Genomic DNA, 72089 nt, shown 5'->3' with positions numbered 1-72089 from the left:
ACCGCGGCCCAGACGGATTCCCGTTGAAATTTTACAGTGCTTTTGTGACCATTGTGACCTCGATGTGGTATGCATGTTCAGTGAGCTTCTGCTGCAAGAAGTACCGGTTCCCACAAAATTTATGGAAGGGCTCATGATCCCGATACCCAACCCACGTGGCGGCAAACTACATTGTGATTATCGCCCCCTTGACCTACCTTAATAGTGACAGCAAGATCTTAACGCCCATACTGGGCACCCGTATCAAAATGTCGCTGGCCGAACGAATACATGCCTAGCCGCCTCCGGAGGCAATGGTTGCTGTAGATTTCGATCATGCCTTTGATTGAGCGTATCATGTGTACCTCGCGGGGATGGTGAACAAGATGGGTGTCTACTGCAGTGAGCCGGCTGTTGCACGGCGCCACTTCAGCGATTGTCAACAACGGAGGAAGAACTGTGTATATTAAGATCTTAAGATCAGTCAGACAGATCCTCCTACATACGATTGTCTTAGAACCGTGCCTCGCAGGCCTTCGCCAACGACTTACCGGGATCTCCTTGCGGCAACTGTCATTCAAATGTAGGGCATACGCGGATGATATTATGTTCCTCGTACCGAATGAGGAGGAGACTCGATCAGCAGTGGATTGGCTACAGATGTGTGGAATGGCAGCTGGCAGGGAGGTCAACTTACGAAAATCACAATTCATGCATGATGGGCATGAAGTAGAACCAGGAACTGAAGCACCCTTACCTGTGCTACAAATCCTCCGACGTTTGGCTATCACCTTTCATAAGGAGACGGTAGGAACGGCGCGAAAAACTGCCGACGGCTGTTGCTCAGAGTCTGCACTCAGTCCGACTAAACGTCCTACGATCGATGGATATGATGCAGCGAGTATCACTCGTCAAACTTTATCTCACTCCCATGATGTGCCACCTAACACACCTCATCCCAGGAACTTTTGGATACTACGTAAGCTTGGGACAGCTGTTTAAGGTACAGTACAACGTACTTATCCTCCCAGTGCGAGAAGGGGGCGTTGGTTTAGTGAACGTACACAAGAAGGCATGTACAACGTATACTATTACCAAGCTAAAACGGTGGCGCAACAAGGATCATGTCTTATGGGAACGATCATCGAAGAACTAGTACCAACACCGCATCTTCCACTTGTCAGTGGCGGCCATATATTGTCCCCGTCAACATACGGGCGCACATTCTTCGTTGAACACAGTTACGTTCGGGCGCATTTACTGACGTGCCGAGAGACGACGTCGAAGGATGTGTACCGTCTGCTTCTTCGAAAGATCTTCCGGTACATGGTGGGTCGGCAACATACTGCCGTTAATTGGCGCACTGTACACCATCCCCAACTACCTATAACAGTCAGGTCAACATGGTACATTGTGGTTAACCGGAAATACCCAACGAATGACAAAAAGTACGCAATACATTTGGCACCTTCGCCCATGTGTCAGCAATGCGGCGCTCTGGATAGGGACGGCCACCGGCTGGTCTGCGGCGAGGCGAGGCTGGACTCTGGCAAGGAAGATCATAGCGTTCATGTGGCGCACTATAGGATCTTCAGTCTTCTCACTGGTTTGATGCGGCCCGCCACCGAATTCCTCTCCTGCGCTGACCTCTTCATCTCAGAGCAGAACTTGCAACCTACGTCCTCTATTGTTTTCTGGATGTACTCCAATCTCTGTCTTCCTCTTCAGTTTTTGCCCTCTGCAGCTTCCTATAGTACCATGAACGTCATTCCCTCATGTCTTAACAGTTGTTCTATCATCCTGTCCCTCCTCCTTATCAGTGTTCTCCACATATTTTTTCCTCTCCGATTCTGCACAGAACGTCCTCATTCCTTACCTTATCATCCACCCAATTTTCAGCATTAGTCTGCAGCACCACATCTTAAATGCTTCGATTCTCTTCTGTTCCTCTTTCCCCACAGTCAATGTTTCACTACCATACAATGCTGTACTCCCCACGTACATACTCGGAAATTTCTTCCTCACATTAAGGCCGATATTTGATATCAGTAGACTTCTGTTGGCCAGGAAAGCCTTTTTTGTCATTGATAGTCTGCTTTTTGTGCCCTCCTTGCTCCGTCCTTCACTGGTTATTTTACACCCTAGGTAGCACAATTACTTAACTTCATATACTTCGTGACCATCGAGCCTGATATTAAGTTTGTCGCTGTTCTCATTTCTACTTCTTCTCATTACCTCCACTTTCTTCCATTTACTCTCAGTCCATACTCTGTACTCATTAGACTGTTTATTCCGTTCGGCAGATTATGTAATTCTTCTTCACTTTCACTGAGCCGGCCGGTGTGGCCGTGCGGTTAAAGGCGCTTCAGTCTGGAGCCGCATGACCACTCCGGTCGCAGGTTCGAATCCTGCCTCGGGCATGGATGTGTGTGATGTCCTTAGGTTAGTTAGGTTTAAGTAGTTCTACGTTCTAGGGGACTGATGACCACAGATGTTAAGTCCCATAGTGCTCCGAGCCATTTGAACCATTTCACTTTCACTCAAGATAACAATGTCATCAGCGAATTGTACATTTAATATCTTTTCACCTTGAATTTTAATTCCACTCCTGAACCTTTCTTTTATTTCCATCATTGCTTCCCCGATGTACATACTGAACAGTACATCCTTGTCTTACATTCCTATTAATACGAGCACGTCGTTCTTGGTCGTCCACTCTTATTATTCCCTGTTGGCTCTTGTACATATTGTATATGACCCGTCTCTTCTTATAGCTTAACCTTATATTTCTCAGAATTTCGAACCTATTGCACCATTATACATTATCGAATGCTTTTTCCAGGTCGACAAATCCTATGAACGTGTCTTGCTTTATCTTTAGTCTTGCTTCCATTATTTACCGCAACGTAAGAACTGCCTCTCGTGCCTTTACCTTTCCTAAAGCCAAATTGATCGTCATCTACCGCATACTCACTTTTCTTCTTCATTCTCCTATATATTACTCTTTTCAGCTACTTGGGTGAATGAGTTGTTACGTTAATTGTGCGATAATTATCGCACTTGTTAGCTTTTGCCGTCTTCGGAATGGTGTGGATGATGTTTTTCCTGAGGTCAGATGGTATATCGCCAGACTCATACATTCTACACACCAACGTGAATATTCGTTATGTTGCCATTTCTCCAAACGATTTTAGAAATTCTCATGGAATGTCATCTATCCCTTCTCGCTTATTTGATCTTAAGTCCTCCAAAGCTCTTTTAAATTCTGATTCTATTACTGGATCCCCTATCTCTTCTAAATCGACTCCTGTTTCTTCTTCTACCACATCAGACAAATCTTCCCCCTCATAGACGCTTTCAATGTATTCTTTCCATCTGTCCGCTCTCTCCTCTACATTTAACAGTGGAATTCCCGTTGCACTCTTAATGTTATCACCTTTGTTTTAACTCCACCTAAGGTTGTTTTGACTTTCCTGTATGCTGAGTCAGTCCTACCGACAATCATTTCTTTTTCGATGTCTTCACATTTTTCCTGCAGCAATTTCGTCTTACCTTGCCTGCACTTCCTATTTGTTTCATTCCTCATCGACTTCTATATCTGTATTCCTGAGTCTCCTGGAACATTTTTGTACTTCCTCCTTTGATCCTTCAATTGAAGTGTTTTTTATGTTACCCATGGTTTCTTCGCACTTTCTTTGTACCTATGTTTTCCTTACCAGCTTCTGTTGTCGCCCTTTTTACGGGTGTCCATTCATCTTCAACTTCTTCTACTGAGCTATTCCTTACTGCTGTATCTATAGCCTTAGAGAACTTCCCAGCGTATCTCGTCATTCCTTAGTACTTCCGTATCCCACTTCTTTGCGTGTTGTTTCTTCCCGACTAATGTCCTAAACTTCAGCTTAATCTTCACCATTACTATAGTGTGATCTGAGTCCATATCTGCTCCCGAGCGCGCCTCAATATCCAGTATCTGATTTCGGAATCTCTGTCTGACAATGATGTAATCTAACTGAAATCTTCCCGCATCACCCCGCCTTTTCCAAGTATACCGCCTCCTTTTGTGATTCCTGGACAGAGCATTCGCTATTACAAGCTGAAGTTTACTATAGAACTCAATCTTCCTCCCCTCTCATTCCTTGTCCCAAGCCCATATTCTTTCGTAACCTTTTCATCTACTCCTTCCCCTACAACCGCATTCCAGTCACCCATGACCATTAGATTTTCATATTCCTTTACATACTGTATTACCCTTTAAGTATCTCTTCATCTTCAGCATGCGACGTTGGCATGTATACATGAACTATCGTTGTCGGTGTTGGTTTGCTGTCTATTCTGGTAAGAACAACCCTGTCCCTGAACTGTTCACAGTAACACACTCTCTGCCCTACCTTCCTATTCATAATGAATCCTATCCCGTTACATCATTTTCTGCTGCTGTTGATATTACCCTATACTCATCGGACCAGAAATCCTTGTCTTCTTTCCACTGATCCCTTTATTTTACTGGTCCATCTTGATCACATAATTTTTTTTATATTTCACTGTGACCAGTTTCCGCTACTGTCATCTTCATTTCATAAAATAATATGGTGCAGTGTGTACCTAAATGTTTAGTTTGACGTTGATACAACATCAGAAAAATGTAAAAAAAAGAAAAAAAAGTGATCATAAAGTGCCAAAAATATGATCATGAACTCATTTTCAGACTTTATGTCTTCAATTGATCACTGACCTCTACTATATCTAGATCGAGCTTTTGAATTTCACTTGATTTTCTAGGTCCCTACAACGTTCAAGCTTCAGACATTCCACGCCCCGACTCGTAAAACGTTATTATTTCGTTCATTATTCAATCTTTTTCTCTTGGTAATCTCCCCCTCTGCAGTCCCGTCGCGGAGATCCGACTGGAGGACTATTCTGGAATCTTTTGCCAAAGGAGAGATCATCAAGAAACTTCTTCAATTACAGGCCACATGTCGTGTGGATACACGTTACGTGTGTTTAATGCAGTGGTTTCCACTGCCTTATGCATCCTCATGCCGTTGATCATTGCTGATTCTTCCGCCTTTATGGGCAGTTTCTCACCCCTAGGACCAGAGAGTGCCCCGAACCTTTGTCCGCTCCTCCGCCCTATTTGACAAGGCCATTGGTAGAATGAGGATGACTTCTTATGCCGGAAATCTTCGGCAGCCAAGACCGATGACGTTTTGATAATGAATCAAAGACGCTACCCCAAAACCACGGGGGCCTCTACCCGGAGACCGCTATATATATACAGCAATATCTTCCATAGGAAACGTATTTTCTGCTTCTAAGACGAACTCAGTGGTGTGGTTCACAAGTACGATGGCCCATTACATCTATAGAGATACACATCTGAACATATTGGATTAATGGCAATACTTGCAAGACGGACACAGAAAATTGTTACGATCACGAAATTACAAGGACTGTCATGCAAATTTTCTAGGAACGGTTTTTGTGGACCCCCCCCCTCATATAATTGGGCTGTGCCGGGTGCACAAAGGTGAGCGGCAGTGCTGTCGTTTGTGGAACCGACCAACGAAAGTGATCAGCTAAGAAAACTACGCGCATATGGGCCCCAGGAAGAACTAACACTTGCAAAGTTACCAATAAAATGTTTCTTTTAATTTTGTTTTAAAATATATAAATAATTTTTTAAGGACGGCGGAAATGGCCGCACTTTGTTGTTATTACCTGCTGCATGGTAGGACGGCGGAGAGGATCCTTCCAGGAAATTTATAATGTTATACGGATGTACTATGGTTTTCTGAATAATAAAGGTTTCTGTTTCTCCTACCTTTCCTTAAGAAAATCAATAAAATAAAATAAAAGTTGGTAATGAAAGTAGTGGCTAATGCACTTGCCTAGGTAGCAGGAGACCGGGTTTCGATTCCCGACCATGGTAAAAATTTGCATTTGCGGCTTCAGTCTATATACATAAAATTATTTCTTTACTCCGGAGAGTTTTGCTACAGGCCTAGAAGTCGTCACTGGAGAGAATACAGTGTTATTATTAATAGTTAATTCAAAAAAATAGTTTGCATGATAATGATAATCACAATCACACTTCGTTAAAAACACAGACTGCAAGTTCGACTTACAAATGTTGAATTGTGAAAACGATAGAGAACTTACGGAGCGAAACTTTTGCATCACCAAAGAGGTGACTCTTACATAATTTAAAAGGCCAAAGCAATTTACAAAATATTTCATTTTAAAGAAATGATACGGCAATGCGCTGAGCTACCAAAATAAAGTAGCAAACGGCTTTGAATAAGTTATTATTTCACAACAGAATTCGTGACACCATGATGACACAAACGTTTAGTAGCGAGACAAAAAGCAGAATTAAGACTGAATATCAGTTCCCTTGTTTTTTTATCAAAAATACACTCCTGGAAATGGAAAAAAGAACACATTGACACCGGTGTGTCAGACCCACCATACTTGCTCCGGACACTGCGAGAGGGCTGTACAAGCAATGATCACATGCACGGCACAGCGGACACACCAGGAACCGCGGTGTTGGCCGTCGAATGGCGCTAGCTGCGCAGCATTTGTGCACCGCCGCCGTCAGTGTCAGCCGGTTTGCCGTGGCATACGGAGCTCCATCGCAGTCTTTAACACTGGTAGCATGCCGCGACAGCGTGGACGTGAACCGTATGTGCAGTTGACGGACTTTGAGCGAGGGCGTATAGTGGGCATGCGGGAGGCCGGGTGGACGTACCGCCGAATTGCTCAACACGTGGGGCGTGAGGTCTCCACAGTACATCGATGCTGTCGCCAGTGGTCGGCGGAAGGTGCACGTGCCCGTCGACCTGGGACCAGACCGCAGCGACGCACGGATGCACGCCAAGACCGTAGGATCCTACGCAGTGCCGTAGGGGACCGCACCGCCACTTCCCAGCAAATTAGGGACACTGTTGCTCCTGGGGTATCGGCGAGGACCATTCTCAACCGTCTCCATGAAGCTGGGCTACGGTCCCGCACACCGTTAGGCCGTCTTCCGCTCACGCCCCAACATCATGCAGCCCGCCTCCAGTGGTGTCGCGACAGGCGTGAATGGAGGGACGAATGGAGACGTGTCGTCTTCAGCGATGAGAGTCGCTTCTGCCTTGGTGCCAATGATGGTCGTATGCGTGTTTGGCGCCGTGCAGGTGAGCGCCACAATCTGGACTGCATACGACCGAGGCACACAGGGCCAACACCCGGCATCATGGTGTGGGGAGCGATCTCCTTCACTGACCGTACACCACTGGTGATCGTCGAGGGGACACTGAATAGTGCACGGTACATCCAAACCGTCATCGAACCCATCGTTCTACCATTCCTAGACCGGCAAGGGAACTTGCTGTTCCAACAGGACAATGCACGTCCGCATGTATTCCGTGCCACCCAACGTGCTCTAGAAGGTGTAAGTCAACTACCCTGGCCAGCAAGATCTCTGGATCTGTCCCCCATTGAGCATGTTTGGGACTGGATGAAGCGTCATCTCACGCGGTCTGCACGTCCAGCACGAACGCTGGTCCAACTGAGGCGCCAGGTGGAAATGGCATGGCAAGCCATTCCACAGGACTACATGCAGCATGTCTACGATCGTCTCCATGGGAGAATAGCAGCCTGCATTGCTGCGAAAGGTGGATATACACTGTACTAGTGCCGACATTGTGCATGCTCTGTTGCCTGTGTCTATGTGCCTGTGGTTCTGTCAGTGTGATCATGTGATGTATCTGACCCCAGGAATGTGTCAATAAAGTTTCCCCTTCCTGGGACAATGAATTCACGGTGTTCTTATTTCAATTTCCAGGAGTGTAGATCGAAAATTTCGTAGATAATTAAGACACCGAAATATAGTTCATACTCTAAGGTGTAATCTTATATCCAAAATCATTGAAATTGATTTGTTACGCAACACCACTATCCAACTAGTTTGTGGAGGTATTTTCTGATGAAACTGAGCCGTTCAAGAATCTCTTCAGTTCTTGGGAACAAAAATGGCTCTGAGCACTATGGGACTTAACATCTGTGGTCATCAGTCTCTTGGGAAACGTGCTGTGTGCATTGTCAAGGGAGCTAAACTCTAATGGGTGGAGAATCTGTTAATCGTTGGCTTTTCGAATGTATAGCTAATAGTGCTACTCTTTAGCGAAATTGCAGCAAGGGTTGCGGAGAAACTCCTTGTGCACACGGTTGGAAGGCACATGGCCTCATTCCACATGTTGAAGAGGCTATTCTAGCAACCATTTGGAAAACAAGGTGCAAACAAGTGCAGATTGTGGCGCACGTTTTCTGCTGTCTGGTCTCTGGGGTCACACTGGGACCATTCCAGCGACTGACGGAAAAGGTAAAGATCAGCCTTACTCGTAGAGTTTCAACAAGGCCCACAATCTGTAGCACTGGCCGCAAACCATGGCCCCTAGTGTTACACCCGTCTACAAGAAGGGCAGCAGAAGCGACCCACAAAACTAGCGTCTAAGAATCTTGACATCTCTTTGTTATAGAATCTTATATTATTAGCTTGAATTTAATGAGTTTTCTTGAACAGAATGATCTCCTCCACGAGAACCAACATGTATTCTAAAATCATAGGATACTCATCTCGCACTTACCTCAGTAACACCATAAAGCCGTGCATCAAGTCAATCGTGACTTACGAACAGTATTTGAGTTATTAACAAAAGTACGATTATAAGAGGATCAAGCAGTCAGGCAGCAACAGCCGGACGAGACACACGCAGCAACAGGTAAGTAAACCGATTTTGTAACTTTTACAAGTTCCTAACCAGGAGCGAATTGTATAATATCGTCTGTGTGCTTTAATAGTTTAATTTCTTGAGTTTCTGCGAGTTAATTTAATATCTACTAGCCACAGTTTACGTTTGCGTCGTGTGAAGTATGTTAGCGGCAAGACAGAATCAATGCCTTCTCTCCGCGATAACATTGGAGATACTATTGTAGACACTGCTGACAAGGAAAAGTTACTAAACACAGCCTTCCGAAATGATTTCACAAAAGAAGACGAAGTAAATATTCCAGAATTCTAATCAAGTACTACTCCGAGGATGTTTACTTCTTCATGAGTAACGTAAAAGTAAATACTCGGAGTAGTGAAGCAACTTAAATCACATAATAAAAGCAAGTCTTCTGGTCCAGACTGTATACCAATTAGGTTCCTTTCAGAGTATGTTGATGGAATAGCTCCATACTCATATACAACCGTTCGCTCTTCGAAAAATCCATACCCAAAGACTGGAAAGTTGCACACGTCACACCAATATTCAAGAAAGATAGTAGGAATAATCCACTAAATTACAGGCCCGTATCATTAACGTCGACATGGAGCAGGATTTTGCAACATACACTGTGTTCGAACATTATGAATTACCTCGAAGGAAACGGATTTAGAAAAATAGTTCTTGTGAAACACAACTAGCTCTTTACTCGCATGAAGTGCTAAATGCTATTGACAAGGGATTTCAAACTGATTCCGTATTTATGGATTTCCGGAAGGCTTTTCACACTGTACCACACAAGCGATCTGTAGTGAAATAGCTTGCTTACGGAATATCGTCTCAGTTATGTGACTGGATTCGTGATTTCCTGTCAGAGAGATCACAGTTCGTAGACACAAGCGGTTTCTGGCGTTCCCCAAGGTTGTGTTATAGGCCGTTTACTGTTTCTTATCTATATTAACGATTTGGGAGACAATCTGAACAGCCGTCTTAGGTTGTTTGCAGCTGACGCTGTCGTTTATCGACTAGTAAATTCGTCAGAAGATCAAAACAAATTGAAAAACGATTCATAAAAGATACCTGTATGATGCGAAAATTGGCAATTGACCCTAAATAACGCATAGTGTGTGGTCATCCACATGAGTGCTAAAAGGAATACGTTAAACTTCGATTACACGATGAATCAGTCAAAACTAAAGGCCGTAAATTCAGCTAAATACCTACTAATTATAATCAAGAATAACTTAAATTGGAAGGAACACATGGAAAATGTTGTGGGGAAGGCTAACCAAAGACTGTTTTTTATTGGCAGGACACTCAGGGAATGTAACAGATCTACTAAAGAGACTGCCTACACTACGCTTGTTCGTCCTCTTTTAGAATACTTCTGCGTGGTAAGGGATCCTTACCAGATAGGATTGACGGAATACATCGAAAAAGTTCAAAGAAGGGCAGCACGTTTTGTATTATCGCGAAATAGGGGAGAGAGTGTCACTGAAACGATACAGTGTTTGGGATAGATATCATTAAAACAAAGGCGTTTTTCGTTGCGGAGCAATCTGCTCATGAAATTACAATCACCAACTTTCTCCTCCGAACGCGAAAATATTTGTTGACGCCGACCTACATAGGGAGAAACGATCACCGTGATAAAATACGGGAAATCAGAGTTCGTCCGGAAAGATATACACTCCTGGAAATTGAAATAAGAACACCGTGAATCCATTGTCCTAGGAAGGGGAAACTTTATTGACACATTCCTGGGGTCAGATACATCACATGATCACACTGACAGAACCACAGGCACATAGATACAGGCAACAGAGCATGCATAATGTCGGCACTAGTACAGTGTATATCCACCTTTCGCAGCAATGCAGGCTGCTATTCTCCCATGGAGACGATCGTAGAGCTGCTGGATGTCTGTGGAACGGCTTGCCATGCCATTTCCACCTGGCGCCTCAGTTGGACCAGCGTTCGTGCTGGACGTGCAGACCGCGTGAGACGACACTTCATCCGGAGATCTTGCTGGCCAGGGTAGTTGACTTACACCTTCTAGAGCACGTTGTGTGGCACGGGATACATGCGGACGTGCATTGTCCTGTTGGAACAGCAAGTTCCCTTGCCGGTCTAGGAATGGTAGAACGATGGGTTCGATGACGGTTTGGATGTACCGTGCACTATTCAGTGTCCCCTCGACGATCACCAGTGGTGTACGGCCATTGTAGGAGATCGCTCCCCACACCATGATGCCGGGTGTTGGCCCTGTGTGCCTCGGTCGTATGCAGTCCTGACTGTGGCGCTCACCTGCACGGCGCCAAACACGCATACGACCATCATTGGCACCAAGGCAGAAGCGACTCTCATCGCTGAAGACGACACGTCTCCATTCGTCCCTCCATTCACGCCTGTCGCGACACCACTGGAGGCGGGCTGCACGATGTTGGGGCGTGAGCGGAAGACGGCCTAACGGTGTGCGGGACCGTAGCCCAGCTTCATGGAGACGGTTGCGAATGGTCCTCGCCGATACCCCAGGAGCAACAGTGTCCCTAATTTGCTGGGAAGTGGCGGTGCGGTCCCCTACGGCACTGCGTAGGATCCTACGGTCTTGGCGTGCATCCGTGCGTCGCTGCGGTCCGGTCCCAGGTCGACGGGCACGTGCACCTTCCGCCGACCACTGGCGACAACATCGATGTACTGTGGAGACCTCACGCCCGACGTGTTGAGCAATTCGGCGGTACGTCCACCCGGCCTCCCGCATGGCCACTATACGCCCTCGCTCAAAGTCCGTCAACTGCACATACGGTTCACGTCCACGCTGTCGCGGCATGCTACCAGTGTTAAAGACTGCGATGGAGCTCCGTATGCCACGGCAAACTGGCTGACGCTGACGGCGGCGGTGCACAAATGCTGCGCAGCTAGCGCCATTCGACGGCCAACACCGCGGTTCCTGGTGTGTCCGCTGTGCCGTGCGTGTGATCATTGCTTGTACAGCCCTCTCGCAGTGTCCGGACCAAGTATGGTGGGTCTGACACACCGGTGTCAATGTGTTCTTTTTTCCATTTCCAGGAGTGTAGGTGTTCGTCCTTTCCGCGCGCTCTACGAGATTGGAATAATAGAGAACTGCGAAGGTGGTTCGATGAACCCTCTGTCATGCACTTGAATGTGATTTGCAGAGTAGTCATGTAGATGTAGAAATTTGTGACTCGACTGAAGTTGATACACAGAGCGGGCGCAGCGTGTTATCTCGGATAGAGGGTCATCAACCGATGTACGCCAGCACGGTAGCTCAGCGTGTTCGATCAGAGAGTTGCTTGGCCTCTGTAATAAAAAAAACTGGGTGGAAGGATCAACAAAACGAATTTGAACGGATGTCATGTGACGTCCGCAACAAAATGAAAAAAAAAATAGATGTAGTAGCAACTGCGCAGGTGCCCCAGGGAAATGTGTTGGAACTCTTGCGGTTCATAGTTAATTTTAATGAACATGTAGCTAGTATTAGCATCAACCCCAGTCTTTTTGGAGACGGCGCAGTCATCTCTAATGAGGTACTATCTGAAAGAAGCAACAGAAATACTCAGACATTGGTAATCTTTCAGACGGATGCACAGATTCCAACATGCTTAAATGATCAGAAACGTATCATCTTGCACTTGTACAAACGGAAAACGAAGTATCCTATGACTACAACATCACTGAGTCACAGCTGGAAGCGGTCAACTGATACAAATATATGGATATAGCACTTTGTAGGGATATGAAATGGAACGAACACATAGGATCGGTTGTAGGTAAATCAGGAGGCCGACATCGGTTAGTTAGTAGAATACTAAGGAAAGGCAATCAGTCTAAAATGAAGATGGCTTACAAAACACTGGTGCCATCCATCTTAAAACACTGCACAACTGTGTAGAGCTAATAGGGGATATTGAGCGTATACAGAGAAGGGCGACAAGTCTGCGCAAACGACTTCGACCACTGGCCACTTGCTCCATTGGAGCGATACATTTATATGTAATATGCTCGATGCCATCACTAACAAGGGAATCTCCCCATCGCACCCCCCTCAGATTTAGTTATAAGTTAGCACAGTGGATAGGCCTTGAAAAACTGAACACAGATCAACTGAGAGAACAGGAAGAAGTTGTGTGGAACTATGAAAAACTAAGCAAAATATACAAACTGAGTAGTCCATGTGAAGGATAGGTAACATCAAGGATAATGTGAGCTCAGGAGTGCCGTAGTCCTGTTCGGTCAGAGGGTTAGCAGCCCTCTGTAATAAAAAAAACTGAGTTAATCGATCAACAACGAACTTAAACGGGTGTCATACGATGTCCACCCCGAGCAGATACAACGAACAAACACGAACAAAATGAGATTAAAAAAAAATAGTCCCGTGGTTAGCGTGAGCAGCTGCAGAACGAGAGGTCCTTGGTTCAAGTCTTCCCTTGAGTAAAAAGTTTAATTTTTTATTTTATGTGACAAACTCTTACGTTTAAATCATTTTTTTGGATGTGATTATCACATCCATAAGAAATCCTAAATCGGACAAGGTAGAAGAATCTTTAGCCATTCGCCAGGTGTACAAGTTAGGTGGGTGGACAACATATTTCTGTCATGTGACGCACATGCCGTCACCAGTGTCCTATAGAGTATATCAGACGTGTTTTCCTGTGGAGGAATCGGTTGACCTATGACCTTGCCATCAAATGTTTTCGTTTCACATTGGAGAGGCACGTCCTTTCGTCTACTAATCGCACGGTTTTGCGGTGCAGTCGCAAACCACAGTCACTAAACTTATTACAGTGAACAGAGACGTCAATGAACGAACGGACAGATCATAACTTTGTGAAAATAGAGACAGTAAACTTCTCACTCCAGGGAAGACTTGAACCAAGGATCTGTCGTTTCGCAGCTGCTCACGCTAACCATGGGACCACGGCGCTCCTGAGCTCACATTATCCTTGATGCTGCCTATCTTTCCCATGGACTACTCAGTTTGTATGGTTTGCTTATTTTTTCATACTTCCACACAACTTCTTCCAGTTTTCTCGATTGATCTGTGTTCAGTTTTTCAAGGCCTATCCACTGTGCCAACTTATAACTAAATCTGAGGGGGGTGCGATGGGGAGGTTCCCCTGTAAGTTGGTATTTGTTTTTCGATATACTGGAAGAGAGACAAATGGTAAAATTTTATAGGAGTTTCTATTACAAGGAGCGGTATGACTGGTTAAAGTTTGGATGCAGATAGTTCATAGTTTTTTCACCTACTCTACATGTTACAAAATAACGATGAGGACTGCACTCGAACATACTACATGACTGTATAGATACTGATCTAAATCGATAGTTCATAGTCTGACAAATGTAGTCCGTGCTCTGCACTCTCTGGTAGCACACCGCATCTTGTACTCGTCCAACGCGGCGCTCGGGGTCACAACACCAAGTTCCGACACCTGAAGATGGGTGTATAAGAGCCCAAAACCGGCCGTGTTCTAAATAAAAGAACGTTACAACTGCGGCGGTATTTTCAATCTCTGGTGAATGTAGTGCCCTCATGCATGACAATTTGTAATTTGATCATGGGGAATGCTTTCAAACTACACGGATTTTGCTCATAAAATTAACAGAAATCGACTGTACCTAATCTCGTGAAATCAAGACTGTATTTATTATTATCTTCATAATTGCGTGTTTAAAAATAGATTTTTCTGCTCGTCATACATCATTCCATACTTCATATCCTCTAATTATAAAGTAGACACCACTTGAATTATTGCTTGTAGTGGAACGTGGAAGTGATAGTGTTTTTGCCGACATGTTAGTAGACTGCGTGAAACATGCTGTCCTATGATGGTCAAATTGCTTACGAAAGTAAAATGGAAGAATAGACTGCTGTTGTGAATGATTGTCTGCTGGATGACAGAAACTTTACACACAGGTCGGAAGAGGCGAGTTATGGATCCAAAACTGTCAGATGTCAGGCATACGATATTTTTTTTCGGTGATCGGAGGAATCTTACATGGTTCTCTACTATGTGACTTCATGAGGTTTTGATACAAGACATACTCTCACGATTTGCTTCATAAACGCCAGTGCGGTGTAGAATCACACTGGAAAAATAGGACCTGCCATAGTGTACAAATCGGCAATGTCCTCTTGAATTATACCTTCTTGTTATCGAAAGCTAAATGATTGTGCTTTTTTCGACATGTGATCAAATGGTGCGAAAGGCTGCGTTCGGTAATGTTATTTCACGTGTCTGAAATGTTTGTAATACAGTTAGATACGACAGTTTATTAATAGACGCCGATATGAACATGAGGGGCACTCTCAAGACATGTAATTTTGTCTGTCAAACTGAAAGAAATCACTCTGACCTATGTAGTTTTGTCATCTGTAATCGGCGGCAGTGCTGTAGTTTTTTTCACTTCGTTGGATGTCACCAAATAACAGGAGGTGGGAGGAGAGAGAGAGCTGTGAAATATATCCTGTAGTCAAACGTAAAAACTATGCCGATTTAGCTCATAAAAATAAAATAAAATTCACTGCTTCTATTTTCGTGGGAAGAGGATATTTACTATCGCCAGGAATGTGTTTCCTTTTTCAGGCAGAGTCGGGTCCAGTGTGGTGTGTGTGTGTGTGTGTGTGTGTGTATGGTCGCCCTAGGCAACTGTGCTCTGATTATGGCACAGTTACATTTTAGACGAACAAGCAAGTTGTTCTAGTCATTTATGTCACTCTGTTTATGGGGTGTTGCGGTCTTTTGTATCAATGAAGAGCGACCGCTTCGACTACCCAACCATGTGCTCTGCCAGGGAAGCTGCAACTGGCCAAAGATTCTGCTGCCGCATAGAGTAGGGGCTGCGGTCAACATAGGTGGTGGTTCTTGGTCGTTTTAGAAGTAGAGGGAGGGAGAGGGAATGATGAGGAGAGCTAAGAGTGCCTCTAATTTTGCTAGTTCCTCATTGTACATCGAAAAAAATGCACATCCAATTTCCGCCCGTCTCGCCTGTTGCTGTCCTTTGGGATGACGATTTTTGCCAGTCCTCCACTTGCATTGGATTATTATGCATTGATGACGAGAGCTGGTTTTTTCATGACAGTTTCGATGGGTATTTAGAGCAATGAAGAATTTTTCATTAGCTGTAGTAGTGTGAATTGGCTTCAATTCCCTGGCTGCAAGGTGATTATTGAGCAATGCAGCAGGTGGCGTCTGTAGCAAACTCCGACGTCCAACAATGATAAATAGTTTTCAGCTGTATGCTTACAGGTAATGTACTTATTAAACTCCTCTCTGTCCAACACCAGCATCTCTTCAGTTGAATACCTTCCACTCCAGCCTTTTTCCCACCAGCTTGCAGGTGAAGCGTAGAGTTTGATTGCATCTGCCAAATGTTTCGAGTGGTATTCGAAAATTTTTTCCCAGCAGGATAGAACCAGTTTTGTGGCATCATCAAATTCTGATATGTATTGCGATTTCAGGCGCGCCTTATGTAGCACTTTGCATATAGTTGTGTAATTAGTTCCAATCTCAATGATTAATTATGTCGTTAGGACTTATCTTTACATCCGTTTCCCAACCAAAATACATAATGTACAGTAACCTAACCTTCCTCTCCTGCATCTGGTTGGTTTCCATGTGGTGGGGTGCGCACTTGTGCTTTCCATCCAGAAGGACTGGGCTTTGAGTCCCAGAAAGGGCACTGCCATTTTTAATTTCCAGACAATTCCTGGGGAGGGAGGAGGTGTGACGCCAGTACAGTCCTGGGATCAAGAAATTCCCACATAAAATCGAAATTCTCACCAAAATTCAAAATTTTCGGCAATACGGTATGAAGGGGAGATGGAGAGGTGGAGAGGTGGAGATCTTCAGGCCGGCTGGGGAAAACATATGTCGTCATCTGGGGTTGTGGAGTGGGGTGGGGTGAGATGGAGTGCAATTGATCAGTTTATTTAATTTTCATATTAATTTGACATAAAAAGTGCACCATTAGCCCCATCTCCATACCACTAGTGCGTTATAGCGCAATCTGGTGAGGCCATCTGCCTACAATCACTGTTATGTTTAATTTGATATGACATAAATCATGTAAAGCTGCGCTCAACTTCCGCACATTGAGAAACTGTGGTTTCAGCATTGCGGTGGTTTATTGGAATGGTGGTGTGCCCTTGACATCTCCCACCTCTGAACAGATAGAGTCAGTTAGGGGGGGGGGGTGGAGGGATCCACAGTTCAACACCTACTCTGAAATATGATGCAACATGACTTGGCGTTATTGTCATTGTTATAGACGAAAGGAGCGGTAATAATAGAGAAAGACATTAGGCCGTCTGGGCATCGAAACATAAGTCTATGTTTTGTGGTCTGGAGCTTAAGCCACTGAGCCACAAAGGCACCTTTCGGGACAAACGATTAATAAGTTATTTACAAAAGAGGAACTGTGCTTATCCAAGGGAACAAATATTAAAAATCCTAACTTTTAACAAGAAGTAAGCCGGCCGGTGTGGCCGAGCAGTTCTAGGCACTTCAGTCTGGAACCGCTCGACTGCTACGGCCGCAGGTTCGAATCCTGCCTCGGGCATGGGTGTGTGTGATGCCCTTAGGTTAGTTAGGTTTAAGTAGTTCTAAGTTCTAGGGGACTGATGATCTCAGATGTTAAGTCCCATAGTGCTCTGAGCCAACAAGAATTAAACAAACAAAATACAGTGGCATCATACGTTATTTTCTACTTAATTTACAGTTAATTCATGAGTAAATAACTTTGTTCTCACGACCAGCTTATTCGAATTACTATCCACAAGACTTTTCGCTTCCTTCCTTTTTCTATTCACACGGGGGTTGCTCAGAAAGTAATACACCGCATTTTTTTCTTCAACAATTCTTTATTGAACACGCGAAATAATGGTGTTTATCTGCAGACCCTGCTTTTTCAAGCAGTCACCACCCCGTTCTATGGCCTTCCTCCAGCACGAAACAAGAACGTGTATGCCCTGTCGGCACCAATCCTTGTCCCGGTGGGGGTAGAGCCAATGCTTCACTGTGTGAAGCACCTGCTCATCGTCCTCATAATGTCCACTATAGCATCCACAAGGCCCAAACAAGTGGAAGTGCAAGGGGGCTAGGTCAGGTGTTTCAGGTGAGACATCCTTGTGGAGCTCCTCCGAACCGCCTTCTGATGACCTCACCCTCTGTGCCCAGCGACTAACTGTACTTCTGTTGACAGCAGATGCTCCACAGACTTTGCACAAGCGTTTGTGAATATTCCCTACACTTATTTTCTCTGCAATAGGAATTCAATGACGGTACGTTGCTTGGAACTTACATCACCTACGGACGCCGTTTTGAAACCGTCCTGCAGCTACGCTATCTGTCGGAAGTGACGGCAACTTGGCACGCTCACTCAGGAGACTTCAAATAATACATTCATAACGTTTGGCATTCGTTGCATTGTTTTCGGCTGAGAAAATAAATTCATTGCACTTCTTTCTGGGCAACCCTCGTATACCAAATGTAGTGAGTCCTACTATTTCACTTGTTAGATTTATTCGTGAAAGTCTATGGTGTGGTTTGAAGCTTTTTAGTTAAGTGTAAACAAAGTTTACAATTATAATCTGTAGTCTCACTATCAATGTAAATCTCTTTAATTTTTCTGATAAAATATGTCTAAATGTCAGTGCGATTTTAGCAGCTTTCTGAAAGTGAGCATTGTTACATCAGCTATTATTTCACAGAAATATGCAGTTCCACAACTGAAACAACGACCTTCAATAACATTTAATATTCGGTTATCACTTTAATTTTCGTTAAACTTTGGTAACACTTGGTGAATCTCAGGCATACAGCACACACCTTCTCCACAGAAAAACATGGAAAATCGTCTTCTAAAAAGAAATTCTAATATTAAATGCGTTTGAACTCTTTCCGGAACCAGTAGTGCTGCTACGTTGTGTCGAAGCTGTGAGCGCCTTTGAGGTCACACGCAGCAGCCGGAGCAGCGTGCGGAGTGGGTGAGCCAGACGAATTCCTGTTGCTGTCTGTTTCCTCACCCGCATGGCGAAGCCAAGTGGCTGTTACCTGTCAGTCGGTGAGTGAGCGCCGCGTGATACCGAGTGATTGAACTGGCAGCCGCGTGTTTCCGCTTGCGCGTGCATAGCGAGTGACGTAGACAAGCGCTGTTCACCCGGCTTGGCCACGGAGCTGCACTGCTCTAGCTTTTACACAACAGAAAAATTTGTTTTCATTTTTTACTTGACATGTACTAGTCTCTCCGAGTCGCTGGGTAAGAGTGTACGAGTTTTCAGTTTGCAGTTGTTTCAACACAAGTATGTGTATGTAAATTCCGAAAATATTCTCCCTTTTCTAATTTAATTATTTTACTTAACATATGATTGGAGGTAGCCGGTTATGTGGTAACTCCAATAGCAATGGATCAGGTTTTTCCATTTTGTAACCGATTGCTGTAATTGTGGGACAGAATGTTTTAATTTTTGGCACAGGGCAGACTTTTATGATAACTGCAGTTAAGGGGAGACTTGATTTCATTACAAGGTTTTTTCCTTGTGCGAGATTTTTGCTGCTGTTGAGCTGAAATGGATAAGAAAGAGTCCCAACAAATTCAGTTTGTTGTGGAGCTTTTGATACAATGCGCCGTCGTTGCCATCAAAGCGTAAGAAGTTATTTAAATAATTAAACCACCCAGTGTCAATAAATGGGCTTTACAATGCTGCCTTACGGATGACTAGCACCTTGGGATTTGCACATACACTTTGAACGTCGTTTCTAATGCAGCGGAACTAGCAGCAATGCCTAATTATACAGAGTGACTTCTTCCACCGTGTACAAACTGTAGGGATTGATTGATAAGAATATACGGTACAAAAATGGTCTAATGAACTTACGTCTGAAAATGTATGGTTTTTATGCTAGAAACCATTTATTCCATCAAATGCAATAGGCAGGGGACTGATATGTAGCACAAACTGATATCCAGCACGATACAACTCAATGCATACATGTTTGCATGCTGGCATTCAACATTCTGGCGGTTACATCATCTATTAATGTACGAGCATTTCACATTTAGAATAGAATATCACGCGCGTACATTATCTTGTGATTTTACAATGTCGATCACTTAAATACACTCCTGGAAATTGAAATAAGAACACCGTGAATTCATTGTCCCAGGAAGGGGAAACTTTATTGACACATTCCTGGGGTCAGATACATCACATAATCACACTGACAGAACCACAGGCACATAGACACAGGCAACAGAGCATGCACAATGTCGGCACTAGTACAGTGTATATCCACCTTTCGCAGCAATGCAGGCTGCTATTCTCCCATGGAGACGATCGTAGAGATGCTGGATGTAGTCCTGTGGAACGGCTTGCCATGCCATTTCCACCTGGCGCCTCAGTTGGACCAGCGTTCGTGCTGGACGTGCAGAGCGCGTGAGACGGCGCTTCATCCAGTCCCAAACATGCTCAATGGGGGACAGATCCGGAGATCTTGCTGGCCAGGGTAGTTGACTTACACCTTCTAGAGCACGTTGGGTGGCATGGGATACATGCGGACGTGCATTGTCCTGTTGGAACAGCAAGTTCCCTTGCCGGTCTAGGAATGGTAGAACGAAGGGGTTCGATGACGGTTTGGATGTACCGTGCACTATTCAGTGTCCCCTCGATGATCACCAGTGGTGTACGGCCAGTGTAGGAGATCGCTCCCCACACCATGATGCCGGGTGTTGGCCCTGTGTGCCTCGGTCGTATGCAGTCCTGATTGTGGCGCTCACCTGCACGGCGCCAAACACGCATACGACCATCATTGGCACCAAGGCAGAAGCGACTCTCATCGCTGAAGACGACACGTCTCCATTCGTCCCTCCATTCACGCCTGTCGCGACACCACTGGAGGCGGGCTGCACGATGTTGGGGCGTGAGCGGAAGACGGCCTAACGGTGTGCGGGACCGTAGCCCAGCTTCATGGAGACGGTTGCGAATGGTCCTCGCCGATACCCCAGGAGCAACAGTGTCCCTAATTTGCTGGGAAGTGGCGGTGCGGTCCCCTACGGCACTGCGTAGGATCCTACGGTCTTGGCGTGCATCCGTGCGTCGCTGCGGTCCGGTCCCAGGTCGACGGGCACGTGCACCTTCCGCCGACCACTGGCGACAACATCGATGTACTGTGGAGACCTCACGCCCCACGTGTTGAGCAATTCGGCGGTACGTTCACTCGGCCTCCCGCGTGCCCACTATACGCCCTCGCTCAAAGTCCGCCAACTGCACATACGGTTCACGTCCACGCTGTCGCGGCATGCTACCAGTGTTAAAGACTGCGATGGAGCTCCGTATGCCACGGCAAACTGGCTGACACTGACGGCGGCGGTGCACAAATGCTGCGCAGCTAGCGCCATTCGACGGCCAACACCGCGGTTCCTGGTGTGTCCGCTGTGCCGTGCGTGTGATCATTGCTTGTACAGCCCTCTCGCAGTGTCCGGAGCAAGTATGGTGGGTCTGACACACCGGTGTCAATGTGTTCTTTTTTCCATTGCCAGGAGTGTATGTTACCTAGACGAATGTATTCCCGAAATTACATTACTTTACATTGTGTTTTGTAGCTGCGGTTTCTTTCCCCGCCACTGTATTACGTTCTTCTAGACGTATGACAGTATTTTGCCTGTCTCTTACTTTTTTATATCAGGTGGAGTACGAATATCTTTTTCATTGCTGTCTCTCCCAAGGATCTCAATAATTCTGAGGGACTGTCATCCACCCTGACGGCCTTATTGTCACGGAGGCTTTTCAGTGCTGTGTCAATTTCTTCTCGTAAAATGACATTTTCCATATCATCATCTACTTCCTCCGATGTTTGTGTATTAATTTTAACTTCGTTTCCCTTATGCAGCACCTCTAGGTATTTCTTCCACCTTTTAGCCTTCCTCCTAATATCTTTCTTTTGGGTTTCTCTTTTACTACTAGCCAGGCATGTATCTACAACATTGCATTTCTCATCTAGCCATTCCTGTTTTGCCATTTTACACTTCCTTACAATCTCATATAAGAATGTATTCCATTTTTCCTGTTTAGTTTGCAGCAGTTTTCTATTTTATCATTTGATGAATTAGGTTCAACATCTCGCTTGTAATCAAAGGGTTTCTATTGGGCCTTGCCTTTTTTGGCTTATTTCATACTCTGCTGCCTTACTCATCTCCCAAAGCTATCCATTCGTCTTTTGTTGTATCTTTTCCCCTTGTTTCAGTCAATCATTGCTTAGTGCTACTTTGACACTCTCGACAACCTCTGATTCTTTCACTTTATCCAGGTTCCATCTCCTTAATGTCTTACCTTTATGTACTATCTTCATTTTTCCTCTGCAGTTCATACACAATTAATTATACTGAGAGTTCATATCTGTCACTGGAAACATTTTGGATTTCAAACTCTGGTTTCTAAATATCCATCTTACTGTTATATACTCTGTCAGATACCTGCCGTTGTGTCAGGCCTCCTCTTGTCGTATAAAATTTTTCTTTAATGATTTTTAAACCAAGTAGTAGCAATGATTACATTGAATTCTATGCAAAATTTCTCCAGTGTATTTCCCCTTTCATTATTTTCCCCCAGCGCATGTTTTCCTACCAGTTTTCCATCTGTTCATTTCTCCATATCCCAATTCCAGTCTCCTATCACAATTACATTGTCGTCTCACTTAACTGTCTGTGTAATTACTTCTGTTCCGTCATGCTTTCTTTTAATCTCTTCAATCTCTGCAGAGCTAGTAGGCATATAATATTGTACTATTGTAATGGGTGTTTTGACTATTCTAATGTGTTCACTTTGCTGTTAATAGCAGTTTTCCTATTCATAATTAGACCTACTCCCGTATTACCCCTTTTTAATTTTATGTAATTCTGTGATGACATGACCATGAGCCTCTTTCTTCCTACCACCGCACTTCACTTATTCCCAGCATATCTCACTTCAGTCAATCCATCTCTCTTCTTGAAGTATCTTACGTACCTAATCGGTTAAGAGGTCTAACATTCCACGCTCCGACCCGCAAAACGCCAGTTTTGTTTTTCCTGATGAAATATCCTCCTGGAGATCCGAATCGGGGACTATTTTACCTCCATCGGAAGATCCTAATTGGGACCTATTTTACCTCCGGAACATTTTGCCTTTGACATTGCCATCATGATTAACACATACAGTAGAGCTTCATGTTCTCGGGAAATATAACAGCAATATTTTCCCTTGATATCAGCTGTTCGCGGTAGCAACACAGCAAAGATATTGTGGCCTATGTTACAATGATATATCATTCAACCATTCAGACTGTTGCCTCTCTTATTACTGCAAATGTTGCTGCCGCTCTTCAGGAACCATGGTTAGAGGAGGAGGAGGAGGAGGGGATACGTATAAGAACATATAAACATTAGCTGAAAAGGACCCACATCGCTTGATTTTCTTTTTCATTTGTTTTCAAAATCGTAGGCAAATCTATAATTAATCATCTAATTTGTGTAACATTTGACTTATTCAGAGCATATTCTTACAAACGAGATTTGGTGTTTGTTCAAGAGTAAAAAGATGAAGAAATCTTATGGTCGTCCTACACGCGAACACCCTTCGTATGGTTTTCTGTGCTAGAAATGATTCGATTCTCTTAAATTCTCTCTATAATTGGACTGTTTGCCCGAGTTCTTTATTCATAGCTATACTCTACGCTAATCCTAAAGGAAATTCGAACTTTTTAAAGCTGGACGGTCATTTATTTGAAATGAGTGGAATTCGTAGTATAGATAGTAGCTTGTACTTTATTTTTTCGATTAATATTTCCGCTTATATCGTGTTGTTTAACTATTTTGTGCGGACAGCACCGAACGAATTTAAGAACTCTATTGCGAAGTTAACACTTTCATCTTGGTTCATCACTGTATAGATGGATTTAAATATTTTTTCTTGCCCTGGTCTGATATTCTGTATTCGGGGATATTTTTGTTAAAATACTTCATTTTTTTGTCGCTAAATTGTTCGCTCACATAACCATTCTTTATTTACATAGGTACTCTCTGTACTTGGTGAGTTGTTCCAGTATCTTCACTAGATTACGTGACTCATCGGTTAGGACGAATATGAAGGAGTGCGATGTCAAAGCGATGTCGATATTAATAGCCAGGAACTAACAAAATGGTTTTCAATGTTGCCGCCAAGGGACGATTTTGGCAGAGGATGAAGCAGTGGACCTTCAAATCGATAGCAGAGTAACCATATGTTACTTATGCGCTTCTACAACATATTATTTATTTCTCGTTAGACGAACGTAATAGGCATCATACACACGAACGCTGTTATGAATTTCATGTAACTAGGAATCTTGTAATAGATATCGCAATCTACGCCATTAGCAAAACCAATGAGTACGCTAAAATTTAATTTGAAGCCTATGGAGTAATTTCTTCTTCCGCCCATAGATATGGCTCAGCACTAACTTTTCGAACACAACTGGTGGTTCAGTAGGCGTACTCTATAACTGGCCATATCATGAGACTTAACAATAATGATACCAGCTTTTCTTTAACATCGGGTGTGTACTTTTATTCCGGCGTAGATACTGTTGCTGGACTGCTTGCGATTGAGGTTGTTAATGTACTAAGGTCTTTCCTTTTAAGAAATAATTTTTGTAATAATCAACATTAGATAATTGAGGCACTGAGAACCATAAGTGTCCAGAGCACAGAAACAAAATTTGGAAAAAAATAGATGTTTGTGAAAACCAAAATTAGAGACAATCCACCAGTCTCATAGGTCTACACTGTTTTTAACCAAGACTCAACGCCCTGTACTTCCTATGAAAAAATAAAGTATCCATCTTGTTGTGAAATATTAATTAATATTTAAGATTACATTAAATATTAATGTTAATTCACGAACTTTTCATATGTAGGCTATTGACAATAGTACATTTCGATTGGTGTAAATTTTGTAAATAGTGTGTTATTAGAACCAGAACATTCTCCAAGAGAACTTTTTTCGAAAATTACTAACGAGCAACACATACTAAACTCGCCACACCAAAATTGTGACGTGTTGCAGCATTTCCGTTGAGCACATTCCGTGGCTTGAGGTTCAGAGAAAACTGCTGATACACCTCGATTATAAAGTACTACTAGTACTACGTACATGATGTATACACTAAGTTATGTTCTCAACCTTAGACAACAACTGAGCAGCGCTTAGCAACAAAATTATGCTTTGTGCTTCGGTCCTTTATGGAAATGAACGTACAAGAAATCAGTGAGCTAGCGTTTCGTGAATGTTCATAGATACAGTGAGGGGCTACAGATGCAAATAAAGCTGGTTGACCATGACGTCTACAGACGTCAGGAGAATGAATACATACCAGAATCTCAAAATCGTTGACAGTGTGCTTTAGGCCCTTGTGGGAAGCGGAACATGATACAAGAAAATTTAATGAATTAATTCACATTATGATAACAATGTCAGTGAAGGGAAACTTATAAGTACCAAATGAAACAAATTTTGGTATACAGATTTTATTATTTCAAAGAAGTTCTTAATTACAATACAACTTAACAACGCACAACTAAAATAATATATATTTATATATGTATATTTTATAATTGCACATGTCTTTTATTAATATCATTCTCAAAGTTACAACATTTCATTTCATATCTGTTTGTATGCCAAAGAAAAGGGGATTTGCTTATCTAAAAAAAGTGTTATTGTTCTCGAACTGACTTACGTCTCCTCTGTCTCTCATGTTTTGTTGTAGAACAAACGCCATGCCTAAGAGCCCAAATATCGGTATAAAATGTACAAAACGAGTAGACGAAAGACATTTCTCTTCAATGCATACAAGAGTATTGAGTTTACGTTATATATACAGTCAAAAGTCAGAGAATGACACATGAGACGATACTCCATCCTACATTTCCAGGTATGAATCGAGTCAGTGTTCGTGTGAAACTAAATTCAAATAAGAGATCAGAAACTTAAATACTACTAATAAAGCAGATAACTAAAAATTCTATTCTATTATTTCCTATTGTTAGAAAACGTAATTATCAAAAGAAAGGAATGGTGATAATCACATAATTAAGCTGCCTTGATTAATGCTAATGCTTCAGAAAATACCGTGCCAATTATTGCATTTGTATTTCAGTCATTTACGGTAGGAGCTTTGCACTGAGGAGGGGGAAAATATTTACCCATTGAACAATGTGGTATCACAACATTCCCGTTATTGGCATCAGGGGCTTACGGAACGAGATAACTGAACAATGTCTACATTAAATGTAGGCAAATCATAAGGGAAGCGCCTCGCTGTTGGGTTCACTGGGTCAAATACAGCACGATAGTGTCACTAGATTTTTTTTTCAGTTACAGGACCGCATTAGCTCCTATATGTTTCCATGCACTGATTTTGAGAAGCATAATAATTTATGGCATATCTTTAAGTACGAATCCCCTTCTACTTTATAGCTACATTGTTGCTTATTGTAAAGTACACATATTATTGCTAGGTAAGTAACACAAAAATATTTCGTGGTAAAAATATTCCAGTACAATTATATCACCTTTATAAATTGTTAGCCATAAACCTCAAACTGTCACAGTCACAACTTCTATTCCTGTCTTCGTTCACATTTCGCATATAACAAAGTCCATTTCCAGAAAACAGAAATAATACGTATGCATCATTTAATGAACCTCACCAGTATTATTAACAAAATGACGAATCACTGGATAGCGATATGACCAACACTTTGAGTATTCAGTCTTCAAGTATTATGAGAGAATCATTTTTCTTTGTATAAGAAATACAGATGAGAATGGGGTAAAAGTACTGAAGCAATTTTAGTGTTTGCGCTATAGAGTCGTTCCTTATGTGGCTGTAATAGAAGCGTTTGTTGTTTTAAGTGCAAAAGCAACAGCGATTGTAGATATTAATTATTATCTGCGTACTATTTAAGTCAAACAGCTACTAAATTGTTAATACACACATTTACAGGTATATGAATCTGTGGATACTGTAAAAAGTGTATACTTGGCGAACTGTAAATACATATATGATAATCGTTTCTCGGAAACTGGATGTATCCAGTAATGACGCTCATCTTTGGCCTGTTTGCCATGAATCTAATAGTAGCAGAAATTCTGTAAACCGTTTATACCCCATCTTTCGTTCTCAGTGTAGCCTTCCTGGGAACGGCACACAATGCCTTAATCAGCTTTTAACGTTGTACGTCTCATAGAAATTACCTTTTCCTAATGTCTCGTACATCTAAAGTAATCGCATAAAGTATTCAAAACAACAGACAATTAAAAAGCCAGTATTCAATGCATTCTGTGGAGCTGAACACTGGGAAATTATACATAATGTATACCGCTGTATCAACAAAATTATATACATTCGATACCTGACCTAGGGAAACGTCGTATAACATTAGCAAACTTTATCAGCTGGAGAACTGTAAAACGGAACAGAACGGTAGTCTCACCATAAAGAGGATATGAGGTAGGTATGTGAGTGAAAGGGCTGAGTAAGGAGGGAAATACAGGTGGCAATCGTATGGAAGGTATACAGTGTCATTTTTTGAACTTTTGTTTGGTGTAACGGTTCTTTTTGTAAAGCTTTGTAGAGATTTACCTCGTAAGTACAGCACTGACTTTATGAAAAAAAAATCCTGAGCTGATCTCTTAGTCCTCTATATTTTGGTGGTATAGCTTACCAACAAGACACTGCTTTTAGCTCTAGTACGAACGGTGGAGGAAGACAAACGACTCACTTTTCTAAAATAACTCTTCTGATAACTACGTTTTATGTGGCAACCAAAGGATGGCTCGTGTGTCAGTGCATTTATATATTTATCCATTCTTCGATTCGAGTCTTTGGGTAACATGAAAAATAGAGCAGGGATCATGCAAATGAAAAAGTTGTCTGAGGTAGGTATTAAATAAATGTTACTTTAAGGTAATAGGAGTAGATAAGATTGTTATTATAGTTAAAAATTTCCCGTGTTTACACAAATATTGTGCACAAAATTACAGAAGAACTCCTCTGAAGGAACCCATGCATACCGGAATATAAGTGTAGCAGATTTTTGGGTAAAGCGTAACTATCTAAGGTTTTCTGCATACTTAGAAACCTCTAAAGACATCATTTTATTTCGGGGATGGCTGCGATATGCAGTTTAATGCTGCCGGAAGCAGGAATTGACAAAAAAGAAAGTGTTAATCTGCAGGCTTTAATGTTCATTGACAGTGGAGGTATAATTTTCTAGGTTGTTAGTCCGCGTCATATTTCTGAACTATCGACGTCTCGATCCCTCTGCTAGAATCATCTTCAGGATCTTGTAGTGTTTAGCTTGCTGTGAAAGCCACAAGTTCCTCAAGAAGATCTCAGCATAGGATCGAAACGTTAACAGTGTAGAAGAAATACGAAGCGACCTAGCAAAAAAGAAAATTTTACATTTAAGATACAAAATGTTTAGCGTAGCAGAGAATGTAATGTTTTGCAATCACTATTCACTTGCAGAGAAACATGTTCAAGGTGGTAATAGTAGCTAGAGGACTGAAACACTTGTTTCTTTCCATTATGACAACCACCAAATAATGTTCACGAGTGCTGATTCTGTTTGGCAATTACTTAATGGATGAGGAGGAAATAAAGTGTCACAGTAGCACTATCGGAAAACGTAATACGCATAACAGCTTGAAATGTAGTCGCAGTTAATGAAAATGTTAGCTAACTGAAACGAAAGATGGTGGCATTGCGGAATGGCACGTTTGAGTATGTTTAAGACGCGAGTGCATAAGTAATTGTCTTTCCAGAACGAATTTGCAATATCCTCTCTGCTATTGTGTGCTATGTATGTCACAGGTATTGCTTTGTTCTCTTGAACAACAACCACATGCAGGGGTTGTTTTCTTTCGCAAATATTATGTCAGACGCACGACGATACTCTTCTTCTGAGAATCCACAATGTCCCCAGAGTTGTGAAAAGAAACGTGACATTTTCTTCACGTGTGCTCAACTTCTCCGAGATTTTACCGGAAAAAACTGTTTGAGAAAACTTCACACACTCTTGCTTACTCATTTGCAATCTGGGATTTGTCAGTCCCAAACTCTGAGGAATTTTAAGCACCTAGCTTCACCACTGCATTCCTAAAAGCTGAAAACACACGCTTCTCAGTATGGAAAATGACATTTTGCAACAAATCACGTTTCACTTCTTACAAATGTTAACAACTTTCTTTACAGTCTGGGAACAAATTCCTATAAAAAGCACGACCAGTTACAAAAATATTTTAATGTACCACAGTCCAGCAAGATTCTCGACGACTCAGAAAAGAACAGCACTTCAATCACTTCTTAACAAACATAGTGAATCTAATTATTGCAAAGTAACAGCGGCAGGCGGTTGCACATCTCCACGGCCGTGGGCTCAACTACCGTCTCTGCTCGCTTACGTAGGCCTACGACACAGAACACTGCGCGTCGGGTTGCACTTACTTGCTAAACAGGAAGTAGGTATTTAGAATACATTTTTTATGGAAATGGTACTTTAATATATCAAATCGTTAGAAATATCACGCTGTTTCTGGAAACAACGAAGAGTAATTTGAGGGCCCATTGAAGGAACGAGACCATGCCACTTAGCAATAGATTTTTAGTTTTTTGGATCATCTTCGAAATATGATCGTTTGTCATCCTTTCTGTTACGTTACAGTCTTTTACCCTATACGTAGGTGTCTACGAAGCACGTGCAACGCACGCGTGTAAAGAACCGAAATTTGAATATTTCATCACCATTGGGACATCCATTCGTATATTATGTTTTTAATGGTACACAAAGTAGAGTACTAGTTGATGAAAATACATTCTTATCACTAAATCTCGTTACCCTTCTTACACTGAATATAGGATTACAGAAGTCTGCCAACGCTAGTTACTTCTCAAAAATGTGACAGAATGTAGTACTTCTAACTATGCCCGTTGTGCTAAAGGTCCCGTTTCCACGAAGACACCTTTCTCTGATGTGAATTTTACAGTGATAAGATTTATTTTCCCTTTGGCCCTGCCACTTATATAGCGTTGTTGTATTAAGGTTTTCCTCGCTGCCTATTCTGAGAGTAATTCAAAGTATATGCTTTCATAACATCAGACCAGCACAGATCACCGAGGACAGCTTGTCATGCGAGAAAATGATTCGCAGAACTTCAGAGTTAATAACGTATCGTGAACAGCTGAATAGTAAAGCAGCCTAAAGATTAGTAAACATATTTAAAAAAATAATTATGGTGGTGAATACTGTAATCATATTGTCAAAGGCGACCAATGAAGCATCAAATCTGCCTCTCGTGTTTTTTTATTTTAGTGTAGTTCGTAAAAGCAATGGCAGCATATATCGAAGGAAAAGATTATTAACAAAGAGCAGAAATAAGGACCAAAAAGGGGCGTGGAGGAGGCTGAAGAGTGGGGTGATATGGCTTCTGATGAGCAGATTTTTCATCTATTTTGGAGATGCTAACCGAGTTTAAATCTCTGTGACGATAGATCCACAAGTCTGAAATGTTAGTCCACTTAGAGTATGACCAGAAACTGCTCTGTAAACTTGAATGCTACAGATTATTTCAATGAAACCTTTATTAGATAACATTGCAATGTAGAAAACTGATTACTTTTTTCAACCACTTGATCGGTCATCTCCATATCAGGATACAAACTTGCGGTGTCTACATCAATAACGGTTTTAACAAAAAGATCAAACGTATTCAAGTGTTTTCTTGTTCTGTAGAAGACTGGCTTGTTTGAACAGTTCTCTTACATAAATGATGCTTCATATGCAAACTGTAGTTTCAAGCAATTACGCTTGTCTGCAAGTGAGTATTTCAGCTCCACTTGGTATAGTTTAATATTATCTGTCAAATGGTTACTTTTCTTCGGACACCTTTGTCGAATGAATGAGAACTGGCTAAGCAAACAAATATTTATTAATTTCTGGAAAAGGAGCCAAACGTTAGCATGGATTACAGAAATAAGAATAGAACCAGAAAGAAAGAACATCAATGAACCGAAAGTGAGAAAAAGTTTGGAACAAATATCTGTATTTCACGCGTATGAGCACAAATATTGTAGGTTGTCGGCCAGCAGTGACACTTTGAGATATGCAGCAAAAATAGAAATAAAACTAGTGAATGTCTACAGCTTAAAACAATAAAACAGGCCACGAAAATCATAGACGTGAAATAAATTTATTGTCAATTTTCGAATTACATTTCCATTCTAGACCACGTCGAAACTCGTGGGACAAAAAGTTTCTTTTTAAGAGTAAAGTGCTAGATCTAGAAGTCTTTCAAGGTACAAAAAATAAATGTGGAATAACATGGGCGGAAGAAAGGAAAAGACAATATAGCGAGAAAATGCGGTACTGCAAAAGCAGGAATCAATATAGAACGTACTTGATCCTAGTTGGTCAATAGAGAGATAACTCTAGGTTGCAGCTACTTTTTTTACCTTTTTTTGGCAGCTAAAAGTATTTTATTGTAACTAGTTATTACATCACGTACTGAATTGCTTTTGGAAGTAGATAATCTGTTTGTAACATAGACCAGCACCCTTACTATTTGAGCCTATTGACCCATTTTGTGTCCTGTGTTTTTTTCAGATTTTAAATAATTTAATGAATATATGGCTCGACTGTTCAATAACGTAACAATGTTCAACGGACGCTTGAAGTGGGAAGACTTATCATCCAAAAATCAGTTGCCTTTGATAAAAGAAAGTGGGCAGAGGCAGATTTTAAGTTACTGGAAGTAATAGCTGCCATGTGTCATGAATGGAAAAGCTTATGTTTGAAAGACATTCTTCTGAAATACTAGTGGAGAAGACGGGCGTTATGGCTGCACGCTCAAAAATTAATATGTCGTCCTCTGTATGTACTACATAGGGAAGACTATTTCGTTACAAGAGTAAACTACATTTCTCCCTGGGCAACAAAAAATCAGTGTAATCCTTCAGGTTTTCTCGGCGAAATTTGTGGTTTACAACACTTCGAATGCGCAGCAGAGTTGTTATTCCATCTTTCAAAAGATATTTCAACAATAACCCTAGTTATCTTCGTCGGCCGAGGTGATAGTTTCGTTATTTTGTGTTTTGACTCCAGTTGGCTGTGCCAACCGGTCACCGTGTCATACTTTGCCACGTATCACCATTTACCGTTTGGACCGAAAGGGTTGACATTCAAGTGGGTCTTCAAATGGTCTCACGAGGCCGAGATCATCCCGTCGCAGCCTTCCCAACGAGAAAAAAAATACCTGCTAGTATCGGGGAAGGAATCTAGATCCTCATAATCGTAGTCAGACACGCCAATCTCTTCGCTACACAGGCGGACTTCCCAGAGAGAGACGTGTACGACGACTGCAGGACTTTCAGAACGCTTTGTGGCATTACCCTGTTTTCCAGTGGGCCCTCAGCGGTAATCGGCGCACACGTGTCGGTGCCTAGCGTCCTCAGACGTAGACGATATGCGCGGGCTTTTTGAGGGAGCCGTTGATGGCGCCGGGGTACTGCGGCGGCGGCGGCGTGGCGGGCGACCGGTACTGCTGCCCTCGGTAGAGCGCGGCCGCGGCGGCCGCCGAGCGCTCCTCGTCCCAGCAGGGCGGCAGCGGCCGGTGCTGGAAGCCGCCCGACATGGCGGCCGCAGCCGCTGCCGCAGCCTCCTCCTTCTTGGCCTTTATCCGGAAGGTGTCGACGGCGGACGGCGCGTCCGGCGGACGGTCCTTGCCGGACACCAGCATCAGCACGGCGCCGTTCTGCAGGTGCGAGTGGTGGTGCGTGTCGGTCGTGGCCGCCAGCTGCTCCTCCTTCTTGCGGCACCACTTCCAGTTGCCCATCACCAGCAGCAGGCCGCACGTCACCGCGAACAGCGCCATCACCACTACTGTCACGATGATGACCGCCAGCCACGACGCGTCACATCGCACCTGCGGAGACAAACGCAGATCTTCAGTGGCAGCTACGAAGCTCGACTAGTGTCAGTTAATAAATGGCCTATACAACCAAATAAAAAAAAAAAGAAATTTTTTTTGTAGCAGGAATGACACCTCCAGTTGTGTGTGTATACTAACTGATCACAGGTATCTGGATACACATTGGTGGACATTAATATGGGCTGTGTCCACCCTTCGCCCTTATGACAGCTTGAACGATGCCGGGGACGCTATCAGTGAGGTGTTAGAATGTCTGTGGAGGAATGACAAATCATTGTTTCTCAAGAACGAAACCAGAAAAGACAGACTGGGTATTTATTTCGGGCGCTGGGGGTTTCGGGTGGGGTGGGGGGGGGGGGGGTGGCGGAGGGGTGGGCGGGGAGGGAAGGTGGTTCGGCACGAAGCCGACATTCAAGATGAGCCGTGCTAAAATTTGTTGTTTTGAAGAGCGCGCCGCAGCGAGTAGTATAAAGCAGTCGCCACATCTACATGGCGGTGGTGCCGCTGTGACAATCGCAGCTTTGGTGTCTCCCTCAGGTGGAAAACGGGAAAAGTTGCCTGTTCATGTGCATTTAAGGGGCGCTATGAGCTCGGCAGATGGGGGCAGTCTGTGAATCTCGGCGAGTCGGTCAGTTGGTCAGCCGGGTCAGTGTGGGGCATTCAGTGTCTATCGTTCGGAGTGCTAGTATGTGTTAGGCCGCCAGTCTGCTCGAGTTTGTTCAGGCAATGGATATTGGCGGTTGGATTGATCGGTAGGTCGGTCTCTTCCCGGGCCAGGGATGTCGGGTAGCCTGAGGGCGTGTTTCCTCTGCAGGTGTGGGTCCGACCGAGTGTATCGCTTAGTCAATGTCGGTCTGCCGCCTGGAGTGCCAGGATGTCTGTCGTTCGGATTGAACTTTAAGGCCAGTTGGATCGATCGGTTGGTCGGTCGTGCACTGAGACACAAAATGCCTTGTCCGTCTTGAGCGTCGGCTCATGCGAGGTCGCCACGTCAGTCCAGCGGGCCGCGCCGCATAGCGGGGAGTAGTGGCTTCGCGGCCGACACTAGAGCAACAGGAGTCACCCCACGACATCGGTCTGGCCGGCGCGAGCTGCGACGCCGTGAGACGGGAGATCGGCGCGCCTTCCTGCTCGCAACGAAGTTCGGGAGAGCGTTTTGGGGGTGCTAAGCCAGGTCTTCGCCAGTTATCGCAGTTTATTAGAAGTTAAATGATTCGTGATATGTGTTTCATTGACTTGTTAAATTATATTTGTTTTCTTGGTCAGTCTCTCGTCCCCAGCTTTTTCTTCTGTCTCCCGCCCGCATTTGTTAGGCAGTTAGTGTCTGTCTGTCTGTCTGTCGGTCTGCCGTACGTTAATAGCTGCCTCTGTCATGTTTGTCGGAATCTGTTTTAACGAATTTATTGCTTAATGGACGAATTCTTGAAATATGTTTTTATCTTGGCTATCATCTTGCGAGGTGGTATATGTGTAATGTAGAGCATGTTGTACATTTTATGTAAGTCTGCATTTTATGGGTTTTATTTAAATAGTCATTTTAGGTTATAAGGTTGCCACCCTTCCACCGTAAGAGTCCTTTAAAAAAAAAACAAATTGCACTTTCGGTGGCAAATAATTTGAGTGTTGTACCATTTTCATCCCTCTTACTGGGTGCATAGTTTACGTGTTTGTGTGAGTTGTTAAAAATTTTTTAGTTTAATGTAATCTGGTGTCTTGCAGATTTGCACCAGTGTACTCTTTCAGAGGTTGTTGTGAGCGGTCATGACTACGGCTGTGTTGAGAGGGAGCAGGCAAGCTCCTCAGCCCGAAGGCTCCTACTGTTAATATTGTTCTTTCTGCCTCTAAATAAAATTGTAACTTGCTATTTCGAGGGTGCTTTTCTGCTTGTAATTTCAAATCTGTTTTTGAAAAGGTTTTTAGGAATAAAATTCACATTTGTTAAAAGTAATTTCATTTTCCATCAGTTGCAACTACTTCCACGCTCACCTAGTGTGATTAAATGTGTTAATGTTCTTGATGAATCGCTAGTAAATAAAGTAAATTCTTTAAAAAATTTTGAAAGTAAATTCACGGTTCACCAGATGTTCCACTGAGTTCACATCAGGACTTTGGACACGTCTATTCAGTTCCGAAATGTTAACGTCGGCAGGCTATTGTCTCACAGATGCTGCTTTACGACAGGGTGAATTGCAAGGAGACTAATATATAAGGGAGATGCTGTTGTCTATACCGAGTACAGCGTCAATCGAAGGCTGTCCGCCAGCTCTGTGAGTATCAGAAGCCTGCTTCTCCATTAAAGTCCTCTATTAAACCTGCCCACTTACAGTTAATGCGTTAAATTGACCTACTTCATCAATTGAAGACGTAAACTCTGCAACTGAATCCGCGAACATATTGTGGAACTTTATTTGTAGAGGTCCGTAGCGATCACACTAATTTTGCAATTCACTATTACCGGTTTCGGCTACAGCCATCTTCAGATCTGTTACAAGTAAAAAACAGAGATGCGACCAATTAACTAAAATTAGCTGGAGAAAAATCTATAACAGACCTGGTGATATATTAGAAAAATAAAAAAATATATATGATCAACAGCCATGCTTACCAGCCATACAGACCATAAAATATTTTGATGTAGGTGTCAATGTTAAAATCTATACATGTAGAGAAATAGTAAATGCTGGTGACGGCTTGGATGCGTGTGATATTTATACAAATAACTGAAACCAGCAGTGGGCACTACACCTAGGGTACCTAAGTAACCAGTATCGTAAATTTAATAGTTAAAATGCAGTATGTGTAGTCCTCAATTAAAATTACTTCACATGGCAAAATGGGCGTCTGACAAAACAAGAACTGACATACAATATGCGGAATCAGAACAACACCTAAATTCCAAATAAAGATGTAAAGAGTAATAATGGTTAGCTCCTAGCCTGGCAAAATAAGTAACACACAATTGTGTAAAAGCCAGAATGTAAAGTCTAAAAATATCATCCCATCTATAAATCGAAACCTTCCAGTTGGAAAAAAACAACTTAACTATAAACTTAAGTGTAAGGAAATTATGGAAAGAGTGACTATGAATTAAAAACTTGATATTTGTAACAGATCTGAAGAGGGCAGTAGCCGCAACCGGTATCAGTGAAGGTAAAATCAGTGTGACCAAGATGGACTTCTACAAATAAGGTGAATTGACAGTCAGTTACGAGTGTACGTTTTGAAACATTATGCCTTAGTGGATGAATGCTCATCATTCAGACAGTTGAACACTTAATTATTTAACGCAAACTCTAGCTCTTCGAGCAAGATGTACATCGCAGCAAAACAGCCTAACGTTTTATTACTGTTTTAAGTGAGATCAGAGAGCAGGACTGACATACGAACACTTCACTAAGACTCAGCAATTTGGCAGCGACAGGTTTCAGTTTTTCGACGAAAGAGCGTCTCCGTATCCTCTAACCTCCTCTGTGCACTGTCATGCTGACAGAAACAGTCTTACCCTCCGAATTGTTTCTCTGCTGTACACATTGTTCCCTAGTTCCCACTCACCCACTGTCCAATGGCGTTGCTCTTTACTCCGCCTACAGATTCTCTTTAACTCCCTAAGCACAGTAAATGTGGTAGCTGGGCTACTGGTAGCACTTAGGAACTCACTCGTGATTCTTTCCGCGGATTTCATATGATTTTTTACAACAATCCTTGGCAATGTCTGACGATCCCTGTCCGTCAGCTCATGAGAACCTCATGTCTTTGTTGAGCTCTGGTCATTCCTTCGCGTTTCCTATCCACAGTCACATCGCCAATTGTCGGTTTGGGTAGCTTCAGAAGGGTTGACATGTTCCTGATGGTCCTGTTACTCAGGTGACATCCAAAGTCTAGTCCACGCTCTAAGCCAGCGTGCTCTCTTGACCAACCCATTGTGCCGTTACTACTTCTCTACGGACAACAAGATACTCCCCGCTTTCTTCCATACTGTCGATTTCTCCTCTCGTGGTATCTAATGGCCAAGTACATATGGGTGTCAGTATTTTTGAACAGACACCGTGGGTCTTAATTTTATTGCAGTCGATTTCGGTGTTGGTTCAAATGGTTCAAATGGCTCTGAGCACTATGGGACTTGACTTCTAAGGACATCAGTCCCCTAGATCTTAGACCTACTTAAACCTAACTAACCTAAGGAAAGCACACACATCCATGCCCGAGGCAGGAGTCGTACCTGCGACCGTAGCGATCGCGCGGTTCCAGACTGTAGCGCCTAGAACCGCTCGGCGACCCTGGACGGCTATTTCGGTGTTCCATTACACTAACTTCAACGCCCTATATGAAGCCAGTAAAGGAACCTGGAGATGATGTAATGGAACACAGATATCGATTGCAATTAAATTAAGAACTGTAACTACAGCTGAAGGTGGCATCCCTAGTACATAAAGCTGCAGTAAGAGTTGTCGCCACGTTACCCATCAGAAGATGGACGTACTGTAAGTAAGAAATAATCGTCGTTTGGTTTTGAATTTATAACAGTAGCCGAATCTGGAGTCTAAATTATGGTAATTCAGGTCAGACTGTTAGGCAAACAGATGTTTTTTATAAATTCCCAAACAAGTTTCGGTCTATAAGTGCCATCATTAGTGGTACCTTTACAGAGATTTTACTTTCTAGATTGGTACGTTCTCCAGAGCAGACACACAACAGCTACTTAAATACTGCGCGTTGTGATGTTCAAAATTGTAACTTGCGAGTCTAATTCTCCACAAACAAATACTTTTTTCTGCATGTATTTCCACAAAATGCGAGTTTGCAGAGGGGGACACATTCGACTCAGATAACTATGTTAAGCTACACAATAACGCAAAGGAAGTCCTAAAGAACACAATTATCTACAAAATAAGATCTGGATAAACATGAACTCCAGAAAACTGTCAACAGCCAAGATCGCTAGTAAGATATTTATTTAGACGACGGATTCCAGTATGACTACGTTACCAGTTTCGGATCTTCAACTTTACAATTCATTCCGTCTCCGCCATCTTCGCTTTGCATCATCTCATATCACAGATGTATGAGTAGGGGTCATGGAATAAACTGGATGTTAGCATGTCGTAATAAAAATAACTATATATACAAAACTGTACTGACTGACAGTGTTCATGTTCATATCGCAGCTGAATACAGACAATGGTAAGACACGGTATAAAGCGCAGATAGGGGAGATTGTGTGAACTGTAACGTTGAAGATCCGAAGATGGCAACATAGTCTTACCGAAACCGATCATCTAAATAAATAATTTATTACAGGTCTTAGCAGTTTGGAATTTTTACGGATTTCGTTACACTAAGATCGCCCCTATCCTGAAAATGTCAGGAATTTATGAATAAATATGTGTGGCCAAAAACTGAATTGAAGTTATATCGCACATAAGACATGAATATACTGAATATTTTTGAGTTTATTATAAGTGCGTGTGATGAATATAAAACACCGAATCTTGTGTCTTTTAAACTTAAACTTCTGTCACTAACTATTAAAGAATCAAGCAAATAAGTAGTGGACTTTTCAGTCAAATACATCTACGAACTTGGTTGTTCAAAGAACATAGAACTAATTGGTGTAGGAAATAACCAACAATTTAAATACACTCTAAGGAAGAAAACAGCGACACACTCCCAAGGAATTATCCGAATCAGTAGATGTAATGTATATTTACAAACAAAGGATTACAATTTCAGAAAAATTGTATGATTTATTAAAAAGAAAGAGTTTCACAAATTGATCAAGTCAGTAACGCGTTGGTCCACATCTGGCCCTTCAGTTACTCATCAGTTATTCAGATTGGGATTGATTGGTAGAGTTGATGGATGCCCTCCAGTGGGGTATCCTGCCAAATTCTGTCCAACTAGCGTCTTAGATCGTCAAAAATCTCGAGCTGGTTGGAGGGCCCTGCCCATAATGTTCTAAATATTCTCAGATGGGGAGAGATCCGGTGATATTCCGGCTCAAGGTAGGGTTTGGCAGCACGGAGGCAAGCAGCAGAAACTCTCGCACTAGGTGGGCGGTAATTTGCTGCTGAAATGTAAGCCCAGGATGGGTTGCCATGAAGGGCAACAAAGTAGGATGTAGAGTATCGCCAGCATACCGCTGTGCTGTATGGGTGCTCTGAAGTGAAACAGTACTAACTGGTTGCTGGGCTCCATGTCGGGTGACCGTCAGGGTGGTACCCCCGTGGCATCCCCAGCCACGTCTTTGGCCTGGAATCTCATTGCCTGAAGCAGAAATGTCATCAGTCCCGTTTCAAAATGAGCCCCGGTGACCAGCGAAAACCTTTCCGGAGACGTCTTTGACAGCGGTGGGATACCAGCGTGACTGTCGCCCTCCCTTCTGCTCGACAGCAAAGAGTGGTGGTCTCGGGTGCCATTCCCCAACCTCTCTGCCATTGAAATCCTCTGGAGCATCATGGGCAGTGTCTTCCAACCATCTCGGGGTTTTGACGATCTAATGTGCCAATTAAACAGAGTTTGGCACGGTATGCCCCAGGAGGACATTAAACAACTCTGTCAATCGGTACTAAGCCGAATAACAACTTTCATAGGTGCCAGAGGCGAACCAAGTCGTTATCGACTTGCTCTATCTGTGAAAATTCTTTTCTTGAATGAATCATCCAATTTTCCTGAAACTGTAATCATTTGTTTGTCTGTACATGTTCACCACGTTCACCGATTTCCGCGCCACTTGCATAATTCCTTCGTGGTGCGTAGTTTATTTTGGCTTAGAGTGTTCTTTGTGTAGTATTTTTGTTTGTTGTTTCGTACAATCTTCGCTAAAACTAATGTAACATGGCCCCGTCAGCTGCAGATGATACTGAAGGCAAGTAAACATTTTTATTGTGACATTCTGTTCCGACAAAAGTAACTCTCAAAACATATCTCGTACATTTCTTGCCACCAGTGAAGTTTGACGCAATTGTTTAAATCGTTTAGTACTAATTTCGTTCAAATATCATTGTTGAATTCAGTTTAACTTAAGTCAGGGTACCTATAAGCTTTTCCTCTAGCGAATTTGGTGTAAGGTACGGAATTTGGTGTAAGGTACGCAGCGATTTTTTTCAAAACGCAGTCAAATGTCGACTCAGACACCCTCGTGCATTCATGGAATTTATCACGATATGATGGTAAACGCTCATTTAACGTAATAAACTCTCCAAACAATTCTCTCCGAGTCACTAGAATACTCAGAACTTTTCTTACACTGAATAAATCGACTTTCATAAACGTATTTAAGACTCATGATTGAAATCGACGAGAGAAGTTGAAAATTAGTGCCGGACCAGGATTCGAATCCGGGTTTCATGCTTACTAGGTAGATGCTCTGACCATTAAGACATCCAGACATAGTGGTCATCGCAACTGCACAGACTACCCTAGCACGCCTCCCATCAGACCCAAATTCTCAACTAGTGAAGTACTGCCCCTTGCCCATTATCCTCATTATTCGCAGCATTTTGCCGATTCCCTTTAGAGTTCGAGCCTGGTGTGAACCTGCACTGAAGAGATCATTTGCCGTCCCGCCTTGCCACTATCACATCGGATAGTGAAGCGTCCGACTCATGTTTGTCTGTTCTCTGCAGAAGGCCACTACACAACGCCAAACAAAGTTTTGCTGCTCGGGACACTACAGAGTCGACTCGCGTTCTGACGTCATCGAGCGCTCTGCCCGCTCCCTGCCATGCTGCACTCAGGCAGCAGCCTCGTTGTGTCTCAGAAGGGTGTGCGTTGGCTTCTGGCAGGGGGTGGACTTACGTCGGACTCCGGCACGTCGACGATGAGAAGGCCGCGGAGCGCCTCCGGCTCGTGGCAGCGGATGCCGTCCACGTCGAGCCTAGGTGTGATGTCGGGCGCAGGGGTGGGCGGCGGCGGCTGCTGGCTGGGCCCGGCCGTGGCGCCGGGGGCGGCTCCGGGGGCGGACAGCGTCGTCAGGTTGGCGGCGGACGCCTGCAGCGCTGGCGGCGGCGGCGGCGCGTCGCGCTGCTTGCGCGCCAGCAGCCACAGCCAGAGCAGCGAGCAGTTGCAGTGCAGCGGGTTGCCGGCCAGCGAGAGCGCGCGCAGCCGGTCCAGCGGGAAGTGCTCGGCCTCGAGCGCGGTGAAGGCGTTGCCGCGCGCCGACACGCGCTCCAGCGCCGGGTTGCCGTGGAACAGCCGCGGCGGCAGCGACGACAGCCGCTCGTTGTCGTCCAGCTCCACCGACTGCAGCTTGATGTTGTCCACGAAAGCCCGCACGTCCACCCTGCACCAGCAGCGCAATTTCTAATCAGTACACAATAAAGTTCTCCACCCTCGAACAATAACACCGATTTTTTTTCGTTTCATTTATAACAAATTTAAAGACTTGTTGCCTAATTTTTAATAACAAGTCGTGTATATTACATTTCTTTAGGTTATAACACAAATGGTTCCGTATTACTAGCAAATATTGTTTTCAAAAATGGTTCAAATGGCTCTGAGCACTGTGGGACTTAATATCTTTGGTCATCAGTCCCCTATAACTTAGAATTACTTAAACCTAACTAACCTAAGGACACCACACACATCCATGCCAGAGGCAGGATTCGAACCTGCGACCGTAGCGGTCACGCGGTTCCAGACTGAAGAGCCTATAACCGCACGGCCACACCGGCCGGCAAGTATTGTTTTCAGCAACACAAAATAAAAGTAAAGAAAATACTTTAAAAATGACCACAATCAGTCTCGACCACAAAACATATATTTTATCGTAACAGGTCTTCAGACTCTCATCCTATAATGGTATGTGTTGGCGGATACGGAGCGGGGTGTTATAAGTTCACGAAATGCGACTGCTGCGTTAGTGGGGTTACAACACCCATTCCACTCATCGCCATCGCCTACCGTTTTGGTATGAGGATCTAAAGATAATGAAAAACTGACTGAGACCAGTTATCATACAGGAAATATTTTTGCGGTCTAGACTGTTTGTGTTTATTTTTAAAGTACTTTTTGCCAAGAGAAAAATGTTCTCAGTAATTTATGACAATGATTTACTATGTGTGAAACACCGACCAGAAGGAGGGACAGGATGACGGAACATGTGCTAAGATATCAGCGAGGGACTTCCATGGTACTAGAACTCTAGAGGACGAGTAGTGATAAAAAAAAGAAGCACCTGCGATTTTGTTTTGAAAAAATTAGACATTAATTTTATCATTAGTGAAGCTTTATATTGCCTAATCGTCGCCAAGGTGTTTGTTTAAATGGTTCAAATGACTCTGAGCACTATGGGACTTAACATCTCAGGTCATCAGTCCCCTAGAACTTAGAACTACTTAAACCCAACTAACCTAAGGACAACACACACATCCATGCCCGAGGCAAGATTCGAACCTGCGACCGTATCGGCCGCGCGGTTTCAAACTGAAGCGCCTAGAAGCACTCGGCCACCAACGGCCTGCGATTTGTTTATATATTAAGACAGAAATTACTGAGGTGTTGGATGACCTGTGAGGTCACATAACCTCAAAAGTTTCGTGCTATAAAACATGGCACCGTCTTCTCCTTAAATCCGAAATTCAGAAAGATATATCCCGGTCGGCTCCCGCCGACTCCTCATGCCCCCCCCCCCCCCATCTTTTCCAAATTCCCTCAGTGATATTATTTGGACGTTTTCTTCAGGAACACAATGACGGAATTTCTAGCCCATTCTTGTCGAGGGAGCAAGTACTACGTCTGTAATGACTTAGCTTCTCCTAGTTTTACTTCCCTTTAGCGTGAAGGCCTCAGAAGTTCATACTGGGTCCATAGTCACTCTCTAATTGAAATGGAAAAAGAGTTTCGTTGCCTAAGTCACCCTGACATTTCCCTGTAGGGATTTAGGGAAATCGAGGAAGAATCAAACCTGGAAGATCCTATGAGGATTTGAAAGTTTCTATCGCTCTTATACTCCCTCTGTCAGTGTCAGTGTCAGTTTAGCGAGCCAACCGCTGTGGCCGAGAGGTTCTAGGGGCTTCAGTCCGGAACCACGCTGCTGCTACGGTCGCAGGTTCGAATCCTGCCTTGGGCATGGTTGCGTGTGATGTTCTTAGGTTAGTTAGGTTTAATTAGTTCTAACTCTTGGGGACTGATGACCTCAGAGGTTAAGTCCGATAGTGCTTAGAACCATTTCAACCAGTCCAGCGTGCCAGTACATCTCTTTTTACAAACGGCCACAAGAAATGCTATAAAAGCAGGTAGCTAAGACATTAGTTCCATACGCGGAAAGAAGTTGTGGAAATAATCTACTGGAAAACTCTAAGGTACGGCGTTTACCTGCGTAGTTGTCGGAGCCGGCTGAGACGCAGCTGCCGCAGCTCGAAGAGACTCTGGAAGGAAACGGCCTCGATGGTGTCGAAAGTGTTGCCGCTCAGGTCGAGCTCCACGAGGTCCGCCAGCTTTGACAGCTGCGACGTCGGCACCGACGTCAAGTTGTTGTCGCTCACGTCCAGGCTCTGCAATGTAAGAAGGCGGCGAGACGCTGTGAAACGCTATGTAAGCATATCTTGTCTGCTCAGGCTTAATTCTTTGTTAACTCGGCAGACGGTTGTTGAGCAATGTAGTGACGACAATACACTTTTCAGTTGAGAGCAGATGCGTTTTCGTACGCTTGGGTCGGGTGGAAGCAATTAGAATTTCTAGTTGGTCGCTTGGAACAGTAATGGATGCGAACAGTAATCGATGTAGACGATGAGTAATGCTGTAGTAACGCGATTAATGCAAGAATTAGTAATATGGGTTAGGAGGGTGTGTTAAGAAAGTTTTATTCTGATTAAAAATGGATAACTGAGTAAAGTTAACCATCGCATATGAATAATAGTTATCATACAATGTATTACATCAAAATTTTCGTAGTTTCCGTGGGGATAACGCAGACTGACGCTAACCATCTGTATCTTCATCTATACTCTACTAGCCACCTTACGATACATGGCGGAGGGTATTTCTGGTAACTATTTTTTCCCTGCCTCCATGATCCATCCACATGGGAAGAACGACTGTCTGCAAATCTCCGAATAAGTCTCTCGATTTCTCAGTCGCGGTAATTTCGCCACACGTGTGTGGGAGGGACTAATTTGTCGTCCCACTCCTCTTAGAAAGTACGTTATCAGAATTTCAACAGTAAACCCGTCCCTCACGCACATCATCTCTGTATCTCTCGTGTATCGTCTGCCACTGGAGCATCTTCGTAAAGCTCTCGCCGACTAAACGATTCCGTGACGCTAGGCGCCGCTCTTCTTTGGATCTTCTCTCCTTTTAATCAAACTTGGAATGGTCCCAGACTATTGTGATCAGACCATAGGGAAGGTTGTATTTTAACAACAGTAACGAGTGCGAACTTCAACTGTAAACTGTAAAAATGCTTGTTAAGTAAACAGAGATTTATTTGTGCATTCTGTTCGTTCTGAGATAGGAACATTGAGCATTCTCGTACTATTGAGAGCCTCAACTGAATTTAATAACAACCAAACTGTATTTAAATCGGGACAGGACTAGATGGTAAGTAGCTACACGCTCTCAGCTCTTAAACTTCGCCTGTTTACCTGTTTGTGAGCTCTGCACCTCGGTTGTATTAATTCTACTAGTCTTTAATTAAATTTGGATGCATACTGGCCGTGAAAAACCGATCAGAATGGCAACTGGAAGATTGTAAGTCGTACATTTAACGTAAAGCTGATCACTATTGCACAAAAGATGGCCATAGTTCATAGAGGGACATTCAAAAGTTCAGACACGAGCCGTCAATTGTAATGTGTACTCAGCTACTGCGCCACAAACAGGTAAAAGGGTTCTTCAGTGGAAAACGAGGTAAGGAATATCAGAGGCTAAATGTTACTCCCATTTTACTCAAATTATCGCCCTGTGTAAAGTTGAATACATGTCCCAAATATCTCTATCTTAGGTCATCAGAAGCCGAACTACCCTCCAGAATGAAATTTTCACTCTGCAGCGGAGTGTGCGCTGATATGAAACTTCCTGGCAGATTAAAACTATGTGCCCGACTGAGACTCGAACTCGGTAGAGCAGTTGCCCGCGAAAGGCAAAGGTCCCGAGTTCGAGTCTCGGTCGGGCACACAGTTTTAATCTGCCGAACTACCCTGTTTTACGGCAGGTATGTAATGAGAGAGTTATCGCTGCTGTTTTTCAATTGTCGGACCACTTTCCAAGTGTCACCACTAATCATAGAGACGGGGGGTGGGGTGAGGATGTCGTAGTGGTGAGACTGGAGAACCAGGGTGGTGTGGCGTTTGGTTTAGGGAAGCGGTGGACGGGGAGAGAGTGGGTGCACGAACCTGGAGGGACTGGACGCCGTCGAAGGCGGCGCGGTCGATGGAGGAGAGCACGTTGCGGCGCAGCGTGAGCGCGCGCAGGTCTCTTAGCGCGGGCAGCGCGCCCTCGGCGAAGGCCTCGATGAGGTTGTCGGCGAGCCCGAGGCGCTGCAGCGCGGGCAGGCGGCGCAGCGCGGCGGCCGGCACGTCCAGCAGCTGGTTGTCGTCGAGCAGCAGCTCGCGCAGCTGCGGCAGGCGCTCGAGCGCGCGCTCGCCCACCGCCGACACGCGGTTGCCCGTCAGGTTGAGCGCGCGCAGGTCGCCCAGCTCGGCCAGGGCCGCGCCCTCCAGCGACGACAGCTGGTTGTAGCTCAGGTCCAGCACCTGCACCGACTTCAGGCCCTTGAACGTGTCCTTGCTCAGCGACGTGATGTCGTTGCGGCTGAAGTTCAGCGTCACCTGCGCACACGAAAACAGCCTCGTGTAAAGGCTCAGCACCTCATAGTCAACTCAACTCTGTTGAGAAACCTTGAGACGCCGGTATACAGTAACTGCTGAAACAGACTTGTTACTACGTGAGCCCCTTTAGTAACGATAAACACGTATCATTCAGCCACAGCAGCAAAAACACAGCTTAAAATAATTTATATTTAAGAGGAATACGCTACTAGCCATTAAAATTGCTACACCACGAAGATGTCGTGCTACAGACGCGAAATTTAACCAACCGGAAGAAGATGCTGTGATATGCAAATGATTAGCTTTCTAGAGCATTCACACATGGTTGGAGCCGGTGGCGACACCTACAACGTGCTGTCATGAGGAAAGTTTCTAACCGACTTATCACACACAAACAGCATTTGAACAGCGTTGCCTGGTGAAACGCTGTTGTGATGCCTCGTGTAAGGAGGAGAAATGCGTACCATCACGTTTCCGACTTTGATGAAGGACGTATTGTAAGCTATCGCTATTGCGGTTTATCGTATCGCGACATTGCTGCTCGCGTTGGTCGAGATCCAATGACTGTTAGCAGAATATGAAATCGGTGGGTTCAGGAGAGTAATACGGAACGCCGTGCTGGATCCCAACTGTCTCGTATCACTAGCAGTCCTGATGACAGGCATCTTATCCGTATGGCTGTAACGGATCGTGCAGCCACGTCTCGATCCCTGAGTCAACAGATGGGGGCGTTTGCAAGACAACAACCATCTGCACGAACAGTTCGACGACGCTTGCAGCAGCATGGATTATCAGCTCGGAGACCATGGCTGCGGTTACCCTTGACGCTGCATCACAGACAGGAGCGCCTGCGATGGTGTACTCAACGACGAACCTCGGTGCACGAATGGCAAAACGTCCTTTTTTAGGATGAATCCAGGTTTTGTTTACAGCATCATGGTGGTCGCATCCGTGTATGGCGACATCACGGTGAACGATCATTGGAAGCGTGTGTTCGTCATCGCCATACTTGCGTATCACCCGGCGCGATGGTATGGGGTACCGTTGGTTACACGTCTCGGTCACCTCTTGTTCGCATTGACGGCACTTTGAACAGTGGACGTTACATTTCAGATGTGTTACGACCCGTGGCTCTACCCTTCATTCGATCCCTGCGAAACCCCACATTTCAGCTGGATAATGCCCGACCGCATGTTGCAGGCCCCGTAAGGGCCTTTCTGCATACAGAAAATGTTCGACTGCTGCCCTGGCCAGCACATTCTCCAGATCTCTCACCAACTGAAAACGTCTGTTCAATGGTGGCCGAGCAACTGGCTCGTCACAATAAGCCAGTCACTACTCTTGATGAACTGTGGTATCGTGTTGAAGCTGCATGGGCAGCTGTACCTGTACACGCCATCCAAGCTCTGTTTGACTCAATGCCCAAGCGTATCAAGGTCGTTATTACGGCCAGAGGTGGTTGTTCTGGGTACGGATTTCTCACGATCTATGCACCCAAACTAAGTGAACATGTAATCACATGTCAGTTGTAGTATAATATATTTGTCCAATGAATACCCGTTTATCATCTGTGTTTCTGCTTGGCGTAGCAATTTTAATAGCCAGTAGTGTAGTATACCGTGCTTAATCATCCATTAATCGCGCATTAACGGATAAGGTCACATTAGTCGGGTTACATAATTTAGTGTCGATATGGCAAACCAAAGCCGTCCCAAATATGAAAATTCATCCCATTAAAATAATTGGCCACAAGTTAGAATTTACGGTATTAATTCGTAAGTCCTACCGCAGACACGCACGAAGATTACTATTTGAAGTTCCTTTAAACACCAAGCTGCGTTACCAAAATGCCATGACGGAAATAGATGGCACGTGTAAGAACACAATAACAGCCGGGGCTGCCTAGCACAGTGGTCTCCTTTCAAGAACATTTTACATCAATTACAGGCCAGTAAAATAATCCAATAAGGTAATAAAAAATCATTCCCAAGGCATCAGAGCAAAAGTTCCAGTACACAACTTGAAAGTCTTACGGAAACAAAATGTAACTGACCTTAATGTCAAATATTTCTCTTAACCACAGGAAAGCCACTGCAGTCTATCACCACGGAGATGAAAATAACCGCAGCGTGAACACCTGTCTGTTGTGGTGTGCACACCTCTGGCAGTCCGGTACCTCCGTCGTTACCAACTCCACGCTCCTCTGACATGCCGAACGCTGGATACAAGGTTCCTTCAGGCCGCGATGTTGGCAGCCCTTTTCCCCTAGTGCACCGATAGAATAAACGCCGCCAGATAACTTGTTTTTGATTCCGCTCCACGGGCCGCATTGCCACGACCAAAGAGAACCAAAACCCCTTGTTCGTGACGGTTCCCTCCCAAGGGAGCTACTCGTTTCAAAGACCAGCGGTGAAAGATGAGAGATGACTACTAAAATCGATAAGCCGCCATTGCTCACACTGTTTTAAAATATGCGTAAGCTGTCTTTATTGTAAGACATTCGTACTCGGAAATAAAGGAGTACCCGTGCAGAAACATAACCGATATGTACGGAAGACATGTCTCGAAGACGGCGTTCCTCGTTCTGGACACACTTTCGGAATCACTATGATATCTTATCTATTACAGGTGAAACTATGGTTCCAAAGACCTATTGAAGTCTCACACATCTAGGATGCACATATGCAGACTCAAGCGACGAAAGAAAATTGGTACTGAGACCGGCATTGGAACACGAATCTCTGGCTCACTAGGCAGTTGTGCTATGGACTATACCACCCTGGAACGGAGGCTTTGAACAACTGAGGGGCCTGCTCTAGTTGGCCCACTTCTCAACCCCAACACTAAAAGGGTGGCTGTGGTGCCAATGGGAATTTGGGTTGAGGAGGAGGCATGCTAGGGTAGTCCCTGCAGTCGTGCAAAGCTACTGTGCCAGGGTGGCCTAGCAGTTACCACATCTGCATAGTGAGCAGAGACCTGGGTTCGAATCCTAGCCTTAGTACAAATTTTCATTCGTCTCTTCAGTCTACGTATACAGGGTGAACATTAATAAAACCGACAAACTGCAGTGACGGATTACTGACTGGAAATGGAGCAAAAAAGATCCTATGAACATGTGTCCGGAAAGGGTCGGGGTGCATGCAACGACAAATCGTCCCACCACGGAATCCTTCCCATAGAGGGATATGCGCTGCTGAAAATCCCTGCGCTCGTTTCCGGCGATAGGGATAGTAGCGGTTGTCATGCAGTACACGCAGAACCGTACTTTGGCTTACACGGTGTTGGCCGGCCACTTGCCTGGAGTTTATACTACAGTTTGTCTCATTGTTGTAGTACCCAGTCCTCCAAATCTGGTGTACGCACAGTCCGCCGCCTCTCTGCACGTTCGTCTGTCTGAAACGACCCATTATCACACGAAAGCCCAAAAAGGGCTCGAAATGTTGCAGATGTGGCTGGTGTCTATGAGGGTACTGGTTTTGTTGTAGCCGTGCTGCCTCTCGACCGTTTCCATCTGCTATGCCGTACACAAACACCATCTCGGCTTGTTCTCGACGTGAATACCGGGCCGTTTGGCTGCTTACAGTACGCTGCGTCAATCACGCAGCCTGGAACACGTAACGAACACATGACATGTCGTAGACGAACTTTCATTCGTCAGCGTCATCTACCGCGACAGCGGTGAATTTCGGGAGACATATTTGTAGGATCTTCCTTCCTCCACTTCCACTCTGGAAACAGTCCCTGCAGTTTACTTGTTTTATTAATGTTCGCACCAAATACAATATCTACTAAAATTTCTAATCCGTGCAACAACATAGTGCAATTTACTAAAGATTATTTTCTGCTTACTTGTGTCAACAGTCCTGAATATTTTAGAAAGAACAGCCTTACTAAATAAAAAGTCTTCTTAAATAAAGGGATCCCCATAAAGAACGTCTTTATGAAATGCCTGCAACTTCTGTTCTAGTAAGTTGGCTGCACTGAACGTTGCAAGATTTTCATCTCTTTTTCTTTGCAGTTAACAACGGTTGTTCTCGCGGTGAAAACTTATTACAAATGTGGCGAATGTTGTGCAGAGACCCTTCGCAAACTCCATGGAATGATTGGTCAACGTAATACACCCAATAAATCGACGCGATGAACTGCTAAATTTCTCAAAAACGGTTCGCTTGTGGACGTTAAACTCTCGCGTTATCTTCGAGTTAGATGTTCTGTGGACAACATAACCATATGAGTGATAATGTTGGTTTAAGTGCGGTGAAATATTTTCGACGGCGTTCACAACAATTGGATTTCTCATAACCAGCATGCGACGAATTTTAAAAGTAGATTTTCACCTTTCACTTAAAAAATTCAGTTGGCACAAGAGCTGAAGCCAAACATCACAAAAAGCGGCAAGCATTTGCCAACTGGATGTTTGACAAACAAAGAGCGGGAAACTAAAATAAATGATGTTCACTGATCAGGTGCACTTTCTACTGAATGGCTTCTTGAGCAAACAAATTGCAAGATTTGGGGCACAGAAAACCTTCGAGTAATTTTGGGGAAACCTTTACGACGAGCGATTGTGTGACGTGGCATTTGAGCTGAGGGCGAAAAGGAGCCGTACTTCTTGCAAGATGGCGCCGGAAACGCATTAACTGTGCGCAGCAAACGCTACCGGAGTATGTTAGGAGTGTTTTGTGGTCTGAGATGGATCTATGAATGCTAGACAATTATGGTCTGAACAAGATTGTGCAGTCTGTCACTTATCGATTGCAACAATAGACTTGTTACGAGAGAAATTTCCTGCCTGTGTGATTCCTCGCAGTGGTTACGTGAATTAGCGAGCAAGATCTTGCGATATGACACTATGTGATTTTTTTTTCCGTGGGGGTATTTGAAATCACGTATGTACATCAAGAAATCATCATTTTTAATTAGATTACATGTTTGGACAACCCAGGATCATCTTTAGATCTAAGTAGTTGCGTCAGCAACCCGTCTTATCTACTCAGAGTTACGTACTCAGCAACCCGCCTCATTTGCTCAGAACCATGTGTCAGAGGACTGATGATGATGATGATGATGATGATGATGATGTCTGGTTTGTGGGGCGCTCAAATGCGGGGTCATCAGCGGCCATACGAAGTACCAATTTTTACACAGCCCAATTTTTGTACACAGTCCAGTGTATCTACTGTCACTAATGATTATGTTTATGATGAAATGATGAGGACAACACGAATACCCAGCCCCGGGCAGCAAAAATCCCCAATTCGTCCGGGAATCGAACACATTACAATAGAGAATACCGTGCTCTAATGTACTTGAGCTAAGTTTTTGTTCGTGTAGAGTACTTTACCACGGCTGCATTTCATTTCCTGTGCTGTTGCTATGTTGTGACTAAATCGGCTTTTTGGATCGACGTTTCAAAGGCTTGTGCTCAAATGCTATTCGTGTTTGACGAAATTTGTTGTTATATGTCTTTGTGCGCAATATTTTGGTGAGGATAATTTTGTATAATTTTCGCGTTTTGTTGTGATTAGATACCAATGAATTTCAGACGTACAACCAATCTAAATAACATGACTGCATGCAGTAATTAATCGTTTGAGTGAGAAATAGCAATAATGGGAATTTTTGACACACACAAGTAGTGGCAAAGCTCATGATACTTCAAGTTTCAAGGCAGTGTACTGTTACTATAACACAGTCATTCCTTTGTTTCACTAACTGGAAATTTCAATATTGGGTCGTGTAGTATTTTACACATTGTTTAAGAGCTAGCTGTTTGTCTACATTATCACTGCACTATGCTGCTCAGCCTCTCAATGGAGCTTCTTTGAAAACTCGTAAGTACGTCCGAACGCAATTTTAATAAAAGTGTTCGTCCAAAAATCATCACTTTTGTAATGGGAGGTTTCGACAGTTTTGATAATTATCGCAATTCCGAAATCAACTACTCTACCAACGAAGTGTGAGGAACCTTTAATAAATAATACACAAGTTGGTATTACTGTGGATTGTTTGTTGCAATAACAATCAAAATTACATCAGATGTGGTTGGGAGCTTGAGGAAAAAGCACATGTTTTTATTTTTTCACTGTTCACTCTTAACATAAAATTGCCGAGAGGTAGAAACAGATCCCGTAGGAGTCTCAGGTACTGTGACTGTCGAAGACCAGAGGTCACACATCAAGATCAATACTTCACGCGGCAAAAACCCGACGGAAACGCACAGTGTAGTCTATGATAAGTTAAGAGTGGACCATAGTCCAGTTTCAGACTGGGTTAATCATTTTTGTGGTGGACGTATGAGCACAGACGATAGTACGAGATCCACAAGGCCAAAAGCGTCAACAGATGAAAGAATGAAACTTGTATCATATGCTCTTGAAGAAGATTGCAGTGCGGTTTGTGAGGATCGCAGTGCGACTTTTGAGAAACTGTCCGAAGCCTTGGGAAGTCCCCCAACATCAGTATTCCGTATTCTCGCAATTGATTTGAACAAGAAAAATGTTCTGCGAGATGGGTCCCATACTGTTTGGTTGCTGAAGAGAAATAGAAACGCCTGGACTTTGCAACCTTGCTCAAACGACGATTCGATCGTGAAGGTAAATGATTATAGTGTCGAGTTGCCACTATTAATGAAACCTGGATTAGAGACTTTGAACCGGAGTTGAAATCAGAGTCCAATGAGTGGAGAGCTTCAAATCCTCCACGCCCAAAAGAAATATCGACTCGCTCAAAGCTCGAAAAAAAAAAAAAAGAAAAAAAAGACATGTGTATGAAATCTTATGGGACTTAACTACTAAGGTCATCAGTCCTTAAGCTTACACACTACATAACCTAAATTATCCTAAGGACAAACACACACACCCATGCCCGAGGGACGACTCGAACCTCCGCCGGGATCAGCCGCACAGTCCATGACTGCAGCGCCCAAGACCGCTCGGCTAATCCCGCGCGGCTCAAAGCTCAAGCAAATGATGATTTTTCCTTATAATCATCAAGGAATCATCATGACAGATAGAGTCCCGTTTGGAACAAGTATCACAACAGTGTACTGTCGTAACTTCATGCAAAACCTGGACAGAAAAATGCACAAAACGCGACCTCAACTGCTCGAGGCTAGGCCGCTCATTCTCCACGACAATGTTCGCCCGCATACCAACAATGATGTAGCCCAAAAACTGCGCAGATACGGCTGGGAAGTATTGCCTCATCCTCCTTACAGCCCGGACATGAGTCCACCAAACTTCGATTTCTTCCTGAAGTTGAAAAACAGTATGCGTGAACTTCGTTTCTCAGGAAAAGCTTTCTACCACCGGTACCCGAGCCATTCGATAGACGAACAGAAGGGGGGTCCTGGATGGAGTAATAGAGCTTCCAAGACTTTGGGATTCAGTCATAGAGAAGCGGGGAAAATATATTGTAGCGATGTAAGAAAATATAGAAAAATAAATGTGTAAGTAAAAAAAATTAGCTTGAGTTATTTATAAAATGTCCTTCGTATCATTGAAAAGCACAACTCAGAAAAAAAAACACAGCCGGTAGCACAGCTACTCACCAGCTTGGTCTGCAGTTTGAAGTTGAGCGTTCCGAGCGACGATATCCTGTTACGGGACAGGTCGAGATGGCGCAGGTTGGAGTAGAGGTCGAGTGTGAAGTGGACGTTGCTGATGCGGTTGCCCTGTAGGTTGATGCGCTTGACGTCGGGGTTCAGCTGGATGGGCACGACTTCGAGGTTGGCGTCGGTGCAGGAGGCCTCGAGAGTCTCGTCGTCGCACTGGCACTTGGACGGGCAGATGGCGGCCGCCGCAGAGTCCGCCGCCAGCAACGACAGCGCCAGCGCCGCCCCCAGCACCGCCAGGGGACGCCACCGCCAGCTCGCCGTCCCCCAACCCGCTGTCCGCCTCTGCCGCGGCGGCGGCGGCTGGCCGCTACCTGCAGTCACCACCATTCCACGTCATGCTGTAAGCCCCTGTTATACTAGCGGTTTAGTTAGGGCAATAGCCTACTCGTGACAAGCAACTCTAAGGCAACGCCCCTGGCTTTGTATTCCTCCACTGACTTTCGCCTGTTAGACGTGGTCGTATTTGTTTACACATCAGCGCCAAAAATGTGTGTCGTGTGAGCTGACATTTGTTTAGTTTCGCACCTGGACGGTGAAAGCGACGTCACGAAAAAACCGTAATACGGTAATAGAATGCACCAGGTGTACCGGTATGAAATGAGCGTATTTTTGTGAAAATGAAACACTAATTTTGAATTGAAAAGTAAAAACATTTTATTCAAAATACTGACCATTGCTTTCTATCCATTCTGACCAGCTTTCTGGTAATTTGTGGACACCACGCCAATAGAAATGTTCGTCTTTTGAAGTAAACCAATCAGACACCCAATTTTCGACTTCTTCGTCGGAATCGAAGTGTTCCTCAGCCAATGCGTGTCCCATTGATGAAAACAAATGGTAGTCGGAAGGGGCCAAGTCTGGTGAATACGGCGGATGGGGTAGCAGCTCCCAGCCAAGTATTTTGATTGTATCCTGAACCAGTTTTGCTTTGTGTGCAGGTGCATTGTCGCGTAAAAAAATTATTTTGCCATGTCTTCTGGCCCATTCTGGTCTTTTTTCGATCGATGCATAGTTAAAATTGACCGTTTGTTGTCTATAGCGATTAGTATTCACAGTTTCACCGGTTTTAGAAGCTCGTGATACACCACACCTTTCTGATTCCACCAAACACAGAGCATTGTCTTCTTGCCGAATCGATCTGGTTTTGCAGTCGATGTTGATGGCTGTCCCGGATTAACCCATGATTTTTCCCGTTTAGGATTCTTAAAATAAATCCATTTTTCATCGCCAGTAACAATTCGATGCAAATTGATTTTCTTTCATGTCTTTGAAGCAAAATTTGACAAATGGTTTTTCGGTTTTCCATCTGTCTTTCATTCAATTCATGTGGCACCTATTTTCCACACTTTTGGATCTTTCCCATAGCTTTCAAACGGTCAGAAATTGTTTGTTGTGCAACATTTAGCATTGCTGCCATTTGCTTTTGACTCAAAGTATCCTCTTCACCCAATATTGCTTGCAATTCGGCGTCTTCTAACTTTTTTGGTGGTCTTCCACGTTCTTCATTTCCTACATGTAAATCATTATTTCTGAACCGTTGAAACCATCTTTTGCGTGCTGCTTCTGATAGAGCACCGTACGCCTCGACAAGCATTCGATGCGACTCTGCAGCACTTTTTTAAAAATGAAAATAAAAAATTAATGCTTTCCGCAAATCATCACTTTCTGGTACAAAATTCGACATTGTTAACACGATGAAAACATATGATGTTTGTTCCATGACTTGATGTATAATAAATATCTTTGACAGATCTCATACCAACCAAACAAAAAAAAAAGAAGAAAAATAAGGCTCGTTCACAACAAATTTTCCCTATCGACACATTTCATACCGGTTCACCTGGTAGGAACCGCCAATGTGCGCTACTTGGACCTGACTGCCGCAGTGCGCGTATCTCAGACGGTATAAATGAGAAGAGCTTGCCCGAGCTAGTGGCCGAGGTACATCGAAACGCCAAAGAAACTGGCATATACATGCGTATTCAAATACAGAGATGTGTAAACAGGCAGAATACGGCGCTGCGGTCGACAACGCCTAGATACGACAACAAGTGTCTGGCGCAGTTGTCCAATCGGTTACTGTTGCTACATTGGCACGTTACCAAGATTTAAGTGAGTCTGGACGTGGTGTCATAGTTGGCGCACGAGCGATGGAACACAGCATCTCTGAGACAGCGATGAAGTGGGGATTTTCCCGTACGACCATTTCACGAGTGTACCGTGAATATCAGGAATCCGGTAAAACATCAAATCTACGAGATCGCTGCGGCCGGAAAAAAAAAAAAACATCCTGCAAAGACCAGCGACGACTGAAGAGAATCGTTCAAGGTGACAGAAGTGCAAGCCTTCCGCACATTGCTTCAGATTTCAATGCAGGGCCATCAACGTCAGCGTACGAACCATTAAACGAAACATCATCGATATTGGCTTTCAGAGCCGAAGGCCCACTCGTGTACCCTTAATGACTGCACAACACAAAGCTTTACGCCTCGCCTGGGCCCGTCAACACCACCATTGGACTGTTGATGACTGGCAATATGTTGCCTGGTCCGACGAATCTCGTTTCAAATTGTATCGAACGGCTGGACGTGTACGGGTATGAAGACAACCTCATGAATCCACGGACCCTGCATGTCAGCAGGGCAATGCCCAAGCTGGTGGAGGCTCTGTAATCGTGCGGGGCGTGTGCAGTTGGAGTGATATGGGACCCCTGATACATCGAAATACGACTCTGATAGGTGACACGTACATAAACATCATGTCTGACCGCCTGCATCCATTCATGTGCATTGTGCATTCCGACGGACTTGGGCAATTCCAGCAGGACAATGCGACACCCCACATGTCCAGAATTGCTACAGAGTGGCTCCAGGAACTCTGAGTTTAAACACTTCCGCTGGCAACCAAACTCCCCACACATGAACATTACTCAGCATATTTGGGATGCCTTGCAACGTGCTGTTTAGAACAGATCTCCACCCCCTCCTGCTCTTACGGATTTATGGAAAGCCCTCCAAGATTCATGGTGTCAGTTCCCTCCAGCTCTTCTTCGGACATTAGTCTATGCCACGTCGTGTAGCGGAATTTTTGTGTGCTCGCGGGTCCCTACACGATATTGGGTAGGTGTACGAGTTTCTTTGGCTCTTCCGTGCAAATATTGGTGGGCCATCGGGATATCATGTTAGTATTCTACATAGTATCAGAAAGGCACAGACTACGACCTTACTTGCAGAGAGCCACTAATTTGAATGGCTAATGGGAAAGTGGCAGAAATGGTAACGCTACTAAATAAAGGCGCAAAAAATAAAGAAAGACATACATTGTGAAATCAGTACAGAACGTGTTATGTCGCAGCCAAGGTAGCCCATGAAGGCCGGCAACCCGTATTACACCACATAGGACGGGGTTGTCTTTGTCCAAGGCGTACCAAAAGCAGCACTGTAAACACCGCCTATTTATATACAAGATAATGGAAACAGACATTCCGACCACTGCTTCCTGCAGGGGGAGCTCGAGCCACGGCCTGCGGTAAGTATCACTGCGCCAAAACCTGATTGGCTGGAGACAGCTATTTAGGGACTGGAACCAGCCACTCCAGAGGCCGTGGACTTCGACCGCTTCGTCTCTGAATTTGATTTTTACTAGTGTGTATGTGTTACCACGAACCTTTGTAGAAATTTAAAAGTGAACTTTTGTTTGCCTCGGTTAGGAGACTTTTACTAGCATCGTTATTGTTACCTTTCTTTTGTTATTCAGTCATCAACCTTGTAAACTTACCTAAATAAAAGTTGTGTTTGTGAAAAAGAACTTGGAAAGTTAATCGAGGTTAGCCTCCCTGACTTAAAAATAATCACAGAACGACCTACAGAAGCAGTATTGATTATAACTACACAAGTTTAATTCGAGAATTGTTCAGAGAGTGAATACCCAACCGCGAGAATTAGCTATAGGCAACAAAAGAGTGTTTGCTGGCGCTGCTGCTCTGCTGTAGTATCTTGCGAGCGCCAAACCAAAACGGCAATGGAATCCGAGCGTCATTACTTGATTTGACCCGAAGAAGCGATTGATAAACTATGCCCCAGAATGGCCAAGCGTACCTATTGATAAGACGCATTCGCATGCGAGACGGCACGTGGTGGACCTTCCAGAGAGGCGTTGCAGATTGTCACGGAGCGGCGCTTTGCTAGCTGGCCGGTCCCTCATTCTAGCGGGCCTACGGCTGGTGCCAACTTGCTGGGTGGCCAAGTGGCTGGCTGTCGTCTGCTGGACTACAGAACTGGCCACTTAGTTTTTGACGCATAAGTTTCCTAACATGGTGCAGCTTCCGCCGTTGTATTCGTGTGCATCTCAAGACCGAGAAGACGCTACGTTTAAACTTGAAACTTAACAGTCGCGGCCACATTGAATAAATTATTAATTCCTCTCCAATTGGCGGCAACCGAAATCTGTTTACAGATTTCGGTTCTTCTGTATGTACGGAAATATTATTAAAAGTTTTCTTTCCTTCCTGTAATTATTTAGATACTTTAATTCGAGGTTGAATTTTTAGATCCATCGAAATATTGATGGAGCAGCAGTCTGTTGCTCATCAAACGGTACTGAAGCTGTCACTTGTTTTCCTGTTTATGAGTGTCTTCTCGACTTACCCTGTCTTCTTTGCCTTGAACGGTTACACACGCTCTCGTCACACCACATAGCGCTATTGGAAGGGTTCGTAACAAGATGAGTTAGAAATGATGATGGAACCTCTGACGACACAATGGCAGAAATCATTGAAAGCTTATGATTTCATACAAAATCGACAGGGCAAGTGCACCTAGAATATCTTAACCAATGGTGACAGAGTTTATTAGTGACCAAAGCAAACTTGAAACCGATTTCTTTACCTGTCTAGCTAAGCAATCTCCTCCACGTCACCCCCTCCCAACCCTCCCCCCACCCTCCCCCGGGGGCATTTTTTGAAGTACAATATGACTATGAATGGGTGTGTGATTCTCTGTTCTACCAGCTTCACATGCCGGAGAAGCATGCAGTCGGAAATGGTGGAAAACGGCCTTGGAGCTTCGTTTGCTGTTTGTGTCTGCAGAGTTCACGGACAAAGTGGAATTAGTGAGCCGTAGTCATCGCCACTTGTTGCACATATCTGGAGGGCATCTTAGTTTGTAGATCGTACGAACGTTTATTCAGAGTTTTCGTCTGTGTTTTAGGGTTCTTTAAACTACGTGTGTTAGATTGTATTAGTTTGAGATAACACCGGGTTTATTTAAACAGTTTACTAGTTACAGCTTGGTTATCTTATATTGCTAAAATTGTTTGTGCCACAGTTGTTCGGAACGTTCAAAATGGTTCAAATGGCTCTGAGCACTATGGGACTTAACTTCTGAGGTCATCAGTCCCCTAGAACTTAGAACTGCTTAAACCTAACTAACCTAAGGACATCACACACATCCATGTCCAAGGCAGCATTCGGACCTGCGACCGTAGCGGTCGCGCGGTTCCAGACTGTAGCGCCTAGAACCGCTCGGCCACTACGGCCGGCTTGTTCGGAACTAGTTGCGTAGTTCCTGTCTATAGGGTTTGAGTCCTGTTGGCAATTTATGAATATTATATATGCTGGTTATACATAATTTATTTCGTACTGTGGCTCAATGTAGGGTTCAGTTTTGCTAACTGCTATTTTAGTTTAACCCATGTGGGCTTTACTAGTTTTAAAATTCATTTATGCATTTTTATACAACTATCCCGAATTACCAAAACTCAAAACCAAGCTACGTACATTGGTTACATTCTTTCTTCGCTGAGATTTGCCTTCTACCTAATTCCATGCTTGTTTGTTCTTTCCTAGTCTCTGGCTCCTTAAACAGACAACCGCGTTCTGTTTAAGAGAGTTCGAATAATGATCCTCTGACTTACGTAAAGGTTAATTTCGCATTGTTTTTATAGTAGATCAGTGCCTGTAGTGATCTGGATTGTTCATAGGTGTTAACTGAGCCGAAACGATAGGAAACATTCATCCGAACATTTCAAAACATCTAGACTGACACCTGCGGAAAAATATATACTCACAAACACATAAAACATTACTCTGGAGGCAGTAAGAAGCGCCTTTTTACTTTATCTTTTTAATTGCCAAGTAACATAAAAATTATTTATCACCGTAAATAGATCTGACTTTCTCACTGTTGAAACAGTTTTCACTAAAAGGTGTTTATCTAATTACATTCTTATTGTGTCATAGTGTAGGCGTTTTCTTTGCCGATTTAATGAATAACGCAAATATCTTATTGTTCGGTGTTACACACAGTACTGAACTTGTGCTACAAAAGTTGCTTCGAACCTAAAAAACAAGAGAAAATCACGACAAAATGTAATATAGCAGCATGTTATATCTACTACATAATAAAAAAAAATGTTCAAATGTGTGTGAAATCTTATGGGACTTAATTGCTAAGGTCATCAGTCCCTAAGCTTACACACTACTTAACCTAAATTATCCTAAGGACAAACACACACACACATGCCCGAGGGAGGACTCGAGCCTCCGCCGGGACCAGCCGCAGAGTCCATGACTGCAGCGCTCAGACCGCTCGGCTAATCCCTCGCGGCTTCTATATAATACGGTTATTGTATGTATAAAAGGAAACATGTATTTCAGGCCACTGATGATGCTTCCCAAATAAAAGAAGCGAAACGCGTATGGCAATCAACAAACTGCCTTCATTTAGATACACTTTACATATTTATACAATGGCTAGGCGTGCACTATATCTATGTGGGGTCTATCCCATAGAAGTTAACGTACGGTGAAAGCAGTGTACAGATGAATGTGACATTAAATCGTATCACTCTAGTGCCTGTGAATACATGTAAGCTATTACTTCTAAGCATTTTGTTTTCTGTCACCGCAACGGTGACTGTAACATGCGCAGATAGCTAGTAGATGCTACACACAGGACACCTGTATCGTGGCAGATGACCCACAGCTTAGTAATCAATGGTTCAAATGGCTCTGAGCACTATGGGACTTAACATCTATGGTCATCAGTCCCCTAGAACTTAGAACTACTTAAACGTAACTAACCTAAGGACATCACACAACACCCAGTCATCACGGGGCAGAGAAAATCCCCTGACCCCGCCGGGAATCGAACCCGGGAACCCGGGCGCGGGAAGCGAGAACGCTACCGCACGGCCACGAGCTGCGGACGCTTAGTAATCGTATGTAGACCTCTATGACTATTTCCAGCTGTATAAATAAACTGTGATCACTTGATAAGTATTCTGTGTGGCATGAATTTGTTCACAACATTAACACTATTACAGTCCTAATACGAATGTGTACACTCCGTAGCACAGTTTTTTGTAGATTGACGACGTAATTAATGTTACGATATGATGACCGTACCATTGTGAACTATTGACGTCTTTAAGTAGCTTCCGTAATGAATCCATCACTGTGTTATGGTACACTTTTATTTTCAGTCTATTGTTGCTGGTTTTATCACATGCATGATTTTATATTTCGTTTAACTTGATGCTGTGATTGCTTTTATGTGAGTAAGTGACATTCCATTACGTCTGTGTTGATGTTAACACTTACATCAGTTAACATATTTATGGCATTTTAAGTCTGTAATGTTACTTATGTATTATTTTGTTTGGTAAATAGGAATCTAATCATGGTCAGATGGCTGAAACTCATTGTATAAATAAAATATTTTGCCAGCAGCTCAAGGTGGTAATATGACGTTTTTCAAGTACGAGAAGAGAACTGTGATGATGACAGGACAGAAGAGGGTTTCAGTTTCGGTTAGTACTATGCCTATGCATAGAAAGTCTTTTATACTAGAATAACGATTTTCGTCGTGCATTCACTCACAAATCTACCCTGCGGAGAAATTGAATGAGCAGTATTACCAAGGCTAGCACATTCTTGATTTGACTTACGCGGGAAATAATGAAATTACTGCATTTGCTGCTGCAGTAGTGATTCTCTACCTCATTGTTTGGGAAGTATATCATCAGCTGAGTTGTGGAATTATACATGTCGTATCGGTTTCTATCAAAGCACGACTGTGTTACACAGTAAAGTGTAGACATGCGGACTTACCAAAGTGGGCACCACGGTCGTTCCTGGGCGTTGGTGCCGGGCTCTGCTGCTGTGAGCCGTGCTTTAAGGAGGCGGGCCGCGGGGACCCGGCGTGGGCGGCACCCTGGGGGCGCGCGTCGCCCCACCGCCGCCGTGTTGTCTGCTCATCCTCCATTCCACGGCGTCGCAGCGATCATGGGCTCCTGCAACACCAAAAGCCGTGGTATTGGCAGCTTCGTCTTCGTCTCCGTCCTTCGCGCAGGCTTGCGCAGGTCCCAGATCAAATAGCGCCCTGTAACGAACCGAAACATCTCCCGGCATAATAAGGAACCCGGAGCCGGCAGCTCTGTGCCGCGCCGCGCAGCAGCACACGGCACGTACGCGGCCTTGTTTTATGTCTGGGAACCAGATTGCGCCAGCCGCCGGCGCGGGATATGACATTCAGCATGAATTTAAATTGGGAGATGGCGCGGTGGCAGCACCGTCGAGAGATTGGAGAAACAACTGAAGGGCGAAATAAGCTCCGGAGAATGGGGGGCGGCCGCTCGATAGCCGCGGAGGAGTGCACGTTTTTATAGGGGACATAAAATAAACAGACTCCCGACACAATACGATCGGATTCCGTATAGAGACGGGCATAAACCGCTCTCCGTCGGCCTGGGACCTCTTCCCCGACTTCTTCCTGCCACTGCGGCAGACGATGGTCCCACTATTCTTGCTTCTCTTTCTCTAGAATAAAGTCGGCTGTACGAAGTAACAACCTGTCTGTTCTTAGCGTATTATCACCGACACTTTAGTCGGGACGTAACGGACTGTAGCATTCCTGTAAATAGAAAATGATGTGAAAATGCTTTGGATCTTCTTCCTTACTTGAATTTACGAGAACCTGCTATAAAACGGATTAAAATTGCTTGACAATTGAAGTCTGTCACTTGCCGCTACGGTGTTGTCACATCGGCTGGTGGTTATCGCTCGGTTATAGGCGACACACAAACACGGCGACTCACTTCACGAATACTGTTAATGCGTAACGCGGAGCAGTGTTGGAAGCGGCCGCCGCGAGGTATGACGGGTATGCGATACGCTCTGTCGACTGCTGATTTTAGTGACCAATAACTAAACTGCGGTGGGCGATGCGTTTTGTAGCCCTGAATTTAAACTCGGAATAACATAACCTCAACATAGTGATATGCAGCGGCAGAACTAAAATTATAATCGTTTCGTTCGCAAGCGATTAAAGGTAACCTCTACGAGCAAACTCACGACATAAATATTTCAGTTTCAGCGCTAAAAGCAAACTGTAATTTCTCGCTGTACTTGATTACTTGAAACTATCCTCACACTGGCTACAAAGTTGCAACGTCACGAACCAATGAGCAGTCCTTGTTGTCAGTTGGTTGCAGATTATAAGCGACACAGGCAGATTACAAACGAACAAAAAATGAAAGGAAGGAAAATAAAGAGCAAATAAAAAAGGCAGTACAATGATGAAAATGACACGAAAAGTATTAGAAATATAAAGAATTGCATTGAAACCAATTAATGGAAGAGTCTGTTGATTAGGTTAATAAATAAAAGAATAGTGCATTTGACGAGGTTCGAACCCACGACCTCCTACACGTTAGATTCATGCAGTGACCATTTTTTTTAAGGAAACCTTGCAGGTGTCCAAACGTAGGGGTGGGGTCAAACTGGGCAGGGGTCGCAACCCGAGGCCTGGCCACCATGTCCCGTTCCCATCCTTTTTAAATTTTTATTTATTTTTTTATTTTTGTCATTAATACGACCGCGAATATCAGAAACCGGCGCCATGCGAGGAGGGGGCGCAGCAAGACCTCAGAAAAACTGAGACTATTAAAATTATAGTTTCTCCGAATGAACATTCCGATCACTTGTGAATATATCGGTTCTAAGTATGGAAGAGACGGGGATCAACTCTTCATGACAGGAACACCCCAGTTCTGGGGTGGTTTAAGGAAGACAATGCAGAGGAAACTGAAACAAAATTGTCCGTATTTTGGATTGCGGACAACTGCACAATGACGTTCATTAACGAACTGCCAAAAGCCAAGTATAGTTTTTTCGCCATGAGCAAACAAGTATTGTGCTGCGGGTCCACAAATCCACCTCACAGAGCTCATTTTCGTTTGCAGGAAGTATCCCGCGTCCGGAAAGAGGAGAGCGGTTGAGTAGGCGTCTGATGAGGAGTCGTACGGTTAATTTGGGACAACATCTATCGCACCAAGACCTAGACAGCTCTCGCCGATCTGCACACCAGGCGGTGCTCGTTCTGTACACTTCCAGAACGTCCATCCTCAACATCGACGTCGTCCACCCAGGAGAGAGAGACGTGTCACCGGCCGGTTCAGCGGAACATTATCAGAGGTGCGCCCACAGGTAGCGTCAGATACAGAAAGTGAGGCTACCGCATCAGATGCAGACGGGGGAAGGTCGATGTTCGGAGCTGGACACTGACTGAAGATGGAGGCAGCGAAGGACGTCGGATCATCAAGTGTCAGGGCATCAGAGTACAGCGCACCATCAGTAGCAGGGTCGTCAAACTGTGCAGACTTCCGATGGACGCAGTCATCAGAAGGGGTACGACGTTGTCTGCTCCGTTTCCTCGGCGACCGTTGCTTCCTAACATGCTGTTGCGTGTCGGATGGCGGGCGGGTATCCTCCGACATGCAGCCTGATGGTAGAAAGGCGGAGGTAGGTACAGCTCCATGACCAACGACTATGTGGTCGAGACAGACAGCTTGTGCCTACTGACGGTTGTCATTCATTTGTATTGCCTCCGGCTGGGGTGTAGGAGAGACAGGTGGAACGGTCGGCAGCATGGGTGTGTGTGTTGTCCTTAGCGTAAGTGAAAGTTAGGTTAAGTAGTGTGCAAGATTAGGAACTGATGACCTCAGCAGTTGGTCCCATAAGATCTTACCACAAATTTCCAAATTTTCCGAAACGTCCATCGCGTCGTCGAGAGGAGTCGACACCGGTACAGACTGATTCAGAGGGGGCGTAGCAGGCGGCACCGCCACAGACGCGTGAGGCAGAGAAAACAGTGGGCGCCGCAGGAAGAGCGACGTCTCCGATCGGCGTCTGAACCAGTCTGCGTCGGAGACATTCAGAACGGACATGGCCTTCCTGGCCACAACGTGAACAGGTGCGCGGCTGGTCATCGTACATGACGACAGCCCTGCAGCTGGCAATAATCAAGTAGGAAGGAACGTGTTTCTGTAGTTCAGTTTTTATCTGACTGACACCATTGAGGGCACGGTACCTCTTTAACGTCTTCCACGCTTCAGCCATGTGACTGACGACGTTGCCGTAAGGTTTAAAAGCGGCCACCACAACGTACGACGGTACTTCAAACTGAATTTGGAAAACCCGCAACGTTCGGAGGTCAAATCCAGCCTGATTAACCAAGACAGTCTCTATACGTCCGTCAGAATATCGGAACTTGAGATCGTTAGCGTGGCGCCGCAGCTCGTTATTCGCCAGCTTTATGTACACAGTAGTACAGAGGATCGAAAAATGTGTTCCTTCCCGTATAAAACGTTCCTCACACTCCTTCGGTCGTCGTGATCTAACGGAAAAGTTAATTGTCGCTTGGTGGTAAGAAAACGCCATGATAATCGACCTAAGTCGGACTCGGAAACAAGCCACTACGCGGATGTAAACAAACCCGCGCTCGCTAGAAAGCAGCGCAGCAGGGGAGACGCAAAGAAGGCGTGTGACCCTCGCCACAACCAAAGGTCGACTGCCAATGCACTGTGCTTCACCTTGGATATAATTATTTTACTTTGTCAGCCAATTGCAACGTGAATTGCAGCCTTCAAAATTTAAGTTTTACTCAATATTGGGTGAAGGTTATCTAATGCAAGCCGATCTCTGTGATTATAATAGCAGTATACGTGACGCGGAATCGCGTCTTATAGCCGTGTTTGGTTAGTGCTGTGTCTAAAACGCGTGTAATTCGTTATCATCGTTATGTGTGTGTGTGTGTGTGTGTGTGTGTGTGTGTGTGTGTGTGTGTGTGTTTACAGAAGGGTCGGGCTCTAGGGTCAGGATCGAAACGTATCAAGAAAGATAGCCGGACAAGAAATTATTGTGGCACTCTGGGAACGGCGTGCGGTTCGGCCATGACGTTGAGTGCTCCGATTGGAAGAAACCAGCTCCAACGTGTGAAGTGTCAAATATCAAGTAATTTTAATAGTATAGAGCTTAACTGCACAAACCGGAGACGAGCCACAACCAGAACTAAAGGTACTGTCAGATTATCAAACGTCGATCTGGTACATCGATTAACTTTAGTGTGATTGTTAAACGGTATTTCGTATGCCTTTTTGGTCATACTGGTCTGGTACCAATTTCCGCTTGGACATAAAAAGCACAATAAGACAAAATAAAACTACACATCAACCAGGTGAGTCAGACAGTACTTTCCTTGCTGGGAATAACTGATGTTTTTGATGACAAGAAGGGTATCCAGTAGTAAGTAATTGAAGAATAAATAGTAATTACCGAATCGTGGACTCTGCCACATACAGAGAGAGAGAGAGAGAGAGAGAGAGAGAGAGAGAGAGAGAGAGAGAGAATGAGAGAATGAGGAGTGGGGTGCGTAAAATAACGCCAGGTTCAATTGAGTAAGAATATGAATGCGTACTGTGTGGAATCGTAAGACATCGCTCTCAGTTCGGGTTGAACAAAATATTTCTATTAATGCGGTTATGACAGTTATAAGTTGTACCACTACTGAGTCCATCCCAACTTTTCGGCTGATGATTAACCATTACAATAGTCTACACTCTTTGCGAAGAACACACAATAAGAGGCGAATCCTTTCTATCCCTCGCCACAGGACTACGATCGTGCACTTCTTTATGGCCTCCACATCAGATACCACTAACAAGCAGTCTCCATCAGTAACACACGCCTTATTTCATTCTTCGGGAAGAACTGTCCATCGCTGGCCGGTGTGGCCGTGCGGTTATAGGCGTTTCAGTCTGGAACCGCGTGACCGCTACGGTCGCAGGTTCGAATCCTGCCACGGGCATGGATGTGTGTGATGTCCTTAGGTTAGTTAGGTTTAAGTAGTTTTAAGTTCTAGGGGACTGATGACCACAGATATTAAGTCCCATAGTGCTCAGAGCCATTTGAACCATTTGAACCAACTGTCCATCGTACGTAAGAATATACTATGCTGTGTCATATTTTCCACCCATCTGCAGATGTGTTCTTCAGAACCGTCCTATCTGTGCTCTTTAACTCCTATTAAAAGCAGCCGGCTGGAGTGGTCGAGCGGTTAAAGGCGCTGCAGTCTGGAACCGCACGACCGCTACGATCGCAGGTTCGAATCCTGCCTCGGGCATGGATGTGTGTGATGTCCTTAGGTTAGTTAGGTTTAAGTAGTTCTAAGTTCTAGGGGACTTATGACCACAGCAGTTGAGTCCCATAGTGCTCAGAGCCATTTGAACCATTAAAAGCTAACGTTCCAAACGCTTTTCTATTGTGCATGTACTCCAATACCCTGATTACATTATGTTCCTCGACGTCCATCCTACCCTCCTTTCATCTCAATGATACCTCCAATGACATTTCAACAATTTCACCCGCTGGCGTAACAATCGCATCTTTCGATCAATGTTATAACACGGACAATAATTACAGGAAAATCCATCAGCCTGTTCTGCTCGCAAGACTTGTACCTAACAGTCCACATCTGTCCAATCCAACCAACAAAAATTCTAAACCGTTTACGACTAACACTCAATAAACACTAACTTGGAACCTCCATATACCAAAGAAATCCCATAATATCCGAAAACTGCTAATATCACTGTTCAGTTGAAGATGTGAACTAAATTCACCATCACCGACAAACATAAGCACTCGTCCGTCCCATTCCCACCTTTGCGAGTGTTGCAGGGACCTCCAATTCATTAATTGAAATGTATTCCCCTTACATTTTCTCATCAATTACCCGTATCCTGTGCCATCTTGTAAAGTTCTCTAGCACCATACATAACAGAACTTCGCCTGTCGTACGTCTTCCCTGAACTACAGTCCCAAAACCCAATGTGTATCACCCATCGTTGAGAACGGTGAACTCTTACTGCCACACAGTCGAATCCGGATTTCCTTTCATGTACAAACACTCCACATCAGCGTCAGTTTGCAGGGCATTTTTAACCACCTCCCTCTCTCAGACCATAAATGCTCTCTGACATCTACCGAACTTGTCATCGGTAACCTGCCTTAACCATTCCAACCAAAGTGAAAACTCAAACGTACCCTCATTCCACTTGACTGAAATCCCACACAATGTCTACATTACATTTATCTGTTCCTTACCCCATCGAGGACACGTTTACTCTTGAAATTCCGAAATCGTACATTCCAAAAGAATTCCCCACAATATAATACTTTTTGCCACAGACGTCTCCCAAAATTATTGCTATGAGAAAAATCAGAGAGAATGCTCATAATCAGGTTTAACGATAGTGGCTCTTCCGACATATCATTTGTAAACTGAACAGAAAAGGCCGGATGCAGCTATCAGAAGTACGCCCCCTCACACCATAAGATGGCTTGCTGAGAATAGACACCACATCCTCTTCCATCTTAAATCATCTGCCATACCTTCCACACGTAAATTCCTTATATATGGAACAAATTTGTACTACGCAGCGGAGTGTGCAGTGAGATGAAACTTCGTTGTTGATAAAAACTCTATGTTTCGGACCGGAAATCGAATCCGGAACATTTGTGTCACATGGCAAAATGTTCCAAACAGTGATCTATCAAGACCCACTATAAATTTACCTGTTCTCGTCACTGAGCACGTTACCAACACCACGCCATTTATATCATGACCATAGCATCAGGTTACAGTTTTATATTTGTTTAACAACAAAATTTTCATCTGTCACCAATATGACAAGTCCCGCAATTGTAACATCGACAGTGGGGTACTTTCAACTGGAAAAGCACATATCAAAAACATTTCAGTCTTCTCTGGCATGTACATACATATCACGCTGTAGATTTGTTTTTATGCCTAATAGTGTATACAAATTAAAGGTTGAAGAGTCACAACTTGGAAGCTGCCTATACCCGTACAATAGAACGAAAGCGAGTAACAAATAAACGTATAAATTACAACTAGTATAAACATGTCCCATAAAATATAAATGTGGGGCTTTATGCACGATTTATGACTCATACATTTCCACTTGAAAGATGGTTAAAGCCAGAAGTGGCAAATCGTGGACAAAGAAGAGAATATTTGTTAATAATTATAGATGACATGGAAATAAATAACAGATCGAGATCTGTTGACGAAGCCTGTCAACGTTTGCTTTTTATATTGCAAATATTCAGAACTCGATATGCCCGATCTTGCTACTCATACATAAACGTGTGTCGTATACTCCAGAAGGACACATTGCGAGAATTTCACGAACTGAACTACACTAATTATCGGCAATTGCATATACAGGATCCTTAAACTTTTTCAGTACTGTTTGGCGAAAAGAAAGCAGTCTTTCTTCCAAGGATTTCCATTTCAGTTCACGGAGTATTTCAGTAATATTCGAGTGTTGAGCGAACGGAACCACGGGAGACAATTCCGTTGGGATTCCGTGAATTGCTTCGATGTCTTCCTTAAATCCGGACCCAGTAGGGATCCCAAACAATCCTTTATTAACGAGGTATACTTTCTTAGAATTCTCCCAATAAACTGACAATGACCACGAGTCTTCTCTAGTACCAATCTCGCTTACTAGTTTCATTGTTTACTGTTTTTCAACATTACGCCTAGGTATACACCATTAATAACGTATTTGAAAATTACAGGATTGTTTTTCCTATTTATATGCATTAACTTACATTATTCTACATCTAGAGCAAGCCGCAATTTATCGCACCAAAAAGAAATTCTTTCTGAGTCATTCTGTATGCTTCTGCAGACCTTCGACGACAGTACTTTTCCTTATTTGTACATTAAAGCGTCTTCAGCAGTCGCAGATTGCTGCTCATGCTGTCCAGCAGATCATTTATGTATATGGGGGATAAGAGCGGTCCTACCATGCTCGCCTTGTCTCTGATAAACACTCGTCATCTAGGGTAACGTACTGACTTCTGTTGATTGACCTACACACAGATCTGACCTCTTTAAGCAGTCTGCAGTACAGCTCTGCAGATTTTCGGAAATCTAGGAAAGTGGAATCTACCTGTTGCCCGCAGGATATCATGCGAGAAAACTGTAACCAGAATTTTGTGCTGGTGATACAGATTTGTGGATAGACGCTTTTCTGTCTTAAGAAATTTATTATACTCGAGCTTAGAACATTGTCAATAATTCTGCAGCAAATCGACGTTAACGACATTGATCTATAACTTTACGGATCCTTTCTTTTATCGCTTCCTATATATGGAAGTTATCTGCGTTTTGTTTTTCAGTCGTTTGGAACACTGAGCTGGGTGAGAGATTCGCGATAAAATGCGATAAAATACGTGTGGTTAAATGAGAGCTGACTTTATTTCTTATACTATAAACATGTACTACAAGTACAGGGTGTACATAAATTCCGGGAACACTTTCATTTATTTATTGCACAAGAACCAAACATTGTACAGATATAATACTATATCATTTTGAAAAGAAAACCTGAAAGTTTTTTTTTCATGTATGCAACCACAGCGTAGTTTGGTAATTTGCCGATAGTGAGCGCGAGTCGCATTTATAGCGAGTTCAGCTGCGGAGCGAGCCTTCTGTGTGTTGGAGTTCTACAAAAACAAGTGTGCAACAGCTGTTCAAAGGATGTTGAGAACCAAGTACGGTAAGAAGCCACCAACAAGGAAGGCCATTTACCACTGACACAACAAATTTGTTACGGCGGGTTGCCTGTTCCAGACACAGAGAAACGGACGTCCCAACGTGAGTGAAGTGAATGTGGAACGCGTACGAGAGACACTCTTAAGGAGTCCAAAGAAATCGGTGTGTCGTGGAACCCGTGAACTCGAAATGGCTCCACTGACAGTGTGAAAAGTCCTGCGACAGAAGCTGTCCATGAAACCATTGAAACTGGAGATAGTGCAGAAGCTCAAAGACAACGACAAAGATAAGCGTTTTGAGTTTTGTTCGCAATTGCAACAATTGAATGAGGCTAGGGATGGCATTATGATCGCTTAATTTTTAGCGACGAAGCCACTTTTTACACTGTGGGAAAGTGAACAGGCATAATTGTCGAATCTGGGTACAAAGCATCCACAGGAATGCATTGAATTTGAGCGTGATCTCCCAAAGGTAAATTTTTTTATGCCTTGTCACGCAGAAAACTGTTACGGGCCATTGTTCTTTGCCGAGAGCACTGTCACTGGATATTCCTACTTGGACATGTTGCAGCAATGGCTGATGCCTCAAAAATGGCTCTGAGCACTATGGGACTTAACATCTCAGGTCATCAGTCCCCTAGAACTGAGAACTACTTAAACCTAACTAACCTAAGGCCATCACACACATCCATGCCCGAGGCAGGATTCGAACTTGCGACCGTAGCGGTCACGCGGTTCCAGACTGAAGCGCCTAGAACCGCTCGGTCACCTTTCAGCAGGATGGGGCTCCACCCCATTTTCATGGTGAAGTTCGTGGGTACCTGATCATGGAGCTGCCGCATCGCTGGTCCGGCCGTCGTACAGAAGGGGACAGCTGTTTCATGAAATGGCCTCCCGGATCACCAGATTTCGCCTTTGTCTGTGGGGACACATTAGAGATCTGGTGTATGTACCGCTTCTAGCAGGGCTTTCTTGAGAGAATGAGGGAAGCGACTGCCACAGTCGACGATGCCATGGTGGGACTGGTATGGCAAGAATTCGATTACCGTATCGACCTCTGCCGTCTCGCTCATGGTTCGCGTATCGAATGTTTATATATATATATATAAACTTTCAGAGTTCCTCTTCAAAATGCAATATGTATGACATCTGTACAATGTTTAATTCTTGTGCAATAAATAATTGAAAGTGTGTTCCCGGATTTTATGTACACCCTGTATATTATGTCGTTCAGTATGACCGAAATACCGATGCTCCACTGAGAAAAAAATTCCGCTTTCGAGGTTGGCGGCTCCCAGCTGCGAAGCGGGGGTTTCTGCTCCCCGGGTCGTCTTTCTCATCAGAGCCCACCTCCCCTGCCGGCGTCTTCTCCCTATCTTTACTCACGCAAGAGAATGGAAATTCTATGGCATCTCACACCGAGAAGACCCACCCCATGTCCATAATTCTGCATTACGATTTCAGTGCAAAATCAATTTTCAGGAGCTTCGGGCCTATCAGTTTTTTCGAAGGTCGCTCGTGAAATTAAACTGCTGCCCTGTTTATATGTTTTACGGCATGCGAAAGCGTTTTAAATTTCGTCATAAAACAAAGCACCACAATGCCTATTTCCATATTCCCTTCGTGTTATTTGGGGGAAAGAAAATATGTGCCCCAGAGCAAAATAAAATAAGCAGTTTAGATGGGGTTGCGCCCTTCCTGTTACCACGGCGCGCCATTACTCTGCATGTCCAAATTATTTCTTCTTATTCTGTACATCTCGCACAATAAGGCTTGTTTTGAGTTCCTGAAAGCTACCTAGGAATTATCCAATGTGACAATTTTTTTATCTACCGAAATACTGAAGCAGCTATGATTTTTAAATGGAACGATGGTATTTCATGATCGATATTACCATTGCAAAGCAGCGAAGAAAGTATAAACTGTGCTGCTTTTCCAAAAATAGCTACAGGGAACAGATACTCATAGAACACATTACCGTCCACCATTTTGCGTATGAGTTGAAAAATAA

The 72089-nt window shown here is 44.0% G+C and overlaps 1 protein-coding gene across 1 annotated transcript; it reads right to left on the bottom strand.

The window, feature by feature from the left end:
* Positions 1-32286: 32286 nt before the first annotated feature.
* LOC126182349 (leucine-rich repeat and immunoglobulin-like domain containing-NOGO receptor-interacting protein 4) lies at positions 32287-61415 on the bottom strand. Its single transcript, XM_049924846.1, has 6 exons — positions 61262-61415; positions 53086-53462; positions 45099-45533; positions 43081-43259; positions 40564-41047; positions 32287-32760 (listed from the first exon to the last, which is right to left on the bottom strand). The coding sequence occupies exons 1-6, from the start codon at positions 61413-61415 to the stop codon at positions 32287-32289; spliced, it is 2103 nt and encodes a 700-aa protein (XP_049780803.1).
* Between the last annotated feature and the right edge of the window lie 10674 nt (positions 61416-72089).

This window comes from Schistocerca cancellata, chromosome 1 (assembly GCF_023864275.1).
Source record: "Schistocerca cancellata isolate TAMUIC-IGC-003103 chromosome 1, iqSchCanc2.1, whole genome shotgun sequence".
NCBI lineage: Eukaryota > Metazoa > Arthropoda > Insecta > Orthoptera > Acrididae > Schistocerca > Schistocerca cancellata.
Note: the sequence above shows the minus strand (reverse complement) of the source record. Positions and strands in the feature narration are given on the sequence as shown.

Excerpts from the sequence above, each read along its gene's own strand:
- LOC126182349 (XM_049924846.1), bottom strand. The coding sequence starts at position 61,415 with ATGGAGGATGAGCAGACAACACGGCGGCGGTGGGGCGACGCGCGCCCC. Across the intron at positions 53,463-61,261 it reads CGACCGTGGTGCCCACTTTG|GTAGCGGCCAGCCGCCGCCG; the intron begins GTAAGTCCGCAT and ends TGGTGACTGCAG. Across the intron at positions 32,761-40,563 it reads TCGACGTGCCGGAGTCCGAC|GTGCGATGTGACGCGTCGTG; the intron begins GTAAGTCCACCC and ends TTGTCTCCGCAG.